Source organism: Symphalangus syndactylus, chromosome 9 (assembly GCF_028878055.3).
Source record: "Symphalangus syndactylus isolate Jambi chromosome 9, NHGRI_mSymSyn1-v2.1_pri, whole genome shotgun sequence".
NCBI classification, from domain to species: domain Eukaryota; kingdom Metazoa; phylum Chordata; class Mammalia; order Primates; family Hylobatidae; genus Symphalangus; species Symphalangus syndactylus.
The window spans coordinates 138321034-138393122 of record NC_072431.2 but is presented as its reverse complement, the minus strand read 5'-3'; positions in this window follow the sequence as shown (position 1 = coordinate 138393122).

Genomic DNA, 72089 nt, shown 5'->3' with positions numbered 1-72089 from the left:
CATGACTTGTTGACTTGTGTTCCATCTTGTCCCTACTTGCTGTGGTTAAATTTTGTATTATCCTAAAATGTATATGTTGAAGTCCTAAGCCTTGATGTGATGGTACTTCGAGGTGGGGTCTTTGGGAAGTAACTAGGTTTACATGAGGTCATGAGGATGGGTGCCCTGTGTTGGGATTACTGTCCTCATGAGAAGAGGAAGAGAACAGAGATGGTTTTCTCTCCCCTGTGTGAGAATACAGTGAGAAAGCAGCCATCTTCAATCCAGGAAGAGGCCTTTACCAGAAACCAAACTTGCTAGTACCTTGATCTTGAGCTTCCTGGCCTCCAGAACTGTGAGAAATAAGTGACTGTTGTTTAAGCCACCCAGGCTATGGTATTTTGTTACAGCAGCTTGAGCACGCTAAGACACAAGTTAAACTGGTCTATGCCAGGAATGACAGCTTCTTGAATCAGGCATCTTACTTTCAGTCTCTCCTTTTGACATCCCAAAGTTCATCTTCAGTAAAGTATTTAATAAGATCTCACGAAAAATTGTCCCTGCAAATTTCGATTTTGCTTTCTTCCAGTATGACTGCAAACTAACAACTGTACCTGCAGCAGCCTTTGTTCCACACAGTTTCCTTCTCTGCATTTTGCTCTAGCTGCTCTGAAGGGAGGGGGTGATATTGTTTAATAAGGAGCAATTACTTCCCCAATGGACTCGGCAGTAAAACTGGCTTTTACAGCTGGACAGAAATATGTAAGCCATGAAGTTTCCTATGTAACATCATTAAGTACTCCTGAAACAGCATGACTTGGTGGAGTGCCACAAATTAACCACTTCACATCCAATAACCTATGGTCTGTAAGCATTATCACTTAAACAATTAGAAATTTTAGGGGAGAAAGATATTTCACCACTTCTGTCCTAAGTATTGAATTGAGCCTTTTCCTGATACGTCGAGAAAATGTGCTAAATCATAGAGCAGAGGGAAGTATGTGATAAATACCTTCATCCTTAAAGAGAATGGCAAGGATCTCCTACACATTGGCTCAAGGCTCCCTTACCACCCAGTGCCCCATCTCTCAGACTATTTCAAGTGAGGAATAAAATGGGAAGAGGGTTCATGGAGGTAGAGAGCTTTAACTTGTCTAGTAGAAACAACTAATTACTTTTTTTCTGGTTGGAGATGGTAAAGGAATGCTGTGTCCTAGGCCCAAACCAGGTCCAAGTGTGGGTGGTTCAAGAGAATCCCTCATCATTGACATTGTAGATGACAATGTAAAAAGCCTGCAGGAAGGGGAGAGAGCATCTCAATTTTCAGGCTGTTTACTGAGGAGGCAAAAGTTGTAGGCCCACTCACAGCACCAGAGCAAAGCATGGTGAGAGAGATATTAGGAGAACTTGTGTCACCTGCATGTACACAAAACATGCCTCTTTCCATGGAATTGTAAAGGCAGCAGTTTGGCTAGAACAGCCAGTGATGGGAGGGTAAGGGAGAGTCAAAGTAGAGCATTGCATCCTCTTATTGGTTGATATGGCCAAGATGTGGAGCTTCCTAGGGCCCAAGTGGGTGCTGCAGAAGGTGACCAACTCTAGCTGTCCTGTTGAAATCCAAACCAAGAGCACAACTTCTAGAGCAAGGGGACTTCAGTAAAAGAGACTGTAGAGTGACCCTCTGGGGCAGGAGCTGGGTGTGAGGAGTATCTTGAGATCAGCAGAAGAGCACCTCATCTATGTCAGGGAACAGTAGTGCAGGTACCTAATGGATCTCTGAAGCACCCAGAGCTTTGTGTCATGACAAGGCCAATGTTTAAACATGCACTACACATTTGCTGTTTTCTATTTCCTCTCACTTCATCCTGAGGAGCCCATTACAGAATGGGAAGAATCAAGGAGAGAAGGAAGGAGTGCACCGCATCTCCTTTCAGTGTAGGCACCTGAGCATAGGTCAAGCCTGAGTTGGAGGAAGGAGGGAGGGTAAATTTTAAGTAAAATCAGAAGTTCATTTATTAATTTCTGGGAGTCAATTTTAATGAAACAGGGTATAACAAATGTAAGACTGGTGAAGAACCTGAAACCTAGTCTAGATGAAAACACTATTGAAGAATGCTTCCTGCTATTGAAAGAAAAAAATCGCAAATGCTGAAACATCTGAAAATAAATGGCTACATGTGATGAACAGCTAACAACAAATTGAGAACCAAAATCTATACCATATTTTATATAATAAATCTATGTATAAATTTAATGCATAGAATATTCACAGAAAAAAATTAAATCGTGATGTAAAGGAATAACCTGCAATAATTATAGTGAATGCAGCATAAAAGTAAAAAGAGAAAAAAAATTGAAAAGAAGTGGATAGATATGAAGAAGCCAAGTATAGTCCAATAAGTATCAATTAACATTCCTAAATAATAGAATCTAAAAAATTGAACCATTCAAAGACATAATGCTGGAAAAATCATCTGACATGAAAGAAGAATTTCACAGGCAAAGCAAAAAATTGAGTGCCAGGAACATTTGATTCAGAATGATAAATATCTAGACATATTCTGGCTAAAAGAATTAATGTAGACAATGGCAAATTTTTTAAAGAAAATGATTAGGAAATACAGGTCGTCTACAATAAGAACAAAAATCAGTCTTAAGTCTTCTTTATAGCACTATTCAATGGCAGAACACAATGAAGAAATGTCTACAAAGTTCTGAAGGAAAGAAAATAAAAGCAGACCCAGGAATCTTGCATCCATCTACTTGTTCAAATATAAACAGAACTGTCAATCTCAAGTATACACGAAATCAAGGAATATAGCACTCGTTAGCACCTCTTAAAAATCAACTCTGCAATAACATCTTGCCCCAAAAAAAGATGAACCAAAAGAAAGAGCTCAGGAACAGAAAATACTTGGTAAATCTAAATATAAAATTAATTTAAATTTGAATATAGTATAAATTTAGTAAATTGAGCAAAGATAGCTAGAGAACAAAATGAAAAAGAGTTAAACCACGGCAAAGGAAGTGTGCTATATCATCCTATATGGAGAGAGAAGAGAGGGTGACAGGAAATAGAAATATTTTAATCTGGTGGTAGTGGGAGAGACAGTACTTCCTAAAATATTTATCTAAAGTTCAAACAGAAATTATGAAATAATTAAGAGATTGGAAATTTTCTTTTTAAACTTCCTTAAGTCTCTATTTCAGACAATATGGGTGGCTACTTTCTCATAATCCATCTGAATGTATAAGACATACTTACAAAAAAACTATGAATAATAATATTGAAACATGGTTATCAAGTTATTAAAAAGAATTGTTTGACATCAAAATAATTTTGCTTCTTTATTAATGCATTAAATAACCAAATCCAATAGTGGGTTTAATAAATATTATAATTTTAAAGTAGTGACAAGTGTTAATGGTATTTTGAAATATCTGAAACACATGTAACGTGATACGAAAATGTCTGTCACAGGTACTGTCAATGCTACTATGATTTGTAGTCTTCCTGCATAGTTGAATGAAATACTAAATTTCAATTAGAGGTTAGCAAAAATGAAGATGTGTTTTTTTTTTCTCATTCAGGTTCACAGACCGTCTGTTTTCTTTCTTTCCACAGGTTTCCAGGCATCCTTAGACTTTCATATTAAGAAATTCTTTTCTAATACTAACATAATTTAGACTCTCATAATTTTTTCATACTTGAAAAATAGTCTTAAATATATGAATAGATGAAGTTATTTTTTTCCTCTGTCCCTAAACAGCGATGAAATGGATCACTTTTCCTCTCATTATATTCAACTTCCAATGATTGATTTGTAGATTACAGTATCAGTCTTAAGTGTCTTTATCTTGATACATTTAGATTATGAAAAGAAGAAGAAAAGGCTGGGAGAAAATTTTGTTTTCAGTCCGAATTGCCTTAGGTAGGTATGAATATGGGAAATAAGAGATGTGGCATTTGCTTGCACACAATGCCTTCTTTCTGGTTCCTTGGTGCTCACTAGCACTATATTGAGTGAATGAGAAATTCCCAAAGAGTTGTAGTTATGGCCTCTATAATTAAACATTTCAACACAACAGAAACATTTCAACACAACAGAATTTGAAACATTTCAACACAACAGAAACATTTCAACACAACAGAATTTGAAATTAATACATCAATTATAATTTGCCTACCTGAAACCGTTGAACTTTGTCAAGTAGAAAAAGTACCATATGTTCAAACAACTGACTACTGAAGCTGCAACTTTAGAGACAAACAGAAGGAAACGCAAGTCTGGGGGGAATAAGGTAAACCTTGGCAAAGTGACTTTTTTCTAGGATGAAAGCCTGGTAGACATTGAGATGGTTTTATAAGTAGGATTCTCTGCAGGATGTGGGATAAAAAGAATTTTACTGCCTGTCCAATGAATTGAACCAGTTTTTTATTCATACATTTTTGAGGTTCACTTAAACTTGACTTTGTCCTCACACTCCCGTGGCCACTCTGGCTTCCCGTTATTATCAGCCAATGAGTCCAAAATGTATCATTTTCTTCCTTATTCCCAGATGGTCTGTATGTGCTGTTCACTCTTATACTCCATGTTGGGCTTCCTCTGTCAATCAAAGATAGACTATTTCTTCCTAAAGCAGCCTGCTTGGGTGGTCAGTTGGCCTCCGGGTTTCTATGTAATAATGTAAGATGAGAAATTACTCAGCACATGCTGAGTTATATGAGGAACATTAATCGGACGCTTCCTGGGATAGAAAACGATGGCCCCTTTTTTCTCGTTGAGTTCTTTAAAGGTTCCACTGAAAACACTTTAATAAAGGTAGGAGTCAGGCAATAAATGCCTCATTTTTAAATAAGCAACTCCATTGTGATTTAGACAGCAGGCATCTTACAGTTCTTAGACAAAAGTATCACCGTCCAGGAATTTGTTTTCAAGTATTCATTTATAATAGCAAGAATAAAATATGCTACTAGATGCCAGGCGCTGTGTATTGCAGTGGGTTTCTGCCAAAGCAATAATCATAACCTATTTGCCAATAAGCTTCCAAAATACATAATAGATTTCTAGGTAGTTTGGTGTGCAGTGAATATTTATAATTGGCAATGTCCATGTCTATGGTGCAGAAGTCTGTGTACTGTAAATAATAAAATTAGTTACCAATGAATAAAGTAGCGCTCAACTCTAGGAGTGGCTGGTATCTTCTGCATTCGTGAGAGATCAGAGGAGATTAACAGAGACTTTCTGAAAACAAAGACAGGTGTGAGAGACTTTGAATTCACAAGTATTGCACTAGACTCTTCTATAGCAATATGTAAATTACCTGCCTGTGTCTCCTGGTGACTAAGCATATTCTAAGAAGGCGGAAATAGACTCATTTTTCATGAGAGAAATCTAGAAAAGAAACAAAGTAATGAGAAAGTAGAACTCCCTTGAGAATAAAAGAGAAGAAGGTGCAGAAACGGCGACTTCATAAAAAGATGAAACTAGCAAGCACTATGGAATGTCCCTTTATATCTGCATGCAAGAGTTTGGCCAATGTTGCAAGAGATGATATCTTCTGAGATAGCAAACATAGTTTGTTGGAAGCATTCTTATTTTAATTAAAATCTTGTGTAACTTATATCAATTTCCTACTCAGTCTTCCATGTAGTCCTGAAGGTATTCTTTAGATGAGATTAACATTTAAATCAGTAGACTTTGAATAAAGCAGATTACCCTCCAATCAGTTGAAGGTCTTAAGAAGAAAAACTAATTGAGCTCTCCCTGAAGAAGAAGAAATTCCAGTCTGGCAGCAGACTGGCTTCAGACTTTTCAGCTGCAACATCAGCTCTTCCTTGGGTTTACAGCCTACCTAACTACTCTGCAGATTTTGAAATTGCCAGCCTCCACAATCATGTGAGCCAATTCCTTGAAATAAATTGTTCTCTCTCTTTCTCTTTATTGTCTCTGTCTCTTTCTCTCCCTCTCTTCACACACACACACACACGCGCACACACACACACACACACACACACACACACACACACACACTTAGTTCTATATCTTCGGTGAACCAGTGAACCATCACTACTACAGGCCCTTACCAGAGTCTCTTTCAAAATGATAGCGGTCTCCAACTCCAGAATACCCTCATGATATATTTGGGGGACTGGGCAAAAATTGGAAGCGCTAGTGAGCTCTTTTGTATTTGAGGCCTGAAATGGGAAGTGGCCCTAGCCCAGGACAAGCAGGTTAAGGCAGGTTCTATTCATTGGCGGAGGTCTCAGCACAAATGGAGCCTATGTTCCGACATCAGCTTTTGCCCAGGAAGTAACTGTGTATATAAATGGAGCTGGGAGCAGTTAGTGTGATGCCATCTCTCCATGCCACCTCCTGTCTCTTATTATCGCTGTCATCTATTTATCAGTGGGTTATGCCACTGTAGTCCACCCTCAGCTCCCTGACAACTTTGGCTCCTCACCCTAAATCTGTTGCCATTTTTTGTGACTTCAACATCTACAACAGATGACCCATCCAACACCTGGTTCTCATTCCCTTATTTCCTTATGTCCAACAACATACTATTTATTTTCCATCCCACCATAGTCAAGTTTCATCTTGGACCTTATCATCACTGGTGAGTGCTCCAATTCCAACATCTCAATTTCAAATTTCACTCACTCCATACACTTCTTTCAGCTGACTTGCTCTAATATCCCTCTTCCACAATTCTTTGACCAAGAAGACCCACAACTCCCTTGATCTATTGCTTTCTCACTCTCTGTCCATGTCTTCTTGTTTTGCCTGCCCCCATTCTTGTTCAGTTTATCATAATCTGGTTCCCATTGTGCTAACACCATGGCAAATGCCTTCAACTAGGTGGAGGAAAAATGCATGCGTCTCACTGAGCACTTGAATCTAGGGATTCCTAAAAGACTAGGCCCTCATAATTTTGAAGGGTAGTATATTCTTAGGAAAGGTGATGAGGTAGCATGGGCACTTAAAGGCCTTCAGGGAATTGGTAACAGATTTATCAGCAAATAAATTAAAAGTAAAAAGCATTTTTGTTTATTTGTTTATTTAAGTTTATCAGGTTGGGGGCTCCTTGTAGATGGCAAGAATTAACCTTGACGTTCTGAATCCCCTCAAGTGAAGTAACTTTATGCAGCCACCAGATCTGAAAATCCTTCCCTTGTTCTAAACGCACACAAATAGAAAGATTTTTAAAAAATAACATTTAGGCATTTTGTGGGACTTTTTTTTCATATTGAGTAAAGAAACATATCATCACAGTTACATTTGCTGGTGGCTGACTGCTCACTTCCAAAATCATCTACTCATATTTATTCCAAGGGGTTGGTAGTTCAAATAATCTCTAAATTATCTGCTCATGTAGGTGAGCTAATAGCCACATAAACTATTTAAATTAAAAATAATTGAAATGAAAGAAAATTAAGAATTTAATATTTTGGTCACACGAGCCATATTTCATGTGCTCGGTAGCCATATATGTCTAGTGGCTATCATATTGGACAGTGTAGAGAAACTTTCCCCAGAAAGTTTTATTGCACAGGAGCAGAGACTATGGCCCCAGGCCAAATCTGACTCCTGGCTTATTTTTTGTATAACCTGCAAGCAAGGAATAGTTTTCACATTTTAAAAAGATTTTAAAGAAAAATATGTGACAGAGACTGTATGTGGCCTGCAAAGCCCTAAAACGTTTCCTATCTGGATTTCTACAGAAGAAAGATTGTCAGCCTTGTCTTAGATAACAAAGCACTTAAATGTGGATGTTTGTATAATGCAGTTTGGAATGTTACTGCTCATGGTGAAGAGTTTTATTTGTCACTATATTATGGTATGCAATTTAGTATAATACATGGTTTATGCTATTGAGCACTAATTCAATTAAATACTGAAAAGAATTAAAACATCAGTTGCTAGAAATGCTTAGATCAACACATTCAAGGAATTCACATTTTATTGGAGTAGGTAGATGTACAAAATTCTAACTGTAGCACTAATTAGACTATAAATACTACTAATAATGGTATTAGACACAATGGTATTCGAGAGGAGAGCAGGGAGTGAAGAATTCTGACTAGGGCTGTGTTGTTTGGATGTAAAGAATGCAGCATCTAAGTGGGACTTAAGGATGAGTATGAATTAAGTAGGGAGGCAGGGAGAAAGGAGTTCCAGGCTGTGGAAGTGGCAGAAGCAAATGTGTGGTGTGGTGAAAACACACGGGGCATCTGAAGAAATGTCAAGTAGCTGAATGTGATTAATCATAGGCTGAAGAGTAAGTGATGTAGCAGGGAAACAAATAGGAATCAGAGATGGTATTTGATGAAAGATGCTGCTTTTCTATTACTAGGCAGTGAGTGGGCAGACTCACAGGTCCTCAGAAGAAAGCCCTAATCTGTTGGGTACCTGAAGTATTACAGAAAATGATATAACCATTTTTTAATCACTCTAGGTTTGGGATCTGTATTTACCAGATGTGATCAAGGGCTTTGAAGCTGCAGGAATGGTAGATTCAGGGACATCGTAGCAATGGGAAATTGACACAGCCACCTCTAATGATTTAGCTTGACTTAGTACTTTTCAGTTTCCATGTTGCGTTGGGCACAGCAAGTCATGTTTGGTGGGAAGAAGGATTGTAATGGTGGTCACAACCAAACAATTCTTAAGGTACAACCATAAAAATGTATATTTTGCCTGAGACTGCAGAAAAAAACTGAAAAAATGTCCCCCTCTGCACAGCTATTGTACTGTTGAATTCCCAGGAAACCAAGCTGAGTGACAGAGTCAGTGTAAGAATCATAATGCTGTCTAAGAATAGTATTAGGAACAGAATGGCACTGGATCTGATGAACTTGTACCCCTCCTACCTCCATTTTCTGGAGTTTTATGATCATGAACATTTGACAAAGGGCTTAACTGAGCCCTCCGAAATGCTATTTTGTTTCTGGGAACAAAACAAGTAGCCTGTGAGCTTCTTAAATAACATGCATGGTTGATCCAAAAATCATGAGAAAGAGTTTGGATCTTTCCCTTTGCCACATGATGACATCCAATGTCTTATTATCAGCTGCATTTGTTTAACTTTTTCATTTTATTTAAAACACAAGAGACTATCTTCTTTAGCCAATGGCCACCAGGACCAACTATAGGATGGGTTATGCCAAGTTTAGAACCTATTCAAAATTCATGGATATGAAGTTTCAAGCTAAAATCAAATCTTTTGGTGTCTGTGTTAATTTATATCTGGCAAACAATAATTTCCAGATTTTAAAAAGGAAAAACAAAGCAAGAGAAACCTTCCTTGGAAGAATATATTAAGGCCTCTTGGAAGAATATATTAAGGCCTCTGAGGAAAAAAACCCCACTGATGTTTTAAGAGAAAGCCAATAAGAAACATATGGATTAAATTGCCCTCAAAGGACAGAAAACTTCAAAAGTTAGGAGGGAATAGGGCTTTCCAAAAACCTGCTGATGTTTTAAAGACCCCGAAGTTTGGAAGAAAAAGGAATAAGCCCAACATATACCCATAAAATGAATATCTTTATTTCTAGCCAAAATCAATAATCACCAATTTGTCTCCCATTATCTCTGCTTCATGGATGATGAAATTGAGAGAGTAGGTTGCTAAATCATGCCACAGGGAGATATAGGATTTAGATATCAGATGATGATGTCATTGCCCTTGTTTTTGAGTTTGAGAAAAGGAAACTGGTGGAATGGTTTGCCTGGAAGTCCTAGACATAGCGACCTGGCATCCTGGTGAACTTCTCCAATCCTTTGGTCAACTGTCCCACAGAAAAGGGCAAAAGAAACACTGGTTATCCATTAAGTCTAGATTTTGGGCCACACACAAGGGATTATAAGGTATACTCTTTATATCTTGATGTAGTAGTGCTGCATCACCAATACATTTAATGTATGTAAACTCAACTCTGAATGCAGTCCAAAATGTAAACAGAGAAGGAGCGAAAGAACGGGAAAATGCAGGTAATTCCAGTGCCATTCTACTCAGTGAGCTTGAGAGACCAATCTCCTCAACCTCAGGTGATCTCAATTCCTATGTAACTTTCTTAGTGAGCTCATCTTGCTTCACTGAAAGTAATTCTAGTGATTAAATAAACAGACATAAGTATTTATAGAAAATGACCCCCAGAGTGCAAGCCACCTACTACGACCGCAGCTTAATTAAAGAAATGGTGATTTATTTTCTAAAGATAACTGTAATAGATCCACTGAGAAAGTGTACACTGACTTGCCATGTGGCCCCTTTCTAAAGACTTTTTCAATAACAATTTTGATATCCTGCGTGTTCCTTTTCCTTTGCCTTGACTTTAAAATTTAGCCCCTGCATAAGACGGTGTGACTTTTTTTGTTTTTTTTTACTATAGTTGCTGCATCGGCATTCATTTCTAGGCCTAACATGAGTTTTTTGAAACCCAGTAGTACCTTTGGACTAGTTAAAATTTCCCTTCCCTGTGCGTTTGTTTGTGAGATAGCCCACTTGTTCCTCATCCCACTGACAAAACACCAAGACATCTCATAGCTGCTGACCACAAAAATCCCAAATGATCAACACCAGAGTCATGTAAATAAATTCTCCCCTTCCCACGTGTTTCTGTAAACTAGCCAATCCACAACCCCTGAGGGAAAGCCCAAGGGTTATCACATGTGGACCTTAATAAGGGCATAGTCCCAAATGCCTTTATTGAGAGGTCCACGGGTCCTCTTTTTCTCTTCCTTTACTTACCTGCAGGCTGGGCTCCCTTCCACCTCTTCTCACTGGCTTCCTGTTTGTACTCCTGACCTCTCCGGAATCTGTAAGTAATATATTTATTCTGTGTCGTGCATTTTGGTCTTACCTCGTTGTGTCTCACCTGACGGACACACCCCAATCCAACTTTTCCCCATCAGGGGTCTCCTAGAAAGTGGTTATCTTGGCTTATGGCCCCTTGAGGTCTAGGAAAGACTAGAAGACCAAATTAAAAATAAACCATAACAATAAAAATCACAACAGAAGGAATTTTTCTACTACTACCCACCTGCAGAAGCCCAGTAACTGGATAAAGACGAAGGAAATTCAGAGAGATGGGAAACTATACCCGTGGTATAGCACTGTCAGTTAATGTTCGATAGAAAACATTAAAGGAAAGAAGATAGGGCTGCTTACAATAAAAACACGGACAAGAGGCAGGCTTTGCCATAGGAGTTTCCTGTACATATTATTTGTCTCCCAGATATTAAGCCTAGTACCCATTAGTTACTTTTCCTGGTCCTCTCCCTCTTCCCGTTCTCCACCCTCCAATAGGCCCCAGTGTGTGTTGTTCCCCTCTATGGGTCCATGTGTTCTAATCGTTTAGCTCCTACTTAGGAGTGAGAACATTCAGTATTTGGTTTTCTGTTCCTGTGTTAGTTTGCCGAGGATAATGACCTCCTGCTCCACCCATGTCCCTGCAAAGGGCAAGATCTCATTTTTATGACTACATAGTATTCCATGGTGTGTACATACCACATTATCTTTATCCAGCCTATCATTGGCAGGCATTTAGGTTGATTCCATGTCTTTGCTACTCTGAATAGTGCTGCAATGAACATACACGTGCATGTGTCTTTATGATAGAATGATTTATATTGCTTTAGGTATATACTCAGTAATGGGATTGCTGGGTTGAATGGTATTTCTGTTTTTAGGTCTTTGAGGGATCCCCACACTGTCTTCTACAATGAGAACCCTGATTTTCTATATCTGGACAAAAGACTAGGACGTAAAGAGAATTTTAGTGGAAGGAACTAACTGAGGGAGAGAGATTGTACAGCAGACAAGGACAAATAAAGGGAGGGTGGAAACAAGGGTAAGTGGAATTGCCAAAGAAATAGGCTCAATAGGAAAGAATTGTTATATGGGTATGCTTATGACTTTAAAGCATTTGACTTGCAATAAGAGAGCGGTTACTGTTTCTAATGGAAAATGGCAGACACTAAAAATACTGAAGATCAGCCGGGCACCATGGCTCAGGCCCGTAATCCCAGCACTTTGGGAGGCCGAGGTGGGCGGATCACAAGGTCAGGAGATTGAGACCATCCTAGCTAACACGGTGAAACCCCTTCTGTATTAAAAATACAAAAAAATAGCTGGATGTAGTGTCGGGAGCCTGTAGTCCCAGCTACTCGGGAGGCTGAGGCAGGAGACTGATGTGAACCCGGGAGGCAGAGCTTGCAGTGAGTCGAGATCGTGCCACTGTACTCCAGCCTGGGTAACTGAGCGAGACTCTGTCTCAAAAAAAAAAAAAAAAAAAAAGATCAGTTATGAAGGTGAGCAGTCATTGATATTAAAACAACACAGGGTTTGGTGTCAGATAAAGAAGTGAGGTTTATAATGATTTTTATCTGCAAAATGGCTATAATAATAGTGCCCAGGTCACTGGATTGTTAAAAGGCTTAAATGAGATATGACAAGGTGCCCAGCATAATGCTCGGCAAACAGGATGCAGAAAAACCTAATCTTTACTTGGGGGTATTCAGAAATTCTCTACATTTAGATACCTTCCCAAATCTCATATGACCTTGAAATAAAACTCCCATCTTCCTGGATATAGAAAGTAAGACTGGATGTAAGGCTTTGGGGTTAAAATAGGCTTGAGCTTGAATCACTTTTACCTCTCTAGCTTCTTGATACCCCTCAGGCAATACCTCGATCTAACTTTCACAGTTCTTGTGAGGATCAAATGAGGTAATACCTACATTAAAAGACTTAACACATGGTTTTCACTTAGAGAATCTTTGTTCCTTTTTCCTTCACTTTTTGTATTTTTGAAGTATCTTAAATAGCTTTAATAGGATTTTTTGAAAAGTTAGAATTACTTTTGCTCGTGATAAAGATCTGACATTTTTAACTGAAAGTGACTTCAAATATTTTTAATTAGCATTTTCTAAAACTACAGATTTTGAATTTATAACAACATTTATCACTATGTTTTCAAATATATTCCATCTTTTCACCTCAGATTTGTTTGACTTCCTGATATTTGTGTGCGTGTGTGTATACAAATACATAAATTCAAGGGCAAAGAAAGTACTTTTGTTAGCTTTATTGAGGTATAATTTACATATAAAATCCATCAATTTTAAGTACCTATACAATTCAATAAATTTTGACAATTGTATAAAGTCATGCAACCATGGGCACTAGGAGGTTATAAAATATTTTCAGCACTCTAATATGCCTTCTGGCAACCCCTTTGGTGTCAATGTCTTTCTGCCACTGCTGGCTCTCTGGTAAGCACTGATTTCTTTTCCTTAAAATATTTTCCCTTTTCTAAATGTTTATATTACTGAAATCATAGAGCATATAATCGTTTTTTCACTTAGCATGAAAATGACAGGATTTCATTCTTTTTATAGCTGATAGTATTCCACTGACTATATATACCACATTTTGTTTAGTTATGCATTGATGGACACTTAAGTTGATTCATGTCTTTGCTATCATGAATAATGTTTCAGTAAACATGTGACTGCAGGTGTCCCTTTGATATATTGATTTATTTTCCTGTGGGTAGATATCCAGCAGTGGGATTGATGGATTGAATGATAATTCTATCTTTGGTTTTTTGAGAAATCTTCATACTGTTTTCCACAGTAGCTAAACTAGTTTACATTCCCACCAACAGTGTGTAAGTTCTCTTTTCTCCACATCCTTGCCAACATTTGCTACTTTTTGTCTTTTTAGTCATAGCCATTCTCACTTGAGTAAGGTAATATCTCATTGTGATTTTGATTTGTATTTATCTGATTAGTGATGTTGAGCATTTCTTCATATACCTAATATCTGTTTATATGTCTTCTTTTGAGAAATATCTATTTATGTTTTCCCACTTCTAAATCGAATTACTTGTTTTTTGTACTCTTGAGTTTCTTGTATATTCTGGATATTAATCCCCTGTTGGATGTAAGTTTGTCAATATTTCCTCCCATTCAACAGGTTGCCTCATCACTCTGTTGATTATTTCTTTTGCTTGAAGAAGCTTTTTAGTTTAATTATGTTCCATTTGTCTGTTTTTGTTTCATATGCTTTTGAGGTCTTAGTAATAAATTCTTTGCCTAGACCAATGTTCTGAAGAGTTTTCCCTATGTTTTCTTCTAGTAATTTTATAGTTCCAGGTCTTACATTTAAGTCTTGAATCCATTTTAAGTTGATTTTTGTATGTGGTGAGAGACAAGGATCAAGTTTGATTCTTCTGCACGTGGCTATCCAATTTTCACAGTAACACTTATTGAAGAGGGTGTCCTTTCTCCAACTTACTTTTTTGTGTGCTTTGTCAAAGATCAGTTGATTGTTAAGTATTTTGCTTTATTTCTGGATTTTCTATTTTGTTCTGTTGGTCTATTTGCCTACTTTTATACCAGTACCATGCTGTTTTGGTAATTAGCCTTGTAGACTTGACGTCTGGTAATGCGATACCTCCAGCTTTGTTCTTTTTGCTTAGGATTGCTTTGGCTATTTGGGCCCTTATTTGCTTCCATAGGTATTTTAGGATTGTTTTTTCAAATTCTGTGAAAAATGGTATTGGTACTTTTATAGGGATTGCATTGACTGTAGATTGCGTTGGGCAGTATTATTTTTTTTTTTTTTTTTATTTTTTATTTATTTATTTTTTTTTTTTTTTGAGACAGAGTCTCGCTGTTTCACCCAGGCTGGAGTGCAGTGGCGCGATCTCGGCTCACTGCAGGCTCCGCCCCCCGGGGTTCACGCCATTCTTCTGCCTCAGCCTCCCAAGTAGCCTGGGCAGTATTATTTTAACTATATTCTTCTGATCCATAGCAAGGAAAGTTTTTCCTTTTGTTTGTATTATCTTCCATTTTTTTTCAACAGTGTTTGGTAGTTTTTCTTCCAGAGATCTTTCACCTCCTTGGCTAAATTTATTCCTAGGTATTTTATTTTTTGTGGCTATTGTAAATGAGATTGCCCTCTTGATTTCCTTCTCACCTAGATGCTGATTGGTGTATAGAAATGCTATTGATTTTTGTATGTTGATTTTGTATCCTGAAATTTTACTAATTCATTTATCAAATCTAAATTTTTTAGGGAAGTATTTAGATTTTTCTAGATATGATGTTATATTATTAATATAGAGGAACAGTTTGACTTCCTCTTTTCCAATTTGGATACCTTTTGTCTCTTGCCTGATTGCTTTGGCTAGGACTTTCAGTACTATGTTAAAATGGGAGTGGCAAAAGTGGGCATGCTTTTCTTGTTCTACTTCTTAATGGACAGCTTTCAACTTTTCCCCATTCTGTATGATGTTAGAAATGAGTTTTTCATATATGGCCTTTATTGTTTTTGAAGTACATTGCTTCTATACTTCGTTTGAGAGTTTTATTAATCATGAAAGGGCATTAAATTTTTTCAAATCCTTTTTCTGCTTCTATTGGGATGATCCTATGGGTTTTGTCCTCATTCTGTTAATGTGATGTATCGTTTTTATTGACTAGCGTGTGTTGAAGCATCCTTGCATCCCTGGTATAAATTTCACTTGATCATGTTACATTTTCTTTTTGATGTGCTGTTGGATTGTATATGCTGGTATTTTTCTGAGGAGATTTTCATTTGTTCATTCAGGATATTAGTTTATAGTTTTCTTTTTTGTTGTATCCTTTGGTTTTGATATTGGGGATGCTGGCTTTGTAGAATGAGTTGGGAGAATTTTCTTTTTTTCTTCTTTTTTTTTGGAATAGTTTCAGGAAAATTGTTATTAGTTCTTCTTTTTATGTTTAATAGAATTTGACTGTGAATCCATCCATTCCCAGGCTTATCTTTGTTGGGAGATTTTTTATTACTGATTCAACCTTACTATTCATTATTGGTCTGTTTGGGTTTTCTTTTTTCCTGGTTAAATGTTGGTAGGCTCTATGTGTCCAGGAATTTAATTTTCTCTAGGTTTTCCAGTTAGTCAGAATATAGTTGTTCATAATAGACTCTGATAATCTTATTTATTGCTGTGATATCAGTTCTAATGTCTCCTTTTTAATTTTTCCTTTTTTTGAGACAGTCAAACACTGTTGCCCAGGCTGGAGTACAGTGGCATGATCTTGGCTCACTGCAACCTCTGTCTCCCAGGTCCTAGCGATTCTCCTGCCTCAGCCTACCAAGTAGCTGGGATTATAGGTGTGTGCACCCAGGTAATTTTCATATTAGTAGAGATGGGATTTCACATGTTGGCCAGGCTGGTCTCAAACTCCTGACCTCAGGTGATCCACCCACCTTGGCCTCCCAAATTGCTGGGATTACAGGCTTGAGCCACCATGCCCGACCTCCTTTTTAATTTCTGATTTTATTTATATGGGTCTTCTCTCTTCTTGGTTATCCTAGCTAGAAGCTATCAATTTTGTCTATCTTTTGTAAAACACTTTTTGTTTCATTGTTCCTTTGTAATTTTTAGACTCTATTTCATTTAGTTCTGCTCTGATCTTTGTTATTTCTTTTATTCTGTTTTGGATTTGCTTTATTTTTGCTTTTTTGCTTGAAGTGCATTGTTAGGTTGTTAAATTGTAATCTTTCTACTTTTTAAATGTAGGTATTTGTTGTTATAAGCTTTCCACTTAGCACTGATTTGCTGTATCCTATAGGTGTTGTTTCCATTTTCATTTGTTTTAAGAACTTTTTTGTTGATTTTCATAATTACTTCATTCACCCAATGGTCATTCATAAGCTTGCTGTTTAATTTCCATATATTTGAATAGCCATCTTAAAATTGATTAGATAATTCCATTGTATTGTCTGCTCACAATTTGTTTAGACATTAACAGGTTGATAGGCATTTGCATTTATTTCATTTTGAGGATATTGGGAATAAAATTGCCATGCAAATAAATGTATAAGTCATTATGTAAACACACATTTACATTTCTCTTGAGTAAATATCCAGATGTGGATTACTAAATCTCACAGTAAAAGTTTGCTAAAATTGGTAAGAAACTCTTATACTGCCCAAAAATGATTGTTGCATTATGCTTTCTCACCAACAACATAGAATAAACTTTAATTTCTCTATTTCTCTTACAATACTTGCTATTGTCAATTTTTTAAATGTTAGTTTTTCTAATGAATGTGTATTACAACATAGTGCAGGTTTTATTTGTGTTTTCCTAGTGACAATTATGTTGAACACATTTTTATGTGCTTATTTACCATTCACATATATTCTTTAGTAGGGTGACCATTCAAATCTCTTACCCAAATTTTTATTAGTTGTCTATCTTACTATTGAGTTCTAAGAGTTTTTATAGATTATAAATACAAGTATTTTGTAGAATATATAATTTGCAAACATATCCATGTGTATATACATACAAACAAAAGTTTGCAATTTTATTTTCTTGATACTATCAAAGAGCAAAATGTATTAATTTTGGCAAGATATAATTTACTTTTTCCTTTATGTGTCATACTGTTTATGTCCTATTCTAAGAAATATTTGGCTAACCCTAAGTTTTACTGTTTATCTCCTACCTACTTTTTCTTCTAGAAATTTTATTGTTTTAGCTCTTTTATTTAGGTCTCTGATCCATTTTGACATATTGTATGAGGTGAAGGTCAATGTTATTAGTTTTTAAAATATGGAGGTACAATAATTCTCATACAATTTGTTGAAAAGAATTCGCTTTACAATAGCACTATTTTGGCACATTTGTCAACCATCAATAGCCAGTATATGTGTAGCTCTGTTTTCTGGACTTTGTTTCATCGATTTATGTATCATTCCAATACCAGCCTGTCTTTTTTACTGTAGCTTTAGAGTAAACATTGAAATCAGATAGTGTGAATCTTTCCACCTTGTTCTTGATTTTCTTAGTTGTATATTCTGGATCACTTGGGTTTCCAATGGATTGTGGCATCAGCTTGCCAATTTTTACAAATAAATTGGACTCTGGTTTCTCCTCAGATCATATAAATCTTTCACCTTTATGAATAAATCAGTTGGGATTTTGCTTAGCAATGCAGTGAATTTATAGGTCAGTTTGGAGAAAATAGACATTTAACAATATCAAAACTTATGATCAGGTGAATGATATAACTCTCCACTTTTAGGTCTTCTTAATTTGTCTCTGCAATCTTCTATGGTTTTCAGTAAATAGGACTTTTTTGTTAAATGTATTCCTGTATTTTGTGTTTGATGCCAGGGTAAATGGTATTTAAAACATTTCACATTCTGTTCTAATTAATTATTGGCCTTTTCAGATTTTTTAATTTCATGATTTATTCACATGATAGGTTATATATTTTTCTAAGAATTTATCCATTTTTTTCTAGGTTATCCAATTTGTTGATATATAATTGTTCATAACAGTCTTTTACGATCCTTTGTACTTCTGTGGTATCAGCTGTAATGTCTCCTTTCATTTCTGATTTCATATCTTTGTGTCTTCTCTTTTTTCATCGTCTAGCTAAGCACTTGCCAATTTTGCTTAGCTTTTCAAAAAACCACCTTTAGTTTTGCTGATATTTTTAAATGATTTTTTTGTCTCTATTGATATCTGTTCAAATCTTTATTTCCTTCCTTCTGTTAATTTTAAGCTTATTCTTTTTTTAGTTCCTTGAGGTGTAACATTAGGCAAGTTTCTTGATCTTTTTTGATGTAGGCCTATAATGCTATAAACTTTCCTCTTGAGCTCCTTTTGCTGTATCCCATAACTTTTTTGTGATGTTTCAATTTCCATTTGTCTGAAGGCATTTTTTAAATTTCCTTTTAATTTCTTCTTTGACCCAATAGTTGTTCAGAAGCATATTGTTTAATTTCCATGTATTTGTGAATTTTCCATGATCTTCCTATTATTGTTTTCTAGTTTCATACCATTCTGATCAAAAAAGATACCTGATATGAATTCCAATCCTAAATTTGTTAAGGCTGGTTTTGTGGCGTAACATAAGATCTATGCTGGAGAATGTTCCATGTGTGTTTGAGAAGAACGTATTATGTTGTTGCTGGATGGAATATTCTGTAGATGACTAGATTCATTTGGTCTAAAGTGTAGCGTAAGTCCTATGTTTCTTCACTGATTTTCTGTCTGAATGATCTATTGTTGATAGTACAGTATTGAAATCCCATACTATTATTGTGCTGCAATCCATATCTCCCTTCAGATCTCTTAATGCTGGCTTTATACGTTTAGGTACTCTAACATTAGGTGTAATATGTATTTATAATTGTTAATGAGATTATATATATATATTTAAAATTGTCATATCTTCATAATGAATTGACACCTTTATCACTATACGACATTTGTCTCTCTCCATAGTTTTTGGCTTAAAGTCTCTCTTGTCTGATACAAATATAGTTACTCCTGTTCTCTTTTGCTTTCCTTTCCCGTGGAATAACTTTTTTGGCCCCTTTATTTTCAGTGTATAAGTGTCCTTTAAAGTGAGGTGAGTCTTTTCAGATAACATAGAGTTGGTTTTTATTTTTATTAACTCAGCTAATCTATACCTTTGGTTTGAAAAATTTAATCCATTTACATTCAACATAATTATCGATCAGTGAAAACTCACTAGTAAAATTTTGTTTTCTTTTACGGTTCTTTTGTAAATCCTTTGTTCCTTCTTCCTCTATTGCTTTTTTCCTTTATGGTTTTTTATAGTGGTATACTTTGATATCTTAAGTCTTTTGTGAGTCTACTTTAGGTTTTTGCTTTGGGGTTATCCTGACGCTTACATAAAACATCTTAAACGGACTATGTTCAGCTGATAACAACTTAATTTTGATTACATATACAATTTCTACACTTTTACTTCCTCTTTTGCCATGTCTCATGTTTTTATGTCACATTTTACATCTTTTTATTTGTATCTGTGAAAAATCGTAGCCATAGTTGTTTTTAATACTTTTGTCTTGTAACCTATAAAGATAAAATTGATTTACATATTGCCATTACTGTATAAGATATTTGAGGCTAATCTATGGAAATATAGTTGAGTTTTATGTATTGGGCTAGTATCGTACAATCTTAATAACCTCACATATCATTTCTAGGAGGCTTTTTGTAGACTCCTTAAGATTTTCTCCATAGATGATGATATCCTCTGTAAATGAAGACAGTTGTAATTCTTCTTTTCTAGTGTGTGTCCGTTTATTCTTCCTTTATTGTGCTGGCCATGATTTACAGTATAATGTTGAATGGAAATCATTAGAGCAGACATTCTTGAATTGCTCTTTATAAGAGGGACAGCATTCAGTCTCTTCCCATTAAGTGTAATGTTAACTGTAGGTTATTTTTAGATGTCGTTTTTCATATTGACAAAGCTCCCTTTTATTCCTAGTTTATTAAATTGTGAAGATCAGGAATAAATATTAAATTTTGTCAAATTCATTTTATGGCTATTGAGGTGTTCATATGTGTTTCTTTTAAAGACACTTAAAATGAAGAATTATATTTATAGATTTGCAACAGTTAACCTTGCCTTGAATTACTGGGATTAACGTTAATTATTCATAATGTAGTATCTATTTTGTATATTGCTAGGTTTAATTTGCTAAATTTTTATTAAACATTTTTTGCGTCTATGTCCATAATAGATATTGTTTGGTACTTTACTTGTAATTTCTTCTTTTGATTTTAGTGTCAAGACAATGCTGGTCTCATAATGAGTTGGGATGGGTTCCCCACTGTTGTACTTTCTGGAAGAGTTTATATAGAGTTGTCATTATTTATTTTTATGTCTTAAGAAATTTTCCAGTGAAGCCATCTGTGCTTGGAGTTTTCTTATGGAAAGTTTAAAAATTATGGATTCAGTAGTTTGTGTCTTTCAAAGAATTTGTCAATTTCATCCAATTATTGGACTTATTTTCATAAAATTGTTCATAGCATTCCCTTTTTAATGTATGTAGGGTTTGTAGTGATGTCCTTGTTCTTCCTACTGATATTGGTAATTTGTATCTTCTTTTTTAGGGTGAGGGTGGTCTTTAATTTTTATTTTCTTCACAAAATAATATGTAAGCATTAAAACTTTTTATTTTTACTTTATATAGTCCTATGGAACTGAGTATAATTATTTTGTAACCATAAACATTTTTAAAATCTATCTTTTGAAATAAAATGAATAGAGATTTTGCTATATATGTAAGTTTCTTTAAGGTGATTAACAGTCATTGATTTCCAATCCCTAATTAATTGCTATTTCCATTTTACAAGTGAAGAATTGGTGGTCAGTGTATGAGCCTTGAACTGTTTTGTCCCAAGTTCATGATTTCTCCAAGAAGCAGCAAAACTTCAATAAGACTTTTTTTGACACTTACAGAATATGTAAAAATAACTTTGATTACACTCATTTTAGACTAAGGAACATAAGAAATGTGTCCTAGAACATGAGAGAAATCAATGACCAGATCAGAAATAGAGCCTATGCTTCATGACCATATTTCTTTTTCATTTAAGACAATAAAAAAAAAAAAACTCTAAGCACTGAAAATGTCTTCACAGCTAATTTTTCTTTTTTGTGTTAGCATACTGGTTTTGTCTCAAAATATTTACAGGTCAAATGATTGACATCATATTTTATGTAACAGTCCCTCTTTAAATTTAAGTCTCAAGTTGTATTTTTTAAAACCACTTTATTGAGGTATAATTGACATACAAAAAGCTGTACATAATTAATGTATACAGTATTTGTTGAATTTGAAGATAAGTATACACTTATTATCTCTTATCTTCATTAGTCTTGCTAGAGGTTTATCTGGTTTATTGATTTTTAGAACAGCTTTTTGATTGATTTTGTGTTGTCTGTTTTGTTTCGAAGTAGTTTCAGCTGCGTCTGACAAATTTTGATACGTTGTGTGTGCCTTTTCATGCAGTTCAACTGTTACTCGCTTTGGTTTCTTCTTTGAGCAAGGGTTATTTAGATACATGTCATTTAATTTTAAATTTCTTAGGATTTTCATGTTTTCTATAAATGACTTCACATTTAAGTATATTTTGATCAGATAACATATTGTATAAAGTTCTTTTAGTTTACTGATACTTGTGTTATGGCCAGAATATGCTCTATTTTTGTAAATGTTCTATGTGTTCTTGAAATAATGTCTTGACAATTATGTATATTGCAAACAGTGTTCAATAAATGATGATTATGTTCAAGTCTGCTATATTTATACTGATTTTATGCCTACTTGTTCTATCAATTATTGAGTCAAAGTGTTTAATTCTCCAGCTATACACTTTTAGATTTCTTTCCTCTTTCAGTTATGCCTTACTATATTTTAAAATTGTTTTTAAGTGAATGTACTTTTCAGATTGTTATGTCTTCTTGATACATGACATCTTCATTATTATAAAGTGATTTCTAACACTGGCATTTCTATTTTATTTAAAATTCAGTTTATCTGATAATAACATAGCCACTTCATCTTTCCTTTGTGTTTATATCATATTCTTCTTTCCATTTTTTTTACTGTTAACATTTGCCTCTCTTTATATTTAAATGGGCTTAATGTGATGGAATATAACGAGGTCTTTAAAAAAAAAAAAAAAAAAAATCTGGAGCCTGGACCAGTGTCTCGTGCCTGTAATCCCAGCACTTTGGGAGACTGAGAAGGATCACTTGAGGCTGTGAGTTTGAGGCCAATTTGAGCAACATAGTGAGACCAGGTCTCTATTTAAAAAACAAAACAAAACAAAACAGGCTGGGTGCAGTGGCTCACACCTGAAATCTCAGCACTTTGGGAGGCTGAGGCAGGCGGATCACCTGAGGTTGGGAGTTCAGCGTGACCAACATGGAGAAACCCGGCCTCTACTAAAAATACAAAAATCAGCTGGGTGTGGTGGTGCATATCTGTAATCCGGGCTACTCGGGAGGCTGGGGCAGGAGAATTGCTTGAACCCGGGAGGTGGAGGTTGCGGTGAGCCAAGATCACACCATTGCCCTCCAGCCTGGGCAACAAGAGCGAAACTGTCTGAAAGTCACCTTTGTTCCAGTTCCCAAAAAGTTCCTTATTTCCATCTGAGACCCCCTCAACCTGGACTTTATTGTCTGTATCACTATCAGCATTTTGGGTAAAGCCATTCAACAAGTCTCTAGGAAGCTCCAAGCATTCCCACATTTTCCTTTCTTCTTCTGAGCCCTCCAAACTGTTCCAACCCCTGCCTGTTACCCAGTTCCAAAGTCGCTTACACATTTTGGGGTATCTTTTGAGCAGCACCCCACTCTACTGGTACCAATTTACTATATTAATCAGTTTTGATGCCATTGATAAATACATACCTGAGACTGGGCAATTTACAAAGAGAGAGGTTTAATGGACTTACAGTTCTATGTGGCTGGGGAGGCCTCACAATCATGGCGGAAGGTGAAAGGCACATCTCACATGGTGGCAGACAAGAGAGCTTGTGCAGGGAAACTCCTTTTTAAAAAACCTTCACCTCTCATGAGACTTGTTCACTATCGTGAGAACAGCCAGGAAAACCAGCCCTCATGATTCAATTACCTCCCACCAGGTCTCTCCCACAACACGTGGGAATTCAAGATGAGATTTGGGTGGGGACACAGCCAAACGGTATCATATAATTTTAGGTTAACTGTTGTTTAAAAAAAGTAATGGTGTTCTCTTATGACCTGAGTTGCTTTTAATGTGAAATCTCCTTTCAGTCTTGTCTTTGTTTCCCTGGCTGCATTTTTTATCATTTGTTTTAAAAAAAATCTGGTTGTGATATGACTTTCTTTGTTTTCTTCTGATTGGGGTTTGTTGACTATTTTGGATCTGTATATGGTTTTCTTCAAGTTTGGAAAAAAATTGTCATTTTTTCAAATAGTTTTGCTTTCCCATCCCAACCTCCTTCAGGGGCTCTAATTGCACATATATTGGAATGTGTGATATTGTCCATAGGGCTATCACTCAGCCTATCTAATCTCTGTTTCACTGTGGATAGTTTCTATTGCTGTGTCTTCAGGTCCCCCAACCTTTTCTTCTACAATGTCTTCTGATTTTTATTTTTCACTTCATATATTGCATTATCTATAAAAATTAGTTTGGTGACTTTTTACTATGTTTCATTTCTGTTTTAACACTCTTGTCTGCTACATTCTCTCATGTCATTTCTGAGTCTATTTCTTTCTTTTTTTTTTTTTTTTTTTTTTTTTTACTGGTTGGAGGTCACATTAGTAAATTTTTGTGTGTGTGTGTGACAGTCTTGCTGTGTCACCCAGGCTGGAGTGCAGTTGCGTGATCTCAGATCACCACAGCCTCCATCTCCCGGGTTCAAGTGATCTGCCTCAGCCTCCCAAGTAGCTGAGATTACAGGTGTGTACCATCACACCCAGCTAATTTTTTCTAGTTTTAGTAGAGATGGGGTTTCACCGTGGTTCCCAGGATGGACTTGAACTCCTGACCTTAGGTGATCCACCTGCCTTGGCCTCCCAAAGTGTTGGGATTATAGGCATGAGCCACTGTACCTGGCCAACAACTTTTGATTTGGACGAAAAAAAATCTGAATTTCACATTCTTGGATGCTAGGGTTTTTTTTTATTTCTTTAAATGTTGTTTGGGTTTGTTTTATAATCCACTTAAAATGTAATCAGTTTGGTATTTTTGAAACTTGCTTTTAGTTTTATCAATGCAGGTCCAGGAAATACGTTTGTTTAGTATACATTTGGCTCCACTATCAAGGATTCACCTGATATGTTTTTACTACTTAGGTCTCACTCCTCTGTTCCTTAGCTGCTCTGTGTTAGAAGGTGTTTCCATTCAGAGTGTTAGGAATCAGAACTAGCTCATTGGTTCTTTGAGTGCCAGAGATTTCTGCCTCCTCTTTTCCAGCAGAATTTCTGTGGTATTCTGGCTGGGAAAAAGGCATAATGTAATCTTGGATAAACAGCAGACAAACTGAAATTGAGGAGGACTCTATAAAAATAATTGGCCTATATTCTTTGAAATGTCAAGGTTATGAAATCCAGAGGAAAAACTGAGGAATTTTTTAGATTAAAAAACTGAAGATACAGGACAACTAAATGCAATGAATAATCCTGGATTGGAGTTTGGACTGGGGTTTAAAAAAAGCATTTAAAGGACATTGTTGGAACAATTGTAGACTTTTGAATATAAACTGTGGATTAGGCAATAGTAATGTAACGATGACAAATTTCCTGATTTTAATGGTTGAACTGTGGTTGTTCTTGTCCTTAGGAAATACATGCTGGAGTATTTAGGTGAAGGGGCGTGATGCATGAAACTTAACTTCAAAGGGTTTAGGAAATCACACACATACTCCACAAGCAAGCAACGATAAAGCAAAATGTAAATAAGTGTTGAATCTGGGAAAAGGTGTATATAATTTATAATTCTTGTAACTTTTCTGAAAGGCTTAAAATTATGTGAAGAAAATATTACCACAAATGAGTTGGCTCAAACACACAGGATTGAGTTTCTTTTTATTGCTAGGTACACCTTGCTCAGCTTCCTGGAAGGGTTGATGGTTTCAATCTAAACACAGAGAAAGTGGAATGATTTATAATTATCTCCTGATATCTCTTTCTTTCCAAATCAAATTGACCCACAGTTCAGCAGCCCTCTGTTGCCAGGACTGACGTGATGGTAGCTTCTCTTTGTCAGTCAAAAGAAAGTTTGCTGCATGCCTTCATGCCACTCCCCATTATCTAGGGGATGGAACTGACACTGAAAGACAAGAAGCATAAGACATAGCAACCCTTTCTTCCTGGAGTCATTCGTCATGAGCTTTAGTAGCAAAATGTTCCCAAACTCTTAGTACAGCCTCATGAAACTAGAGCTGACTTCTTGCTAAATTCCATTATTAGTCACAGTTCTGTGGTCACAGTGCTTTTTGGTTGGTTTTTCTGTTTGTTTTTGTTTGTTTAATAAGACATTTTTCATGACTGTAACAAGTTATTATAGGTGGAGGCAGTAAAGTTTGGGGCCAGGGGAGAAGAGGGAAGCAATTGTTTATCATCTCCATCACAGGTGATCACAGACAGCACAAGAGGGGCAGAAAATCTCTCAGAAAGTGGTGAGAGTTGTCAAATTTGGTCAAGCAGGAGCCATGTGGGCATTGTTACATGCGAATGAAGACTTTTCAGCGAGAGTGGAAAGGGGTGAAATGTGTAACAACCCACACAGAGCTGCTTTCAGCTTCACTCACCTAGTCAGGTTGTGGACGGCCCCATAACCCCTTTTGTATTTGCTTGCTAACAGGGAAGAGTGCGTCTGATCTCAGTGTCTTGTCCAGGTGATTAATGGGGATGCTGTTGCAGAGATGCATGCTGCTTTCTTCCATGTAGCCTTGGTATCAAGTAGCACCAGCTCAGTTACCAGGTTGTATTATCTTAAAATCAGTAAATGAAATCGGGGAGAATCTGAGTGAGTGTCTTGGACTAATGGTGATGTTTAACAGGGCGGGAAGCTGAGCTGTAAGAGTGACACTGGAGGGTCATATGTTTGGATTCTTCAGTCAGTTTAAATATGGCTTGGGTCAGAATCATGGACTGTTACTATGCAGAGATTGTTTCATTATCCTCCCTACCATATCAACTTTTATCCCAGGAATACACTTAACAGTTCCAGGTAAGTTGAAGGATAGAGTAAATATTCACAGGGCTGGCCCTAAATGAAATGACTATTTCATGTTCTGCCCTCATGCTCCAATTTTCTTTTTGGGGACTCTCTTCTCTCATTTCTTCCCACTAGAGTCAATTTTATATGAGCCTTGAGATTTAGGATTGCACTCTGGAAGGGTGAGGGTTTAAAAGGAAGTGGTCAAGTGCTGACCTACATGACTTAAATAGTCTCTTGTCAATCTACAAACCTTCTAAATGTGTTATTACTTCTATTTTAGAGATGAGGAATCTGAGGCAGTTTCCAAAAAGATAAGCAATTTTCCCCAAAGCAAACAGGTAATATATGAAGGAAATAGGGTTCAGGTCCAATTCTGCAAGACTCAAAAGTTGCCTTTCAGCACCAGGCTGTGGAGATGCAAATCTCTCATTCCACCTCTATTCTACTCACAAAAACTGCCACCTAAATCCTACCTCTCCTTCACTCAAAAATATTTATCTTGAATACTTTATATACTAGGCACTGGTCCAGGTTTTGGGAATACAGTGCCAGTGAGACTAATATGATTGCTGCTTTCATGAAACTCACTAGGCAGTGGGAGACATGAAAATATATAAGCACAAAACTATAATTACAGAGTTAGATAAGTTTTATAAAAGGAAAAATATATGATATGATAGAAGACACATGTGTAGGGAGGTGATCTTTTTTATTTGGTTAGGGACAGGCTTTCTGAGCTAGTCACATTGAGGCCTGAGTCCTTAAGGGTGAGAAGCAGAAAGCCATGCAAAGCACTGAGCATTCTGGACAAAAGGATCAGCAAAGGTAAAAATCCTGAAGCAAGGAGGAAATGGTCTGTCCATGGAGCTGTAAGTAGACCATCTTGGGAAAGCATGGAGGGGAAGGTATGAGATGCAACTGGAGATTGAAGCCAGAGCAAGATCATTAGATCGTGTAGGTCTTCACAGGATTTGATTGCATGCTAAGTGCATGAAACAGGTGCCAGTGATCATGTTACTCTCCTGCTTAAAAAGCTCCAGTGGGTTCCAAGGTTCAACTCTTTGTTGTTTGTGTACCTTCTACGTTGCCGTGTGTTGGTTTTGACTTCTCATTCCAGGCCCTCTTGCTGATTTTAGGATAAGTGACAGTACTGTTAGTTAAGCAGGGAGATCCTAGATAACTGTCCCTGCTATTTCACAAACAATATCTTTTACCAGTAACAATTGCCTCCTCCAACTTCCACAGGAACTTTTGATTTGGTTTTAGTTCTCATAGAGTCTGTCATGGAGACACAAGGGGGAGGAGGATGAGCTAGGGAGCATTTCAGCAGTTTTCTGCCTCCATTCTCACCCTTTTCTTTGTGCTTCAGCAAATCTAATCAATTAAGTTAAAGTTTTTTCTAAGGACCATGCAGTTTCAGACCTCTATTCATTTTTCACATCTTTTGCAAATCCTTTGTATGTGTTCTTGGTTCATCCTGGAGTACCATTTTCTATACTTTGCCTGTTTGGCACCCTTTAAACCAACTTTTCTTTGAAGACTCTCTCTGAGAATTACTCTAACTAGTTATGTTTCTTTTATGCACTTCTGTTAGTTCCCTTAACACATTTTACTTGCTTATATACATGGTTAACATCCTTTATTAATGTATGAGCTCACTGGGGTTATTGACCTTGTTCATTCCTCTTTGCATCCCTGGCACTCAGCTTAGTGCCTAGCTCAAAGTAGATTTTCAAGAAATGCTAAATGAATGCCTAGTGGAAGTTCATGCTCTGTAATTAACTCAGAATTGTTATGCATGGTCTTAGGCAAGTCATTTATCCTCTCAGAGACCGTAGTAAGTTATATAATTTATACTACTATGTTTACATGGTTTACTTTATAATACTAAGTTACTGAATACTTAACTTCATTGATTGATTACTTACTCTGTACAGGCCCTATGCTAAGGGGTTTTAGATGGATTATCTCAATTTACCCTTAATGTCAACCCCATGAAGTAGCTTTAGATATTATCCTCAGTTGACAGGCAAGGAAACTGAGACCCAGGGATGAAAAATGACTTGTGCAAAGTCACACAAGCTGCTAGAGTATGAGAGATTCAAATTAACTATGTTGCACTCCAAGGCCCAGGCTGTCAAGTGTTCTTCTGCTGAATTGTTTTCAACTCTCTAAATTAGTGGGAAGTTAATCTTTTCTTTTCTTTTCCTTTCTTTTTTTTTTTTTTTTTTTTTTTTTTTTTTGACAGTCTTGCTCTGTCATCCAGACTGGAGTGCAGAGGTGCGATCTCAGCTCACTGCAAGCTCCGCCTTCCGGGTTCACGCCATTCTCCTGCCTCAGCCTCCTGAGTAGCTGGTACTACAGGTGCCAGCCACCATGCCTGGCTAATTTTTTGTATTTTTGGTAGACACGGGGTTTCACCCTGTTAGTCAGGATGGTCTCGATCTACTGACCTCATGATCCGCCTGCCTCGGCCTCCCAAAGTGCTGGGATTACAGGCGTGAGCCACCATGCCCGGCCTAAAGTTAATCTTTATGAGGTTAGCCTTTTCTTCTTTTCTTTCTGATTTAGGTAATTCTCAAGCCAATATAGATAGCGATTTTTAAAAGATTAATGTATTTTTAAATTGACATATAAAATTGTATGTGTGTAGTTTGTACAACAGGATGTGTTGAAGTATATATACATAGTGAAATGGTTAAATCTAGTTAATAAATTCATGTTATATGGTAATTTTTGTGGTGAGAATACCTAAGACATCTTTCAAGAATATATCATCAACTGTAGTCATCATGCTATACAAGAGATCATTTGAACATAATCCCTCTAACCGCAGACATTTATCTTTGAACCAACAGTACCCCAAGCCCCTCTACTGCCTAACCACCCCAGGCTCTGATAACTACCACTCAACTCTCTGCTTCTATGAAGTCAACTTTTTAAGATTCCACTTATGGGTGACATCATGCAGTATTTGTCTTTCTATAACTGGCTCATTTCACTTAATGTTCTCCAGATTCATCCATGTTGTCACAAGTGGCAGGAGCATTCTTTTCATGGATTAATAGTATTCCATCATGTATGCATACCACATTTTTTGCCTATTAATCTATTGATAGACACTTAGGTTGCTTCTATATCTTGGCTACTGTGAATAGTACTGCAGTCACTATAGGATTGCAGGTCTCTTCCACATACTGACTCCATTTCCTTTGGATATATATCTGGTAGTGGGTTGGGTGAGTTCTGTGGTAGTTATAATTTTAACTTTTGAGGAGATCCATGCTGTTTTCCATAATAGCTCTACATTATGATTTACCTTCCCATCAACAGTGTACAAGGGTTCCCTTTCCTTCACATCCACACCAAGATTTATCTTTTGTCTGCTTGATAATCGCTCTTCTATGAGGTGATATCTTGTGGTTTTGATTTGCATTTTTCTGATTCATAATGAGCATTTTAAAAATTATACCTGTTAGCCATTTGTGTATCTTTTAAGAAATGTCTATTCAGTTCATTTGGCTATTTTTAGTTGGGTTATTTGTTTCCTTGCTATTGAGTTGGGTTCGTTATGTATTTTTATATTAACCCCTCATCAGATATATGATGTACAAATGTTTTCTCTTCACTCTGTTTTTTCCTTTGTTGCACAGAAGTGTTTTAATTTGATATAGTCGCATTTGTCTATTTTTGCTTTTGTTGCCTATGCTTTTGGCGACATATCCAGAAAATCATTGCCCAGACCCATGTCACGAAACTTTTGCCACATGTTTTCTTCTAATAGATTCATAATTTGGAGTTTTATATTTAAGGCTTCAATCAATTCTGAGTTGATTTTTGTATATGATAAAATATAATAATTTAATTTCATTCTTTTGCATGTTGTAATACGGTATTTTGTTTGTGCCTGTTTGCTAAATGTGATGGTTGGGGAAGTGGGGTCTCTCCTAGGCTGAGGTAAAACTCAACTTTGAGTCTTTAACAGGATGTTCTGAAAATTAGGTCTAAAGTGAACTTTTTGGAAGGGTACATTCTACCACCAAGAGTGCTCCGTCTGGTAAGATAATCAGGAAAGACTGGCAGCACAGGAAAGGGAAGCTGGTGGTGGGGAGAACAGTGGGGAGCTAGTGTAGGAGGTAGCTGGATTGAAGAGAAGGGGTAGAGGCCTCACAGTAAAATGTAACCAATTTTAAATCCAAAGCCTTTGAAGCAAAAATAATTCAACGTTGAAACATGACTATATTTAATTAGTGGAGGTTTAACATCATGACTCTACAACTTAACCCTGGAGAACAAACAAAGCTCAAATTACAAATCTCACAGAAATGACAATGGCAGCCTGAAAGACAAGTCACTCAGGTAAGTGGGATCTTATAACCAGAATACTGCCAAGCACCTGGCCTGCATTACAGCTGTGGGTCTGTCTTGGTCTTTGCCTACATCAGCTACCTTAGGGGGAGGATGGACAACATGGAATAGGGACGAAGAAATCAGGTGTCACACAGATGCATTTTAGTAACACACAAGTGGCTCAGACTTCTGTAGTTCAGAGTAGGGCTGAATGACAGCTGAGCTGCATACAGCGTAAAGGCAGACCATGGAGAACTGAAAAAACATGCGTGAACAAATGTTCAAGTTAGTGTCTTCTAACTCCTGGCTTATCACAAAATGACCAGCACTGCCCTAAAGGTCAGGCCCCAAACCAGAGGTCTAGTTAGGAAGGCTGTCTGAATCCTGGACCATCTTCCTGTTTACACCCTCCATTTTTCTCCCCAGACAACCCAAGGCCATTCAAGTGCTTTTCCCTATTTGATTCTTGAAGGGCTGCTTCTGCTGATAATCAGAAGAGTCATCAGTTCTGTTTACCAAATACTCTTCTTGGTATAATTTGGATGTTTGTCCCGTCAAACCTCATGTTGAAATTTGATCCCCAATTTTGGAGGCGGGGGGACTAATGGGAAGTGTTTGGGTCATGGGAGTGAACTGTTCACGAATGGATTGGTGTCATCCTGTGGTAATGTGTATGTTCTCACTCTTAATCCCAAGAAAGCTGGTTGTTAAAAAGAGCCTGGCACCTTCCTCTACTCTCTCTCTTGCTTCCTTTCTCACCATCTGATCTCTGCACACGTCAGCTCCATTTCATCTTCTGCCATGTGTGGACGTGGTCTGAGGCCCTCACCATAAGCAGATGCCGGTCCCATGCTTTCTTGTATGGCCTGCAGAACCGAGAACCAAATAAACTTTATAAATTACCCAGCCTCGGGTTTCTTTTATAGCAACACAAATGGGCTAAGACACTCTCACGTAACACTATCCTGGAAATCCTGAGGAATAAGAATTGTTAGTATCCTCATTTTATACCTTAAGAAATGGAAGCTGAGTAAAACAAAATTATTTGCCAAAGGCCACAAGCTAAAAATTGTCATAAAACCATTTTTAGGAAAGAATCAAATCACTTAAGTGCAATATTTGTCTTTGCTGTCGTCCCTCCCTCCTTTCTTCCTTTCCTTCAACTGTCTCTTGGTTTTTCTCTGCCTCCTTCCCTCCCATACGTTTTCCCTTCCCCCTCTCTCCCCTTCCTCTCCCTCTCTGCATGTCTTTCTCTTACAATGTCTGTCTTGCACTCTCTCTCTCAGATGCTCTCTGTGTCTCTCCTTTCTCTCGCCCTCACTCTCTCCCCTTCTTTCTTTGCCAATATTGACATTTAGAGTCACTATCCAAGAAAAGTCTGTCGTATTCCTATGAATTGAGCCAGCTCCACTCTATTAGAGAATATTAGCTATACATCTGAGCTTCAACAAATTTTGCATGAAATGTGATACGTGGGAGCTCCAGGTTTGTAACTGCTGTCAATTTCTTCTAAGAGAACACTTTTGTTAGGGTGACCATGAAATTTATTGTCCAAATTGGAATATACTCAGATGAAAATGAACAATAAAAATAATGAAAATTATATAATTAAATAATTTTGAAATATTTACTTATTAAGTAGGTATACAGTTATATTAAAACAATTTTAATATACACAATTCCTTCTAAAAATAAACAAGAATAAAAAATTTTAAAAATATGGATTATAGAAACACTAATAGTAACATATGCAAAATAATTATTCAGGTTCTTAAGGCCAAGTGTGTTTCTTATATCAAGTCACTGATATTTTTCCCAAAGAATATATGTTTTAATATCACCATATTATTATTTTCTTTCTAAAAAAGACTTTTAGGTTCATGTAATTCACATGTATCCCTGAACCTAAAAGTATTTTCAAAAAGTTGTAAACCTGTGTCACGGGAGTTTATTATACAGATTATTTTGCCACCCAGGTATTAAGTCCAGCACCCAATAGTTATTTTTTCTGACTCTCCACCTCCTCTTTACCCTCCTCCCTCAAGTAGGCCCCGGTGTCTGTTGTTCCTCTGTGTCTGTGTGTTCTCATCATTAAGCTCCCACTTATAAGTGAGAACATACTAAATAACTTACAGTTGTCTTCAAAATAACATTTTATAGTCAATTGAAATTTTTGGTACATTCGTTGATTCTCTTTTGTAGACCACAACATTGTTGATAGAAAAAGATTTTTCTCTACAGGAAAGCTCAGAGCAATTTTACTAAATAAAAATATTTTCAGCTTTAATTTTTTATGCTGAAATGCATACATATTTCAGTCCAAATATTTTCATAGGTACTGTGATACTGCTTTCATTTGGTGCATATTTCTTTAACAAGTAGCTTTGTTGAAAATCAAATAAATTATCTACAGTTGTTTAAATTTCACCAAAAATACGTGTTGTAAAATTCAGGCTTTCTTCATTTCATTCCATTCTGATGTAGAATACAGCTTATGCAGTTAAAATGAGAGCTCCATCAAAGATTTGCCACAAGTCAAGATATCTTAAAATTCAATTATAAAATTTCAAAATTAAATCGCATATACCACTAGCATTCTTATTGTTTAGTTTGTTCAATTACCCCTAGTTTACACAGAGATAAATTGCAATGTCTTCCAGTTTTTTAGCTTTGTTTTTAATAAATGCAATGTAATAAAAGCAAACATAAAGAGCAAAAATAAGTTTTTGTGCTCTATTCATTGAAATCTTTGACTAAAGCTTTCCTAATGATTTTGAACAAATTGCAGACAAATTGCATACAAAAAGTTTGTCATTGTAGTACACTTAGGTTGAATTACGTGTAGTTTTTGAAAATCTCAAACTCTTCCAAGATTTTTGTTTTCGAAGGGAAAGGAGAAATTTAGTGAGACATAAGGTTGATATGTAAAAGTAGGCAGCCCCCCCAAAAAAAATACCTCCATGCTATCACGTTTTATTCAATATTAGCTTCGTTGCAAAAAACTTTGTTCATTCTCTCTGCACATAAAATATTTGTAGATTTTGATATTATGGCTTTTATATTTTAGACTCTTAATTTACGGACTTGCAGGAAGTTGCAAAAATAGTAGAGTCAGGTGTACCATTCATCTAACTTCCCCAAATGGCAACATCTTGGACAGCTGTACTATGTCGATATTAGGAAATTGACATTGATATACTGTTATTAACTGAATACAGACCTTGAGTTTTTCCCAATTTAAAAATTTCATATATGTATGTGTGTATAGTTATATACACTTTTATCCCATATTTAGATTCATGTGCAGCAGTCCCCCTTTATCCATCAGTGATATGTTCCAAGACCCCCAGTGGATGTCTAAAACCGTAGATAGTATGGAGTTCTATGTATGCTATGTTTTGTCCTATAATGTAATGGGTGGATAGTGTTTACAGCATGGATATCCTGGACAAAGGGATGATTCACATCCCAGATAAAGCGTGACAACATGAGATTTTGTCATACTACTCAGAACAGCTTGAAGTGTAAAGCTTATGAATTATTTCTGCCATTTTTCATGTAATATTTTCAGACAACAGTTGACCACAGGTAGCTGAAATCACGGAAAGTGAAACCACAGGTATAAAGGGACGACTATAACTACCACCATAATCAACAACCGAACTTGTTCATCACTGTAAAAGAAAATGCTTGTGCTACTTTTTTGCATATGCGCCTCCCCCATCTTCCCACCCCTGAAATCCAGTCTCTATCCCCTGGCATCCATTAATTTGTTCATCTGTATAGTTTTATAATTTCAAGAATATTATATAAACAAAATCAACAGCGTGTATCCTTTGGAGATGAACTTTTTTTTTTTTTCACCAAGCACAATGCCCTTGAGGCACATCTAGGTTGTTGTTTGCATCAGTAGTTCATTTCTTTTTATTGCTGAGTACTGTTACACAGCATGGATATGCCAGAGTTTGTACTATTATTTCCACATTAAATTATATGTGAGTTGTTCCAGTATGTTGCTATTATAAATACAGTTGATATAAACATTTTTGTACAGAACCTAAGTTTTTGTTGATTGCTGGGTCATATGGCAAGTACACGTTTACCTCTGTAAGAAACTGCCAAACTCATCATTTACATTAAGTAAAATACCACCTTGGTTTCCAAGAAATACAAATCTAACAAAAACCTGATGGACACAGGCAATCAAATTTTTAGTTGTTTATTATTTACATACCATATTCTTATTAATGTTAGTTACACATTTTTCATTGAATAAAGGAAGACTGTTTGGATCTCCCTAACTCTCCCAGACCCACCCACCAAAAAAAAAACAGAAACTGCCGAACTATTTCTAAGAGTGGCTGTTCTCTTTTATGTTCCCATCAATGGTATATGAGGCACTCACTTTCTCTACATCCTTACCTTTGATATTGTCACTTAAGAAAAAATTTAAAACTGTTTGAATGGATATGTAGTATTATGTCATTATGGCTTCAATTTGCATTTCCCTAATGGCTAATGACATTGAACATCTTTTCATATGATTATTTACCATCTATATCTCCCCTTTGATGAAGTGCCTGTTCATATATTATGCAGATTTTTAACTAAATTTTCTGTATTTTTATTTATTTTTTATTATTATACTTTTAAGTTTTAGGGTACATGTGCACAATGTGCAGGTTTGTTACCCATGTAACCATATGCCATGTTGGTGTGCTGTACCCATTAACTGGTCATTTAGCACTAGGTATGTCTCCTAATGCTATCCCTCCCCCCTACCCCCACCCCACAGCAGTCCCCGGTGTGTGATGTTCCCTTTCCTGTGTCCATGTGTTCTCATTGTTCAATTCCCACCTATGAGTGAGAACATGTGGTGTTTGTCTTTTTGTCCTTGTGATAGTTTGCTGAGCATGGAATACTATGCAGCCATAAAAAATGATGAGTTCATGTCCTTTGTAGGGACATGGATGAAGCTGGAAATTTTCTGTATTTTTTAAAAGTTCTTGAGTTTAGAGAGTTCTCTATCCTAGGTATATGGCTTTTTTTGGAAATGTGATTTCAAAATATTTTGTATCCGTATGTAACTTGCGGTTTTATTCTCTTAACATGGCTTTCATACTGCGAAAGACTTTAGTTTGAAGTCCCATTAACATTTTTTTCTTTTATGGATTGTGTTTTTGGTGTCATGTGTAAGAACTCTTCTCCTAACCCCAGGTCCTGGATGTTTGCCTATGTATCTTCTGAAAGTTTTACAAATTTACAAATTATTTTAAATTAATTTGGGGATACAGTAAGAAGGTTGATGTTCTTTTTTTCTTTTCCAATGGGTGTCTAATTTTTCCATCATCGTGTGTTGAATAGAGTATGCTTTCTCCATTGAATTGCATTTGCACCTTTGTCAAAAATCTATTGGGCATATTTGTGTTGGTCTATTTATGGATTCTTTCTTGTGTTCCATTCATCTACATGTCTATTCTTCTGCCAGTACCTTACTATATTGACTATTATAGTTATAAATTCAGTCTTAACACCAGGTAGAGTGATTCCTATCACCTTAAACTTCTTTTTGAGAATTGTTTTTAGCTATTATAGCTCCTTTTGCCTTTATATATAAATATTAAGCTAAGCGTGTTCTGTGTTTATAAAAAGCTTACTTGTAACTACAACTTCTATTCATTGCTAAAGAAGTTTATTGAGATATAATGCAGATAGCATACAGTTCACTCATTAAAAGTATACAATTCAATGGTTGTACAATTCAATGGCTTTTAGTATTTTCACAGAACTGTACATTTATCACCATAAGCAATTTTAGAACATTTTTACTAACCCATAAAGAACCTCTGTTCTTGTTCATCTTCACCCCCTCTTCCCCACCACCGCCCCAATCTCCTCATCCCCTAGCTTTAGGCAATCCATTATCTATCTGCTGTCTCCATAGATTTGACTTTTCTGGAAATTTCACATGAAAGAAATAATATGATTTTTGGTCCTTTGTGACTTTTTCATTTAGCATAGGCTTTCAAAGTGCATACATGTTATAGCATGTATTAATGCTTCATTTCTTTTTATTGTCAAATAATTCATTGTGTGGAAATGCTATCTGTTTTTTATCTATTCATCAGTTTATGGACATTTGGGTTGTCAACATCTTTTGGCTACTATGAAAACTGCTGCTTTGAACATTCATGATGAGTTGTGTGGACATACATTTTTATTTGTCTCAGGTAGATTTCTAGGAATAAAATTGCTGGATTGTATAGCTCAATCTTATTTGAGGAAGTGTCAGCCTATTTCCCACAACAGCTGTACCATTTTACGTTCCTGCTGGGAGTGTATAAGTGTTCCAATTTCTCCTCATCCTTGCTAACACTTATTATCTGGCCTTTCAGTATAGCCATCTTAGTGGATTTGAAGCAGTAAATCCTTGTGGCTTTTCTTGAAGGCTAATTATGTTGAGCATCTTTTCCTGGTGCTTACTGGCCATTTGTGTATCTTCTTTGGAAGAATATCCGTTAAGATCCTTTGGCTCATCTTCCCATCTTAAAAATTGGATTGTGTGTCTTTTTAATTACTGAGTTGTAATTTTTTATATATATACTGTAAAAAGCAACCAGATATATGACTTACAAAACTTTTCTCCCATTCTGTGCACTGTATTTTCACTTTCTTGATAGTGTCTCTTGAAACCCAAAAGTTTTTAGTTTGATGTTCAGTATATGTTTTTATTGTTGTTGTTGCATTTGCTTTTGGTGTCATATCTAAGAAAATATTTTATAATTCAAGGTCATTAAGAACAAAGTTGAAGGACGTACATTTGCTGATTTCAAAACTTACTATAAAGCATCCCTAATCACAATTTTGTAGTAGTGGAATAGATTTATAGACCAATGGAATAGAATTGACAGTCCAGAAATAAATCCATACAGCAACAACCAATTGATTTTTGAGAAGGATGTCAAGAACATTCATTGGGGTAAAAAATGGTCTTTTAACAAATGGTTCTGGGAAAACTGGAAATCTATAGTTAAAGAATTTGGACTCTTACCTAACACCATATATAAAATCAATTCAGAATAGACCAAAACCCCTGACTGTAAGAATGAAAACTCTAAAACTTAGAAGAAAAATAAGAGTAAATCTTTCTGACATTGGATTTGGCAATGGATTCTTACATATGACACCAAAAGCATAAAGAAAAAGTAAATAATTTGGACTTCATAAAAATTAAACTTTTGCTCATCAAAGGACACTACCAAGAAAGTGAAATAAGTTACAAAATTGGAGAAACTATTTGCAAATTATATACTTGATAAAAGACTACTACTCAAAATATATAAAGGAATCTTATAATTCAACAATGAAAAGACAAGCCAATTAAAATAGACAAAGGACTTGAATGAATGCTTCTCCAAAGAAGGTATACAAATGGCTAATAAACACATGAAAACATGCTAAACATTATTAGTCATTAAGAAGATGCAAATCAAAAGCACAAGGAGATATTACTTTACAATACACTAGGAGGTCTAGAATTTTTAAACAAGGACAATAAGTGTTGGAATATGGAGAAATTTTCAGTCCTCATATATCACTGGTGTTGATGTAAAATGGTTAAGTCACTGTTGAAAACAGTTTGTTCCTCCAAAAGTTAAACAGAATTAACCAAAGGGCTACCAATTCCTCTGCTAGGTATATATTACCAAAGCTTAACACAAGTATTCAAACAATAACCTGTATACAAATGTTCATGCCAACACTATCCACAATAGCTAAAATATGGAAACAACTCGAATGTTTATTAAGCGAAGAATAGAAAAGCAAAATACAGTGTATTGGCACAGTGGAATATCATTCAGCCCTAAAAAAGAATTCTGTTTTGATACACAGTACAACTTGAATGAACATGGAAAACATTATGCTAGGCAAAGAAGCCAGACACAAAACGTCTAATTTTGTGTGATTCTGATACAGAAAGCAGACAGGCAAACAATGGGTAGAAGAGGGTGCTTTCCGAGCAAAGATGGTTCCCTACCCTCAAGCCTGGAAATTCGTGGCCCTAAATGGGAACAGGCATTCCTGTTTTCATGCCCAAAAGTTGCCTTTTGGCCGCCCCCCCATCCTGTACCTGTATAAACCTCAGACTCTAGGCTCCAGAAGCAGACAAGGTAAGAGATGAACAAAGGAGCAGAAGAACAGCAGAACGGCTTGGCAGAGGGAAGAGGAGTATCTGAACAAGGAGAGGAGTTTGGCTGGGGATGGCCAGAGAGGAGATTGGCTGCTGAATGGCCACACTCCAGGGGAATATCATCTTCCCACTGCATTCCATTTCCAGCTCCCCATCTACCCCACTGAGAGCCACCTCCATCACTTAAAAACTCCACACTCATCCTTCAAGTCCGTGTGTGGCCTGATTTTTCTTGGATGCTGGACAAGAATTTGGGATACTAAAAGCTGTCATACTGGCCCTCTGCCCTTGCAAAAAGGCAGAGGGTCCACTGAGCTGTCTAACACTTAAGCCACCTGCAGACAGCAAGGGTAAAAGAGCACACTGTAACATGTGCTCACTTGGGCTTTGGGAATCACAGGCACCCACCCCTGGACACTGTCATGGGGCCAGAGCCCAGGGGCACTTGCTCAGGCTCCCACATCTGCCCGTCTGTGTGCTCCCCCTCCCTTAGGGGATTTTAGCAAATAAGCCATAACCCTGTCACACGTCCTGTGATATGGGTCAGGGAACTCTTCCCATTTCAATTCCATTTATATGAAATATTAAGATTAGGTAAATCCATAAAGACAGAAAGCAGGTTAGTGGTTGCCAGTGCCTAATGAAGGGAAAACATGGAGAAATACGAAAATGTTTTGGAACCAAATGGAGTAACAGTTGTACAACACTGAATGTGTTAAACGGCATTGAAGTGTATATTTTTTTAACAGTTAATGTTATACTATATGAATTCTACCTGTGGAAAAAGAAAAATTAAAGATCCTGAAGAAATACTAAGTCAAATGGGACACTAAAACCATAGGCATAAACCAATTACACCAGTTCAGAGGGTAACCCTAACTTCTGCATGTTAGGGCTTAAGAATATTGAAGTTTTAAAAAAAAGTGTAGATACATTTGCTATATACTCTATTAATTTTTCATTACCCTCTCAGTTCTTGTCTAAATCCAGCCTACGCTGGCAATGTTCTTCTCTTGGTCTTTCTTCCACTCAGGAATTTGCTATGGATTACCAGTGATTTCCTTTTATAGAAGTTCCCAAGAACAAATCTGAATGTACCAGTCTTTCAATCGAGAAGCCAACTGTCACACAAATTTCTAAGAGACAACTGCCTCTTTTACCAAAGTTAATATATGGTTCACACTTAGGTTCTTCATCTTTTTCCCAACATCTCACTCAAAATCGGGATTACAGACTCAAATGCTGTCACTGATGAGGAAGGAAAAATTAACACAAAGAGTGTACAGATGAAGTATGGTAGGAAGATTAGGGTTTCTAGCAAAACGAGGTGCTCTACCTAAGGAAAGTCAACCTTGAAGACCCTGTACCAGCTAAACAAGACTTATCTACAAGCCAGAATTCAGCCCATCGTCTGAATTTACAGCTTCTGTAAGTAAATGCACTGTCATAGAAAACTTTTCTGTGCTCTTGCTCAAAAAGGTTTGATGGAGATAATACAGAGAAGATTGTTTTCTGTTAAAAGCAAAAAAAAAAAAACAAAACTTTTTTTGTAAGTGAAAATAGCTTAAATTCATTTGTTCCCTTTATTTTATGGTATCATAGAACCTTAGATCTGGATGGAAACTTTGAGTCTCATTTTCCACTTAAGTGCAGGACTCTTCTCTGTAATACCTCTGACAGTGGGCCCCAGGTGTCATTTAACACTTCTTGAATGAGGACTTCACAATACATAAAGGCAGTCATTTCGTTACTGGCCTGCTGAAGTTGTTAGAAGGTGATTTTTGAGATGAGCTGTGTTCTACTTCCTTGCCTGTTTCTCCTGTCCATCTTGATTCTCCCTGTTGTCTGGAGACAAAATGAATCCATTCCTGCTTCTACAGGTTTTTCCTTCAAATATTTGCCGATTGCTCTCAAACCTCTCTTTGGTTTAATCTTTTCCAGGCTACACTGTCCCAGTATTCAGTGATACCTCATTTTGACATGATTTGCAATTCCTTATCTTATAGAATGCAATCCTAAAAGGGCCCTCTCCTTCATCATTACCCTTTTGATTTTTGGTATTTTTAGAAAAAGACATGCAGTCCAAAGAAAATATGAGACCAAAGCATGGTAAGACTAGTGATTCTAGTGTTCTGAACTTCAGCTCTTATTCTATGTTCTTCACCCCCTTTAGATTGTATGCTGCATGAAGGCAAGGACTGTGTTTTTCTGATTCATCATACTGTTTCCATCACCTTATACAGTACCTGTAACATAAAAATTCCCAATACATAATTGTTGAATCATTTAACAGTTAACTTATGTCACTGTCTCTTCGTTGGCTAGATGCAGAGACTGGAAATAAAATTTTGTAATACCTGGTCCTGTTGGGATATTCAGTTTTCTTTTCTCTTTTCCTCCCTCCCTCTCCTTTTAAAAATTTCTCCAAATCTTCAGAAATATTTAGAGATGTAAATATTGTAAACTAGTGAACTCATGACAGCATGTGAGCTAAATGCCATCTGTTTCAGGGAAATACTGTCCTGTGCCCGTCAGTGTTTTTCACCCAAAGTGAATTCCAACATGTGCAAAAACTGGAACTTGAAGTACTTTACCCCTTAATGCCTAGATTGCTGCAGAGCTCTTTTCCTTGGTGAATGTGTGTGCACGTGTGTGTGTGGTGTGGTGTGTATGCATTGCATGTAAGAGTTTACGGGACAGAGGGTAAGCTTTTTGTGGCCTGGGAGCAGGGCTGATCAACTCTGTAGAGCAATGGTTACCAGTTTGCTCATGTGTGAAATAACTGGAATTAACTCAGCTATTGCCATACAGCGAGTGATAGGTGGAATTGGGAATCAAACTCAGATCTTGTGAGGATAAATGCTGTGCTCTATCCATTACATGGGTGCTTCTTAGTTTTAAAATGTAAAGACGAATACCCTCCAAATTAATTTGCCCTCTACTTTCATGAATGATTTTACTTTTTGGATCAATGGCCCTTGGTGGAATGAAATTTCACCAGCTCCGTACTACAGGGCCCAATTGTTATCCTTTATTTCTACTTCCTAGAGATATGGACAGCTGCTTAATTTGTAGCAACCTGGTGCATTTGCAGATCCTGGGACCCTATTTCATGCACCAGAATCCAAAACTTTATGGAGTTTAGAAATTTGCATTTTTAACTATAAACTCAATTATTCCCTATAGGCTATAAAGAGAACATGGTTTTTGTGTGATTGTTATTTTGTCTGGGATATCAATGAAGGAAAATAAGCCCTAGGGAAAAGGTTTTTGATGCGGGAAGAGGTGCTGGAAATGAGCAGTAGGTTTGTAAAAATATCAGGTGGCAGGATTTCTACAAACAAAGGGAACAAAGGAACAAATCAAGAATAATTCAGAGGTCTAAGGCCATCTAATTTGGGGAAAATGGCTATGCTTATCTAAATGACTGGCATCACAGGGGCTTGCTTAGTAAAATGATTCACATGAATATGGATGATGAATAGACACTTAACGTCTGAGCAGTTACATACATTCAGGTACCTTTATTTTAAAAATAGAATCATTAAGAGGAGTGATGAATTTATTAGCATGGAAAACTGTCCACAACACATTAAATAGGAAAGGCCCTGCTTAGATTGTGAAAGTATAAAGAGAAGGGCAGAAGCGGTTACTATGACAGTTTTCTGAGTGACTACCTTTTTGGGGAGAAGAAAGGGGCACAGGATTGTGAGGGTAGCAGGAATGACTTTCTGGGATGTTGGTGCTGTACCATTTCTTGGCCCCTGTGCTGGATACACAGACAGTTGCTTCACGATAACCCATGAAGATATATGTTAATAAAATCTGTGCACTATCCTAACTTGTGTGCTGTCTTTCTCAGAAAAATAGCTAAATTTTGAAGTTTTAACACCAGCACGTTACTATTTCAATTTTTTCAAATTCATTTAGGAAAAATGCCCAAATCTAGCTTCTTATTCCTGAAATGGAAACCTTAAATGTTTACATTGATCTATGATTCGTATGACTTGATTTTAAATAGGTGGCATGAGAACTCTCTTAAATAATTTGCTGGTTTACTAAAACATGCTATACTCTAGAACTGAATCAGGATTTCTCAGCTTAAAACCAGTTCTTGAGTCCTTGGTCTTTATCTTTCTCTTAATTGTTTTCTCATTAAAAATTGTTTCCCCCTATATTATTTTATGGTTTTTTTTTTCTTAATTCTAAAAAGCTGATACTTCACAGGTCCACTGTGTGGTTTACAAGCAGCTTTCCCTGAATTGTTTGATTTGATTCAGAATATTTCTCTAACACAATAGAGAGGTTCCTACTAACCTCACTCTGTCCTAGGCTCCTCACATATGAAATTAGTGAAGTTAACTTAGCTGTTGCCCTACCACAAGTGATGGGTGCAATTGGGAATCAAACTCAGATCTTGTGAGTGTAAATGCAGTGCTCGATCCATTACATGGGTGTTTCTTTTTAAAATATAAATGCAAGTGGCATCCAAATTAACTTGCCTTCTACTTATCAGGCTCATGAATGATGTTATTTTTTAGATTACTGGCCCTTGGTGGAAAGAAAATTTTAAGAGCTCTGGACTACATGGCCCAATTGCCATATTTTATTTCTACCTTGTAGAGAAATGAAGAGTTGCTTAAATGAAAATCTTTACATTTTACGTTCAATGAAATATACATACAGAAAAGTGTAGATTGGTGTGTGTAACTCAGTTGATTTTTTTTCCCAAGCAAATATAACCTTGCAACCAGCACCTACATCAACAAAGGCAAACTTTTAACATCTCAGATGTTTCCCTCTTATTAATGTTCAGTCAGTATCCACATCCAAGGCCAGGCACTGTCTTGACTGTGGCCCCATAGATCAGTTTTGCCTGTTTTTATGCCTTCTGTAAATGGAATCATATAAGATGCATTCTTTTATGTCTAGCTTCCTTGGCTCCATGTTACATTTGTGAGATTTACCCACATCGTTATCTGTACTTACAGAATATTAGTTCTCTTTACTGCATAGTATTTCACTGTATGACTATATCACAATTTTTGTATCAACTATTGATGGGCATTAGGTTAGTTTTTGTTTGGGGTTATGAAAATCAAAATACTCTCATCATTCTAGTCTAGGTCTTTTGGTGAACAGGTATACATATTCCTGTTAGGTATATGGCTAGGAGTGGGATTGCTGGGTCCTAGCATATGAAGTGCTCAGATTTAATAGATATTGCACAAAATCTTTCAAACAGGTTTATACTCCCACTGCTCCATGACAGCCAGCTTGGAAGAGAGCTAGGGAAATAAATGCCCTACTCTGTCTTCTGATTTCTTGCATGCGCTTTCCACTGTCTGAGCCCAACCTGAAGCTGGAATGATACGTTACTTGAGGTCAGCCTCCACGATGCTGAGCAAGGTGAAGGGGGCTGATTCTGGAGACTCAGGGGGAAGGCATACAGCTCTTCCTCTCATTCCACGCTCCTGGGAAAATTGCTGATTTTCTTCTCTGCAGGAAGAAAATTTTTTAGAGGTCTTCTCTTATTTTTACTATTCTGTAAAAGCACTTTAAAAAAGTAAATGGAGTTATTCGGGCGGGCATGGTGGCTCAAGTGCTATAATCCCAGCATTTTTGAGTGGCTGAGGTGGGTGGATCACTTGAGGTCAGGAGTTCAGACTAGCCTAGCCAATATGGTGAAACCCGGTCTCTAGTGAAAATACAAAAATTAGCCAGGTGTAGTGGTGTGTTCCTGTAATCCCAGCTACTCAGGAGGCTGAGGTATGAGAATTACTTGAACCTGGGTGGTGGAGGTAGCAGTGAGCAGAGATTGCACCACTACACTCCAGCCTGGGCAAAAGAGCAAGACTGTTTCAAAAATAGTAGATGGAGTTATTAAATATGGATATGTGAACTTTTTTATGTTCCTGAAGTGTTGTCATATCTAGAAATGGCACATCTGGACATATCACGCTTAGATCTGTGATGTGAACATGCTTCTCCACATGTCCATATTTTAAGTGCTATCATACTCAATGCATGCATTGTTTTGGACAGAAAAGTTTTTGGGAATGTGAAATAGTACATGGTAAAGTAGAACCAAAATAGCACACGTCTAACCATTCTAATTTAGAAAAAGGAAAACAACACAGGGAAGGGAATATGAAGGCGTAAACATGTGTTGTATGTTTACTATGCGACAGGCACTGTGCGTGCATAGGTTTTCCACAAAAGAAGAATGGTGCTCAGAATTCTGATTCTTCACATACATGATCCATTGTAGGTGCTGCCACAACTACTTCATTCTATCAGCTGTAGTGTATGAAGAAACGGGTAGTATTAGATATAGAAGTGAGTTCTGGGATGCATGAGCAAGTTGCAAGCATAGGTTGCCCAAGTTCTTAGTGTGCCCACACCTGTCCACGGCACTGCCCCCCCACCCCCCGCCTCTGTGGCCTGACCTCCCTCAGTCAGCCCCTTTGGTTTTTGGGGCTTCCCATGACCAGGAGTCAAAAGATGAAAACACTTCGGCCTAGATAACAGACGAACCTCTCCAATATGCCAGCACAGGTGGATTGCTGCAATATTACAGCCTCTCACGGGAGGGGCCCTGCAGGGTGGTGGGCAAGTAAACACTCCCAGTAGGCAGAATTGAGGCAGTATATCTTGTTGGATGAAGACATGGCTAAGGTCAAGATTTATTGTGATTTCTGAACAGTAGGTAATGGCCTGGCCCAGATAGTCAGGATAATGTTATGAGCAAGATGGGGGAATTGATGTGAACTATGTCATGCCAGGCAGAGAAATGCTTGATTTATGGGAAACAGAACGTGTGGCCCAGAGCACCAATCACAGATTATTCTGCGGTACCTTACTGCCCACTTGGAACAAATGCCCGTGTTCACAGCCCTTGCTGGGAGGGCATGTTTAACTGGGCATTCTTATATCTGGTTACTCACCTAGCCCAGCAGATAGGACTGGCATATGTTATGAGGTTAGAGGGAGAATGACAGTTGTCTGGGCTGAAAAAACTACATTCTCTTGGATAATTTGAACTTAGACACTGTGAAAAGTCACAGGTGGGTTTCAGAGATTCTAGAAGCAGACAGCAGGCCAGGTTGACAACAGGCCAGGTTACTGGTAGAACATCAGCTTCCAAACTCTAGATGTCAGGCTGCCCAAACTTCACAACATCCCTCCAGCCTCCAGTTCCCTTTCCTAACAACTATAGTGATGCCTCGTTTCTCATTCTGGCATCCAGGAAGTCTATATCCTTACAACACCTAGAAGTTTGCTTTAACTTGATTGACCACAGGTTCATGCTTTCAACGGATAATTCCTTGGTATTAAAACAATTAAAACCACATATTAGGTCTTAGGCTTGCAGGGATTGACAATATGTGGTTCCTGCTCACATTTTAACACTGAAAAAATTTAAAAAGCAATTTATGCTGTTTAATTTTATAAATACTATAATTAAAATAAATTTAAAGCAATACAAGCAGAAAAAGGAAATGGCTAAATCTATCAGTGAGTTTTCTGTGAAGTTAATGATGCTTAAGGGTCAGGGTCTCTCACTTGCTCAGAACCCTTCCTAAGCACTGAAGGGAACCAGGTGGTCATGTTTATACACATTTTGAAAAGTAAGGTGTTTTTACGCAATTAATATCCATAGTCTTTTTAAATTTTTATTTATTTTTTGAGACGGGGTCTCTCTGTGTTCAGGCTGGAGTGCAGTGGCGTGATCTCAGCTCACTGCCACCTTCGCCTCCTGGGTTCAAGCGATTCTCCTGCCTCCACCTTTGAATAGCTGGGACTACCGGCGCCTGCCACCACGCCCGGGTAATTTTTTGTATTTTTAGTAGAGATGGGGTTATTTGTCCTTTGGGTTCTACAAAACCAGGATCTGCCCCTTCTGGGGAGTTTAGTAACGACTTCAGAGAGGAGGTGACTTTGAGTCAAGTCTTGAAGGATGAGGATTTTTCTCAGGTGGACAGGGCAGACGAGCTAGGACAGGCAGTAAGAACTGTGTGTCAAGGCATGGCAATGTGAATCAATCTTGATTGTTTGGGGAACAGAAAATAGTTTGAAGCTAGAGCTAAGTGGGTGGTGGCAGGGAGTGGGTAGCACTGGAGTTGATGAAGAAGGAATTCGGGGAAATGGGTGGAGGCCAGTCATGCAGACTCATGTATGCCATGCTTAAGATCTTGGATTTATCATGTGGGTGATGGGAGATGGGAGAAAGGGATGATGGCATGAAGGAATCCTAAGTAGCTTTCATAGATGGAGACTCCCTGCACACCCCGAATGTTTCTAGTTCTAGAGATGTTCAACAAGATCAGGAAGCTTGCAAGCTTTTACAGATGCAGTAACATTGAGAAGGTGAGAACATGGTAATAGAGAGAGAAGAAAGCAGTAACATACATTTGGAGAGAAAGGTAATACAGTGGGTGAGAATAAAAAGTGAATTGAATTATTGTAAAAAATGCACGGTCGAAAAGGTTGAAAGCCATTTCCAAAATGTCAGGGAGGAAGCCTAGAAGAGAGTTGGAGAATGAGAAAAATATTTTCATCAGCTTCTACTTAAAGCATTCATTCCCATAGTGTCTCCACTGAGAAAAAGATGAGACACAGTCCAGAAACAGCAGTTGGTTGGAATTTTCCCAGCACCCTCCACACGTGCTTGTGTAAAAGTGCATGCCTTAAGTGCTGCTTAGTGTAGATCAGGGGCATGAGGTCCAAAGTGGCAGGGAGGGTCCCTTTCTAAATGCCCACCTCCTCATGACCTATGACTCCCCAGCCACTAATCCCACACTTTTTCAAGAAATGCAGCATAACTCATAGCCAGTCAGCTCTGGGATTTCAGCCTGTGGCTTTGCACATCCATAACCCTAGTATCTTGATGACAGTTGCCCTATCACTTCTGCTCCATAATTCTTATCTGGGCATGAGAAGTTTTTACATTGCATTTGAGGCTAAGACTTCAGCAGCAGTAAGTTAAATCCAAGAAATAAGCATGCAAGATTGTACGTGTGTTTCTATAAAGCTGTTGTGTCAGACAGACATCCATTAGGTGGTTGCCCCAGATGTGGCCACTGGTAGATTTCACACATCAGGGAGCTGCTTTTTTACCTATGTTTGCCAAATCCATGGCTCTGGTGAGACATACAGGGAGCCATGACAGAGGCTCATGACTTCAAACCCCTACATCAAGAAGAGTTTTCCCTATGGGTGCTCTGTCGTCTGCATGCAGAAGCATGCATTCAACTCCATTGTTAACAAAGCTCCTTCCAAATGGGCATCGGTCACTTTCTGCTTCCTGTATCTGATATCATCTGAAAACAGCAAGTCTGGGCAGAGAGTAGCCACCAAATAGGTAAGAATTAGAGCATATTGGCTTTGACTGCACCTCCGCCTCCACCTCCATAATCTCACAGTATTAACCCCATGTATTTTAGCAACAAGAAGAGACACTGAGTCAGGAATGAGGTGTGATTCAACTGACATTTGTGTTAGCTTAATGAATCTAACATTTCTTGAGCTCTTATGAAGCTATTATAAAGCCATTAAAGCCCAAATTTCCTATCCCACTTTTCAGAGCAAGGAGGCCAACTTAATGCCTTGTGGGCCAGAGAATATAGGCTAAGGTTTTCTCTTCTACATCTTTGGTCCTTCAATGGAGTGGCAGTAACGGCTCCCCAAGCTCATGTCCGGACAAACTTCCATCAGGACCCGAAAACCAGGGATGAAGCCAGTCTATTTAACCCATTCATGCCAGAGGTTGCAGTTTCCTGAATTGCAGATGTGTGAAAAATCAGACCTTGGCGGTGACCTTGAGCAGTAGGATATAAATAACTCCCACATGCTTAGTGTTCCAATAATAGAACATTAGGCATAAATGGGTGCGATTAAGATCTTTATGGATGAATGCATTACCACTCTCATGAGCTTCCTGTCCAGTAGGGCCTTTAGTGTCTCAAGTCTACTTGGTATGAACTCTGAAGTCCTTCCGACCCCTACAAGCCACCCCTCAGGGTGAGGTGGGATCAGCCAGTGGGGAACAGTGGTCAAAAGAAATTGTCCTGGGGGTTGGTTAACAAGCAGGAGAGCAAAAGGTGAGAAGAAAACCATGTACAGGGTTTTAACACCTCCAGCTGAAGATGAGGCATATAGGTGTCTCATCATTAGGGGATGTATCTGAGTCACAGCACCGAGGTATGTTAGCAGTGGCGAATCCGTACAGGTCTGCAGAAAACTCGATTCTTGCCTCTTCAGAAGAAACACTTTGGCCCAGGGACATAAGGCAGAGTGAGAGACTGAGGCAAGTTTTAGAGCAAGAGTGAAAGTTTATTAAAAAGTTTTAGAGCAGGAGTGAGAGGAAGTATACTTGGAAGACAGCCAAGCAGGCGACTTGGGAGGTCCAAGTGCTGTATCTGACCCTTGACTTGGAGTTTTAGACATTGGCATGGTTCTGGGGTTTGCATCTCTTCTCCCTTAATTTTTCCTTGGGCTGGGCTGTCTGCAGGCACAGTCGCCTGTCAGCACTTGGGAGGAGCCACATGTGCAGTGTGGTCACTGAAGTTGTGCACATGCTCATTTGAGGCGTTTTTCTTTGCAGTCAGGTGTTCCCAGAGGAAGGTCATATACCGGTTAAACACCACCATCTTGCGTCTTAGTGTGCATGCTTGAGCCTGCTCCCTTGCCCTTGAGATCTTATGGGGAAGCCGAGATCACCAGTTTCAGGTGTTTTCTATCTATTGGGAAACTATTTTTCCCTGGCGCTGGCTGTGAGCAATTATTATTTTAAAGAGACAGTTTAACACCTGCCTGACCATCATCTGATGGTCAACTGACATTCCTTGGCAGGGTGGTGGGTGTAGAATGGAGGTGGTGGCGGGGAGTGGAGGGGGTGGTAAGGGGTGGCAGGGGGGCCTCTCCTGCCCTGCTCATTTCTGCCTACCTACTCTAACACTGACATTATGACAGGACTCCAATACACCAGTACAATATACAAAGCCGATGCCAATTATGACTGAACTTTACAGACAACCAGTTAAATCTCACTTTGTGTGTCTCTTTTAAATTATTCCCTTTTTAGTAGAGCATTGCCACTTTTACTCATCACTCTCCCCATTACCCCAATGTTAAGTAGAGCCTGATGTTGAGCACATGGACCCTGGAACCAGACTAGCTGCATTCTAGTTGTGACTCCTCTACTTATTTCCTGTGTGACCCTAGGCAGGCGAGTTACTTGACCTCTTTGTTCCTTCACCTATAAAGGGAGTATGATGAATAGTAGAGAAAACTATAGCCTGCTAACTTCCTCATTCCCATCATACAGAAGAAAAACAGGTTAGGGAGAATTGTTGTTAAAATTGAGTTAATTTATGCAAAGAAACCACTCCATACCTGGCACATAAGTATTCAAAATGTTGTTACTGAAACTGTTAGCAGGAAATGAAGAATTCCCCAATACCTAACTTCGGAGAAAGATTTCGGCCAAGAGATGGTTCAAAGACAGCAGAGACCTTTATAATAGGAAATAGGGAGCAAAGAGCTTATTATAGGGGGAAAAATAAGTACACTTCAATGGAAGAGTGGGCTGATCCTGTGGGAAAATATCTCTGAGGGTCTTGCACTGTGAGTTTTATTTATCATGTCAGATTCCTTCTTCAGGTTCCCACTTCTGTCTCATCTGCCTTTTTTCTTTGTTTAGTTTTCGTTTCTGCCTTAGATCCCCACCTTTGTCCTCACCTAGTTTCCTCCCAGGCTTGTGGGACCCTTCCTTACTGTTGAGTAATGCACATACGTGCGCCAGGAATCAATACAAATCTTGCCTAATGGTGGCATTGCTCATTACTGCCACTCCAGGAAGGCTGTATAGCAGTCAAATCTATATTTATTGCAACTGTGAATCTCTTAGGAATTTCTTCTTTGTACTAATGTATACTTACGGTGCTGGTGTATCTCTTAGGAATTTCCTTTTTTACCCTTGTTCCTTATCAGTATGTACCTTGTGACATCCTGACATTTTAACTGCAGAGTATTGGAGAACTTAAGAGGCATTCTAGGGCCTTCCTTTCTGCCTAGGCACCTCTTCTTCCTACTCACAGTTGACTAACTGCTCACCCACTCCTGCATTAGCAATGCTATTAATATGCAAATTTTGGGTGGTCCCTCAGGCTTGAGACTTCCCAGACTTTTCCCTTCTGCTCATATCTGGCTTTCTGCCTACTCTGACATATCTACTGGCTTTTTCAAAATCTGAATTTACCTTCCCATTTCTTTGGAGGCAGTTGTGGAAGGAGTGGGGGCAATGGAGTCACAGATTTATTTTGCCACTTGCTAGATCGTGACTTTGGTTAAGTTACCCCCACCAGTGGATTACTTTTCTTTCCATAAGATGTTCATATTAACAACGCTATGTGCCACACAGTAAATATTCAATACATATTTTTTTCTTTCTTCCTGTTTGATTCACAGACCTCCTAAAACAAAGAGATAATCCATATGAACTTCTTATTGAAAAAGGAATCTCTTTTCCTTGTTTTCTAAGAAAAAAATGGGTAATGGTGAAAGCTTTTAGCTAACAAAAGGTATTGAATGAGGATAAATGCCCCAAAGCTCTGCTTTGCTCCTGATAGCAAGATAAATATGGAGGAGGGGTTGATGAGCAGTTAACTAAGGGTAATATAGTGAGCTCTGGAATTTTTCCTTTTGAGCGTAGAATTTAGAAGTATGCCACTTTGTTCGGCTGTCTTCTTTGTAAAACACTGTAGGGTAGTAGGAGGAGATGGGACTAAACAAGAGATCAGAGACATAGTCCCTTTTTACAGAGTCAACAAACATCTAGTGTAGTACACTGCCATAGAAACTCCCAATAAGATGAAGATATATAGTGGCCAAGTGATACGGTTTTGCTGTGTCCCCACCCAAATCTCATCTTAAACTGCAGTCCCCATAATCCCCACGTGTTATGGGAAGGGCCTGGAGGGAAGTAATTGAATCACTGGGGGTAGTTACCTTCTGCCATGATTATAAGTTTCCTGACGCCTCTCCAGCCATGCTGAATGGTGAGTCAATTAAACCTTTTTCCTTTATAAATTACCCAGTCTCAGGAATGTCTTTATTAGCACTGTGAGAACAGACTAATATACCAAGATAAGAAGGAAAAGGGAGAAATATATGACCATATACAGAGAACTCATGAAGTCTAATCAAAGGCCACACGAGCCTATTCATTTTATCAGGGTATATAATGTATAAAAAGGACTATGCCTATTTAACTCCGGGAAAGAATCAACAAAGGCTTAATTAGAAGACATATTCCCCAAAGCAAGGAATAGTTAGACAATTATAATACTTGTTTACTTATGTGATAACAGTTATGTATGAAGCCAAGTACCATAGCATTCAGCATAATTTCATAAAATTCAAACTGTATTGCTAATTAAAAAGATGAACAACCATAAGCATAAATGACCAATTAATTTAAAGGGTCTCTTTTTTGCTGGAGGATAACTCAAAATCTGGAAACCTAATTATTGGTAGCAAACACTGCAACAGAGACATAAGCAAAGTTCTGGGACATTGATAAAGGATGTTTAGGGTAGACCTGTAGCCTGAATCTCCTTCCTCCCTCATTAAGTTGAGAGCTTGCTCCTCTGAATGTCACTTTGCAGTATCTGTGCTAGAGGGTGTGTGTATGAATAAATAACTAATTAATAACTTCTAAGAAGACAGGGAGATATTAATTTTGCTCATAACAATATGAGACTTCTCTGGGTCAATGTTTATTGTTCTTGATATCCATTTGGTTTGGCTTTACTAAGCTGCATGTTAAAAGTGTAGAAACCAAATCTTTCCTAAATTCTATTCCCTTATCATAAAATGCCTAGAAATGCACAGCCCCCTTTGGGCATTTTGTAAATGATTATCGGAGCCAGAGGGATTAAATTACACATAAGCATTCTGCTTATCTTATAGGAAATTATACTGATCTCATAACAGCTCTTAGCCCAAGGTGTAACCTAAATTTTCTAGCGTGGTGTGGACTCCAGAAACTGGCAATCCAAAGGATTAGGTGTAAATGAGACCAGCGTAACATCTGGGAATGGTGGCCATCTGGTTCAAAGAAAGTGAGACCAGTTAACTGGGCTGTGGAAAGTTGATTGGTTCCAGATTCTCTGTTCTTACTGTGCATCTCTGAGCTATTGGAATCCTAAGGCAACTTCCACAAAGCAAGCATGCAAACAGCTGCATGGAGTGCTGTAAGATGCTTGACAGCTTTTGACCATTAAGCCAAAAGGGCAGTGTATATAACCCAATGTCCCAGTTGTCTCATGGCCCATCAGCCATTGGTTGCTAAATCTCAAGTTCTATAATGGAAGAATAGGGAAGTTCTTCAGTGATCCTGCAGACAAGGATAAATTCATCAAGTTAAGGCTATAAGATGAGGATGGTTGACAACTCTGTGGTCATGAGAAAACCATATCTACCCCTGCCAAGATATCTTGATCACCCTCCTTCTAAAACCCACTTTGTTCTTTTACTCTGAGACGTTCTATACTCCATCAGACTAAACACTTCTCCTTTCTTGTTTATCATGGATATTATACTTCCCCCTGTTCTATTCTGAAATGGAAATATGTTAGGTAGTATAACTGCACCTACATTCATAGAAATCAGTGCAATACCCTAAATGTAAAATAAAAGAATAATATAAAGAAATTAATAAATTATTATTTATTTGAACATGTACATTTTTGGGTGTAAGTAAACTCTATGACATAATTGTAAGTATACAAAGAACACTGATCTACAAGTGCAGATTGATTCCCTCAAGTATCACAAGTGGAATTGCTATTGGTGATGCAACTTTTCTGAAATAATCAGTCATTCTTGGTAAATAACAACATAAAGATAATCTAGCCTTGATTTGAAGGTAGCTGCATTCCTAGAAAATTCAGCAAATATTAAAAGTAAGAAAAAATACATGATGTTTATATTTTAAATGGAGTTAGGTTCTAGGCTTGTTTAATTTTAAACAGATGTTTCATCTATATGGATGCCTGGCAAGACATTCAGAAATTATGGAAGATGTGAAACAATTCTTCATTGGGAGGGATTATTCCATATATTATAACGAATTTGCATCTTTGACCACATCCACTAAATACCAGCAGGAGTTTCCACCCTACAATTCCACAATCGTTGTGACAGCTAAAAATGCTCTCCCAAATTTGCAAAACCACCTAGAATGTAGTTTGCGTTAGTTCAAGTGCTCAGAAAGGAAATGCTATGATGGGATTAGACATGTAAGAGATTTAAATCATGAGGGAAAATTGAGAGGGAGCAGGAGGATGCTGGGAATACTGTCTGACCTTGATGTCGGTCTGCCTCTTAAGAGGAAAGAGAAGGAAGGAAGGAAGGAAAGAAGCTCTTAGACTGTAGTGAAGGTCTATAAAAGTTTTCACAGGGTCAACAGGAGACAAAGTTGCCTATCAGAAGAGTCCGAGTCCCAGCTCTTTTAAGAGTGTGTCTGCCTTAGTTTTCCTGCCAAACTCAGTCATTGGCTGGAAACAGCCCATAGAGAGCATTATCTTGGCACAAATACAATGGTGGATTTCAGAGGACAGACGCCTCTGGCAGGAGATCTGAGAGGTGCATTTTTATGGCCACCACTAGTGTTCCTCTTTTCTACATATATAACTTTACCTGAATTTCAGCTCAAATTGCAGATCTCATCTAAAATTGCCCTAAATACTTCGCATTCGTAGGTTTAACGTGTAGTTTCAACCAATTTTGAAAACCGAGGAGGTTCATGGTAGGTAATCATAGGAAATTTGACTGAGGTTTGTTTTGAACTCCAAGAACTATGAGGCTGGCTTACATAAGTGAGGCATATGGCTACTGACTGACTTTAGCTGACTATTCATCCTCCATATCTCATGTTTCTTTGTGAACACAGCAAGTATAGTATAAAAGTTTTTTTGAGTGTAATTTTTCCCATAAAGAAACATGTTGCCAGTGCTGGTAATGGAAGTAAAAAGCAACTGAAGACTTACAAAGAGGTGATTTTTCCTAGCCGGAAACAGGGTATATTGCATATGATTTTCATCCTATACAGAGAAAATCACTGGAGTCTAGCAGTGCCATTTAAATTTTTGACTACATTTTATGAAAGTTTTATGTGATATATTTGGGAATTCAAGAAAGTCTTGGGACATAATTCTTAGGATATGAAGAGTCTTTTATACTGCTCAAGCTATATTGTATGCATCTTCTCTTTGCACTGTAGATAGTGTTACTTCCCAAGAGTAGGAACTATTTTATTACTCCATAGCTCCTAGCATGGATCCTTTTCCAAATATACATTGCTCAATAACACCCCAAATTTTCAGATGCAAATGTAGCCCACACAATTAATGGGAAATAAATGGCAAAATGGCAAAATGAACTGTAGCAGCCAAGGTTGATACTGATTTCTGCTCCAGTTTCAACCTAAATGCCAATATGGAAGTCACTCATTCCACCAAAAGTAAGTAGATTACAATCTTTCCCTCATCACTACAGTAACCTACTTACATCACTATAGCCACACTTAGAGGCAGTTGACAAGGCAATTGACAAGAGAGTGCTCAAAGAGGGAAAGAAAGTTTTCAGCTATGTGGTTGAAATGAGAAACCACTTCCTGGATACAAATTCATTGTTACAAGGCATTTAGTAGATAGTGTTGGAGGAAAGTGACCACTTTTGAATAGAGTAGCTAGGATATGGGAGGGGGAAGGGAAGTACTGGGTAGAGAAAGGCAGGTCCCTGGCTCTAGGGCTCTACCCTCGGGCCTGTGCCCACAGACCTAGGTGTGGACAGGCACTCCTGCCTTTGTGCCCAAATGTGGCATTTTCCAAGACCACACTGGCCCACCACATCCCATCCTGTGCCTGTAAAAACCCTAAGACACTAGCAGGCAGCGACCACAAGCAGCCGCATGTTGAGAGGAGCACATCAGTGGAAGAACAAACAAATGGCTGGACATTGAGAGGAGCATATTGGCTGGAGCATGCTAACAGGCACTGGCAGACTGGCAGGCCATCAACTGGTGGAACAATGCAGAGTTTGGCTGAGGCAGTCAGAGGAGAGTCCGGGCCATCAGGAGACCCGACTTCAGGGGAAAACCATCTCCCTTCTGGCTCCCCCATCTGCTGAGAGCTACTTCCACTCAAAAGCTTGTACTCATTCTCCGAGGTCATGTGTGATCCAATTCTTCTGGTACACCAAGGCATACGGAAAGCCCTCTATCCTTGTGATAAGGCATGGGTTTAATTGAGCTAATACAAGCCACCTATGGATGACTAACCTAAAAGAGCATCCTGTAACACATGCCCACTGGGGCCTCAGGAACTATGAACATTCACCCCTGGATGCCGCTGTGGGGTCAGAGCCCCACAGCCTGCCCATCTGCAAGTTTCCCCTTAGAGGTCTGAGCAGTGGGGCACTGAAGAAGTGAGCCACACCCCCATCATAGCCCTGTGCGAGGGATAAGTGAACCCTTCATGTTTCAGCTTGATCTTCCTTTTTAAAGAGAACTTGGAATTTTTGAAAATGCTGACTGGGAATCTGGGACCTTTATATGGGTAAGTGACCATCACCATGCAGGCTACTGTGGGGCACAGCAGCATAATAATACACAAAAAAAGGAGAAATAGGATCAGGATACAGGAGAAGTCCAATAGGGCCATTCTCTGAACTGCGCCCTTTGGGGAGTTCACCTGGAGTTATACGGATGAGAAACTGGAAATACACAATCAGAATTCCATTGTGCAATGCAGGTTGTAGGGCACAGTTGTGTTGAGGTCAATGTATGCTATTTTCATTTCATATAAAAAGGTGAAAACTACTTCAGTTAAAGCATCCCTCCAGGTACTGCTGTAGAAAGGAGCAAAGCTGGTACTCCCATCTGACCATTGTGGTCAAGATGTTGCTTCTCAGATTTCGCTGATCCAAGCAAGGTGGGTCCCTTTAGCTAATGCTAAAACTTTAAAACATTAATAAATTTCATTTCTTTCTGGGTGGGCTATTTGTTACACCAATTTCAAAAGAAGCAGAAAAATCATCTTTTTTCCAAAATGATTCAGTAGGTCAGTACTAAGTGGTAAGGTTTTCTCTGAACTGTAATGTTTGCAATAAAAGGGGCTGTTTAAGTAAATTTTATAGTTCTCACAGTACTTAATAATCTGCCCAATGCACCATTCAATTAAATATTTGATTATAATTAACGATAAGAAAAATAAATGAATGATGCTTTCGGACACCATCGTTGTAAAATTTTCAGGCACTCTGGATTTCAAATTGTTTGACTCGGGTCCTTTTTCTTTTTTTTTGAGATGGAGTCTCGCTCTGTCACCCAGGCTGGAGTGCAGTGGCGCAATCTCGGCTCACTGCAAGCTCCGCCTCCCGGGTTCACGCCATTCTCCTGCCTCAGCCTCTCCGAGTAGCTGGGACTACAGGCGCCCGCCACCACGCCCGGCTAATTTTTTTGTATTTTTAGTAGAGACGGGGTTTCACCGTGGTCTCGATCTCCTGACCTCGTGATCCGCCCGCCTCGGCCTCCCAAAGTGCTGGGATTACAAGCGTGAGCCACCGCGCCCGGCCCGACTCGGGTCCTCTTAAGCATGTTTTTGGCTCTGAGTTTTCAGTCATCAGCTGACATAATGAGGACATCATTTCAAAACTGAAAGAAGGGAAGCCAAAGAGTCTCTTCATTTTATAACCACATAATCATATTAAGTCAAGAGGAAAAACAAGTTGTTGAAAAAAAAAAATTCCTAAACAATCTTTTTAGATGCTCTTAATTCCATGATTTTCTAAATTGTTTTAGTTGTACTGTATTATTGTTATAGCCTCGTTGTTTTCCTTTGGTAAAGGGGACAGAGTGATGTTAGATTCTCACATGGTTCTATGTTCGTCCGTATGTTTTTTCATTGTAAAGGGTGGTAAAAACATTTTAAAGTCAGTAGTGGTCAAATGCAAAATACTGTGTACTTACTATTTCAGAGTTCAATAGGTACTGTTTGATGATCTAGTTTCCCCTTCCAAAGACGGTAGCAACCACAAATTTGAGGCAGCATCCTCCTTTTAGCTTCTCTGGACAAAGATACCTGTTTACAAGCTATGAAAGATCCCATTTGTGGTTATTTCTTCTTGTGTTTTGTTAGCTGTTTGCAGATCTCCCTTACTGTGATCAGTGTGAGCATCCCCAGGGCAGGAACTATGTCCTAGTCATCCATCTTTAGATTCCCTATGGCACATGGCAGAGTGCCTGGCACAATAAATGTGTTGAATTCAATGAAATTGAAGGAGGACAACAAAGTCCTTGCCCTTTCAAAATAACTGACTGAAGGAAACGTCCAGTCTTCACTATCTTTAGGAAGTTTAACCAGAATGGATGATATTTCTGGAACCCGGGCTTTCCTTTGGAGTTTGGAACACAGTCACTGGCTGGACTTCATGTTAGAGCAGCTTTTCACACACTGGATTTGGAGGATGTTGTGGGAAATGTATGGAAGGATAGGTAAATTACTATGCTCTGATATTAGGGACTCAACTGTGTTTAGGCCAAAGTTGTGCTCAGCTTGCAGCTCTCTAGAGGAAACAGTAAACTTGGCGTAGTAGCAAATGCCAGGGCTTTGGCATCTGCCAGAAATACACACAAATGTTAGCACTTAGCTGTGTGACTGAAAAATAAAGATACAATAATACATCCGCTTGGAATTTTGATTTTGGGCATAGCAAAAGTCCACCTCAGACTGATGTAAAGCCAAAGGCATTTTATTGGCTCAAGTGTCTTCTAAGTCCAGGGGTAGTCCAGAGGTTCAAACCTTGGACTCAGATATAGTTTCCTTGAATCTTTTATTCTGCCTTCCTCTATGTAATGGTTTCATCTTGAGTTGGCTTTCCTCATGGCATAAAAATGGCTGCAGGAACTGCAAGCTTCATATCTGAATACTACCAAGTCCAGTGGAAGAGAGGAAACTCCTCTTTCCCAGAAGTCCGAATATACATTTCCTTGTGTCTCATGGACTCTGACTGGAATACTTGCCATCCTGGAACCAGTCACTGTGCCAAAGGGAGTGTTGTGGACTGGATTCTGTCCCCTCCTGAGTTCACTTGTTAAAGTACTAACCCCCAGTGACTGTATTTGGAGCTAAGACTTTTGAGGATGTGATTAAGTAAAATGAGATCATAAGTGGGCCCTAATTCAATATGACTGGTGTCCTTATAAGAAGGACATATCCTTATAAGAAGGAGAGATTAGGACAAGCACAGAGGAAAGACTTTGGAGACAAAGAAGAGAAGATGGTCATCTGCAAGCCAAGGAGCAGAGCCTCACCAGAAACCAGACCAGCCAATGCTTTGATCTTGGGTTTGTAGCCTCCAGAAATTTATTTTATGAGAAAATTTTTCTCATAAAATAAATTTCTGTGGTTTGAGGCATCCAGTCTCTGGTATTTATTGTGGCAGCCATAGCAAAGTAATACAGGGAGACAGGACACGTTGATTAGTATGCACCAATCAGGATCTAATCGTAGTAATGGGAGTGTGGCCAGCTTCTTTCTTTCAACTTCGTGGTTGAGAATAAAGACAGACAAATTTCCCAAAGGATATTCTAGTTTCTGTTTCTAGACAGAGGAGAAATAATTCCTGAGTAGCCAAATTGACATGCCCATTATGCATACTTACTCTATGGTTTCCTGAGGAGAATTAAATAAGACAATATATTTACTACAAGGCCTTGTTGATTGTAGATACTAATAAACATCTATGTCACCCTTTCCTGCTTTCTTTGTCTTCTGTTAAGACCAATTCTATTTTATCTCTGTAATTGTACTTAATTGGTTTCCTAAGAGGCCAGAACTTTCCAATTTCTCGCACAAAGTCCATGATTTTCTTTTATTTCTATACATTCTTTTGGCCCCTCAAAAGAAGTCTTCCTAAATTTTAGCACGATTTGCTTCATATTTTCCTGGTGTGTTAGGAGTTTCTAGAAAATGAAGATGCATTAGTTAAGGAGGTACATGAAGTCTCTTTCCATCGTAGGGGTGGAGTATCATCTTATTGGAAGTCAGGTCAGTAGGAACCCACAGGGATGATTGTCAACTGGAGGCAAGTGAAATAACAGGCACGTGAGTCAGTTTATCAGGAGCCCGCATAGTCTGCATGATGTTCTGTAATTGTCAGTGTGGTGAGAAAATTACCCTTCTATTATTCCATGAAACAGTGGGGTTGAAAAACGTGCAGCGATGGGGTCTGTAAACCAAAAGTAAAATTCGAAGGCCCCTCACCTCAACTTTCTGAATGGACTTCCTCCTTTAGGCCAGGGCCCTCTAAATTTAACCTGAAAGACTGGTTCAGGGCGTGACAGGAAGGGGCTGGTGTTCAAACGTGTCTCATTATGCCCTCCTCCCTTTTGGAATTCAGGAAAAGACAACAAGCATGTAACATCAACACAGACCTTAAGTCCGATAAGAAACATTTACAACAAGTATGTCCCTTCTTTTGGCTTCCCTGGGCCACATCGGAAGAAGAATTGTCTTGGGTCACACATAAAATACACTAGCATTAATGATAGCTGATTAACTTTAAAAAATCACAAAAAAAAAAAAAATTATAAAAGTTTTCTAATTTGTGTTGGGCTACATTCAAAACCATCCTGGGCCGCATGTGGCCTATGGGCTGGACAAGCTTCATTTACAATCTGTTCTCCCTGAAGCCTGCTACCTGGAGGCTTCAACTGCGTGATAAAACTTTGGTGTACATAACCTCTTATAACTCAGACATTCCTTTCTATTGATAATAACTGTTTCAACCAATTGCCAATAAGAACATTAAAAAATCCTACCTATAATCTAGAAGCCCCCTGCACTCCCCACTTTGATGGACCAAACCAGTGTATATTTTAAATGCATTTGATTGATGTCTTATGTCTACCTAACACGTGTAAAACCAAGCTGTGCCCTGACCGCCTTGGGGATATGATCTCAGGGTCTCCTGAGGGCTATGTCATGGGCCATGTGGTTACTCATATTTGGTTCAGAACAAATCTCTTCAAAAAAAAAATAAATAACAATAAGAACCTTTTAAGAATATTACAAAATAAAAAAAAATGTTTTAGAGTTGGGCTTTTCTCATGGACAGGTGGGAAGATTCAAGTCCAGATTCTGCCTATGAATCTGAGAGGTCTTGCTTGAGGATCTGCTTTGATCCTTGGTTTCTTCACCTGCTACTGACTTTGCTGTGTGTTCTAGATGGTTGCTGATTGCCCCTCTAATCTTTCCCTCATTCTCTGTACTCTGAAGTCCTGTGTGCACTTCTGGCTTCTGTCACTCTCAGCCAATGAGGAGCACTAGCAGAACGAAGGAAGGGAGGAAGGGTGAGGCCAGCTATTGAATTCTCTGCCCCTTCTCTTCCTCATCAATCTAAGGTCACAGGCCCTGTCAGATCCTGCAGAGCTCTCTCTGACTCTGGGTTCCTGTGACCATTTTCTCCCCTCCTTCCTTCAGCCCTGGGGGTTGGAACAACACCCCAGTATAATTGGCCCTGCCTGGGGCACTGTACTGTCTTACTGTTTCCCTATACCCAGCCTACAGCGTTGCACATACTTTATTAATCTGTCCTTAAACTACTCATTTTGATTGTCATCACCTTACTGCAGGGATCCTGACACATGGTCATGTACTACTATTTGAGTAATGTGTCACAGCTTACAAAACTCTTCAAGATAATCTTACCTCAAGTTATTTTACTTTTTAATGTATGTAGTGATTAAGTGCACAGGCTCTGGAGTTCCTAGAAATATGACCTTAGGCAAATTGTATAAGTTCTCTGTGCCTTAAGTTCCTTTATGTGCAAAGTGTTGGTGATAATAATAGTATCTATTCCACGAGTTCATTATTTTCCTTAGGCTGAAACAAGACATGTACTGAATATAAAGTGCTCAGCAAAAATCCCTGGGTCCTATTAGTGCTCAGTGAATCTTACCCATTGCTGGTAGGAGTATTTGATTATTCTTACTGCTTGTCTGCTGCTTCAGGTTTTGGATTCTCCGGAAGCAGACACTGAGATGGAGTTTGGGGTGCAAAAGGTTTATTAGTGATCAACACCTGTGAAAGGCAATGAGGAGAAAATAGGGCTGAACAGAGGAAGAAACTGACCTGTGAGGCAGGCCTGATGAAGCTTCAGTCCTCCCAGCAGTGAACTCTGGAATGAATATTGCCCATCAGTGTTCCATATTGAATCAAAATGAACCAGTCTTTTTATCCCTGCCTCCTTCAGTTGCCAGGAGTTGGCTGTACAGAGAAGGGCATGACCTTAGCTACCTCTGTGCAGCTGAAGCTAGAGAAGGAGCTGGCAATTGGAAGCTGTCTGCTTATGGTCCCCAGACGGGCAGCAAGTTCGTCCTTGAAGGGGAATCTGGGCTGTACAATTCTGTCGACGATAGTGCCTTTCAGATTCACTCTTCAATATACATTCAGGGAGCAACTTCTCCAGGATCTCATGGACTTCACTTCCTGAGGGGAAATAAGAATAGGGAGGTTAGAGGGATAAGCTATGGTCCATGCTGTTGTAGTTGGTTTCAGAGCTACTAGTTGGTGCTCATTTCCCTCCTTCACTATTCAACCTAGGTTACCGTCCCCTCTGCCTCAATGGCTTACCTGTTAATGAATGAAACCCAACCATCATGTTGAAGGGGGGCACCTAGGCACCTGGTCATTATGCCCTTCAGAGGCTAGGGTTGCTGTACTTGTCTGTTTACAGTCAAATTGGGCAAGGAAGTACCAAGTGAATCACCTGGGTTCCACGTGTATTCCTCCCTGCCTCTGTGCACACCAGCCCTACCTTCTCCTGATGATCAGGGTCAATTGCCCCTGCCAGTGTTGTGACTCCGCTTCTTGCCTATCGGTCTCTGTCCACAAGTCACAAATTCAGAGTGCCCAGGTGGCAACAGTAGCTGACAATTTAATGGGACTCTTGCATTGTCTCCTAGCAGTGAAAGTGTATCTCATTTGGCACCAGAACTTCTAACTGTCCAGAGCCTGGAGTTGTGGGAATGGAAAGCACAAAGTCCCCCTGTGGGTGATAGAGAGTGATAGTAAGTGGGGCCACTACTGCCTCTTCCGTTTGGTTTCCACACACACATATTCTTCCTGTTGGAGACATAATGCCATGTAGCATTTGATTCAATTCATATGCTACACCCTGAAGGATGGCAACCCATCATTATAAATTATCACGTATGGGGCTGGCACTTAATGCCTTTGGCAGGCCATCCCAGCACTCTGTCAGGCTGGTAGCTCCTGGGTACCGTGGTATATTATAAGTCCAGGGGTTCCCAGCAGTGGGTCCTGGGACCACTCCTGTATCTCTTTTGCTGTAATGTGAATCTACCGGTCTGATTTGAAATTTGTGGAATCCCATGCCATTGGAGCAAGCACTCGTTACTCAGATAGTCATGTGGATTAGACCTTATGGTCAAGAAAGTAAAACCTATATATGAGTAAACTGTCCATTCCAATGGGAAAAAAACATTGGCCCTCTCAGGATGAAAGGATCCAATGTATGCAGCTTGCCACCAAGTGGGCAGTTTGTGTCCTTGAGGAATGGCACCGTATTGGGAGCTCAGTAATGGTCTCTGTTGCTGGTCCATTGGATATTTGATTGCAACAATTGCTAAATCAAGCTTGATAAGTGGAGTGCATGCTGTTGGGCCCCCATTTCTGCCACTGTGGTCACTAAGTTCATGTCCCATTGTGCCAGCACTGAGGTGGCCAATGACAGAGACTAGCTGGTATTAACTGGGTAAATAATTTTGTCTGGTCGGTATCAACAAACACATTTTAAAAAATCTTCACGTTTCATGTTCAATCCCATATGTTCATCCATGTGACTGAATCTCAAATTCCTTTCTTTTGATCTTCCAATTTTTTCTCTTCCAGACCTCCGGCCAGCTGTCCAGTCTATTCAGTGCTACACAGCAGTCCATATATATTCTAAATTTGGGTCTCTTCTCTTTCCAACTAAGAAAGTGAATGACTCATGCACTGCCCAAAACTCTTCCCATTGGAAGGATTTTTTGTCTTTACTGTCATTTAAGGCTATCCCTGAAGGTAGTACAGCTGCTTCTACATACAGAGCCAATTCATCTGTAAGCCAATTTTTTTCCTCCTCTTTTAGCTGGTCATAAAGGATCTCTCACACAGATATAGATATGAGCTGAGAGAGTCATGCTTTTGTAACAGTGTTGGACACCATGGGAGTCTGAGCTACCTCCATGTTCATATTGATGCAAAATATAATGCTTCCATCTTATGATCAATTGTTTTTTTTTTTTTTTTTTTTGAGACAGAGTCTCGCTGTCGCCCAGGCTGGAGTGCAGTGGCACGATCTCGGCTCACTGCAGGCTCCGTCCCCCGGGGTTCACGCCATTCTCCTGCGTCAGCCTCCCGAGTAGCTGGGACTGCAGGCGCCCACCACCTCGCTCGGCTAATTTTTTGTATTTTTAGTAGAGACGGAGTTTCACTGTGTTAGCCAGGATGGTCTCGATCTCCTGACCTTGTGATCCGCCCGCCTCTGCCTCCCAAAGTGCTGGGATTACAGGCGTGAGCCACCGCGCCCGGCGATCAATTGTTGCTGAGCCCACTTGACTTTATGATTTGGTGTATCTGGTAAGACTTAACTAATCATGGGCAGTTCTGGTATGGCCATTTGGTGTCCCATGCTCAGGAAATCTGTCCCTCCCATAGCCTAGTAGCATGTCAGGGGTTATTTTCAGAAGGCATATGCTCCTCTGTTGTGAATGACATAACCTTGCTCCAGAATTCCAGGTGCCTGTGTTGAGATGGGGCTTGTTGCAAAATCCACATGACACCTCTTCCCACAACTGAAATCTGCAATATATAGTATCCACCAATATGTATGATCTATTCTATGTGTCAAGATTCTAGTTTTGTTTTATTATTTTTTTTCCAAAGAAGGCCTTGACATTGGTTTAAACTATGTCCCCTGGCTGAGCATTTAACCACATTTAAATTCAGCTTATCTGATTGGGCTTGGTCCTTGAGTTTCTTGGTCATTCCTCTGTATCCAAAGTGGCCCTTTGTCTTTCATATTTGGCTTTCAATTCCTTGAAATTAAAATATCTCAATTTCGTGCTCACTCTTAAATGTTCATTTTCTTTCTGTAGCACATCAGTGGTCCTTTGCAAAAGGTATTAATACCTTAGCCTGATAGCTCTGATTTCCTTCACATGTATCAAATGCCTGACACGTTGTACCCATTAGCCTCCATTCCACTGGTTCTCGATTCCAATTCCTTCCAGTAAAAGTTTAACAGTTGAACTGCCAAAACCCCATCTTGTCACTTTTCCTCAGCCCACTTCTAGAACAACTCTCACATGTTGGGTTCTTTGGAGTCTAGGACATGATGTTTATGGTTGACCACCTGCAATAGTAAAGGCAGGTTGGGAAGCAGGATTGGACTAGGAAGAATTTGCACTGCCAATGCGTGCCTGACAAAGTCTCAGCCTTGTAGGAAGTGAAAACTGCACATCTGAGTGTCCCACATTAAGCCAAATTGGCTTGGCCTTTAGACCCTGCCATTCTCAGCCACCTGGTAGAGCCTGCTGCAGGAAGTGTGTGGCCTTGGGCAAAGTGGTTCTCTGCAGCTGAGGCAAAGCCTAAAGAGACTGATCATTGGAGGCTGTTTGCTCATTGCAGCTGGGTAGAGAGTCCTTCCTTGAGGGGATATCTGGGCAATACATCTCTGTCTACCACGTGTGCTATTGTTCAGCAGTTGGCATAGGAAGTGGTATCAAATGTAATTGCAAGGCCACGTCTTCATAAGTAGAATGTCATAAAATTCTCTTTAGATGGGGAGAATGATCAGCTTGATACAGAACAGCTTGGATCACCATTTTCCCAAAAGTGTCTTCCCATTATCATTAGTTCCATGAGAAACGCTAAGCCAAAAACAACACCAACAACAAAAAACCTCAAGTCAAATCCACTTGAAAAGCTTGATGCGTTACATCCCTCTCTTGGAGTTTCATAGTGACAATGACATATTTCAAGCTTTGTGAAGTCCTGCATGAAAAATACATGTTAAATTAGTTTAATTCAGTGTTTCTAGCATTTATTTGATTATGGGAACCACCCCCACCTCTTCATAGGTAACATCTGTCAGGAACTTGTGGAAATAGGATTCATAGAAACATACTTAGGACGATGCTAGGCTAGAGCTCTTTCAGTGGTGGGCCCCAAGGGATCAAATCACCTCTGCGTTAAACAACCCACATGTCTAGTGACAGATAAGTGGATAAAGAAAATGTGGTACATACATACAATGGAATATTATTCAGCCTTAAAGAAGAAAATCCTGCCATTTGGGACAACATGGCTGAAACTAGAGGATGTTATGCTAATAATCCAGTCACAGAAGAAAAAGTACTGCGTGATTCCACTTACATGGTGAATCTAAACTAGTCAAACTCATAGAAGAAGGGAGTAGAACCGTGGTTACCAGGGGCTGGGGAGTTGTTTTTCAATTGGTATAAAGTTTCAGTTATAGAAGATGAATTAGTTCCAGAGATCTGCTGGACAGCATGGTGCCTGTAGTCCACAATACTGTATTATGCATTCAAAAATTTGTTGGGAGGGTAGATCTCACGCATTGTGTTCTTAACTAACACACACACACACACACACACACACACACACACACACACGCAGAGAGAGACATAGGAAATGTTGAAGGTGATAGATATGTCTGTTGCCTTAATCTTATGTTAATAGTTTCACAGGAGTATGCTTATATCCCAATTTGTCAAATTGTATACATTAAATTTGTGCAGTTTATTATACATCAACTGCACTTCAATAAAACCTTTTTAAAAATCACCCCTGTGTTACAGTGGTACTAGCTTTATCCATCAAGCCTAACCCTGGAACTCATGGAAGGTCCCTAGAAATGCAAGAGGTTTGAAACAGGAGAAAGAGCTTACTGAGGAACTGACACTGCCCCTTAAAGGGAAGAAATGAAGTGCTCATGTAGATAGGACAGTCCCCAAGCACAGGAGGAAGGTGGTAAATGATTGCAGTCAGAGCCTGTGGAATAAGAGTGCTGCTTTCAGGAAGTGGCTGCAGAGGCTAGGATCTATTCTGCAAAGAGTAGACAGGAGCTGACCTTCAAGAGGCAGATGACAGGAGGGTTCCATAGTCAACAGCAGGACACATGGGCCAACTTCCAGGCCAAATGGATGCCTTGGACTCTGGCTGTTCCAGCTGTTGCTTTTGGTCTTTTCATATAACCAAATCTAATACCAGTTTAAAGAAATATTTATACCAGTAAGCACCATGAATAAAACATGTACTTGGAATTGTTTGCATATTACATCACTGTGGAAAAATCATGACACCTGTTCACACAGTATTTACTGATTAACCAATTTAAACAAATCATGTGTAGAGAATTCGAGGAACAATTTAAGATTGTATTATTTTCCCCATAAATGGTCTCTTTTATACCCATGGAACTTGGAGCCCATAAACATTAGATTATAAATATCTAAATACAGTTAGGTGCCTTTCAAAAGCAGCAGGAAAGAAAACAAAATGGAATATTTGGGGAGAGTAAATGGTCAAAGGGTCATGGAGAAAAATCAGTGGCATCCCTAAACTGGGAAAAGTAAAACACATCTATTTTTTTCTCCTTTCTGCAACAACACTTTCCCCCCCACAGGATTCATGCATGTGGCTGTGAAGACTTTATAAAAAATTCATTTACATGATATTCTGAATAGATAGGAATTTTTATTATGTAAAATTGTGTAAGTGGAAATACATGAATTCTCCTTGTTTCTTATCTCTATAGTTACATTTATAAAGAGTAGCTTCTTCTCTAAGAAGATGTGTTTATTTGGTAACTCTCAATGGCAGACAACTAGTATGCCACTGAGGATTGACACACCCATATCTCTCCCTCCATCCTGTGCCTTCTGTAGGTTCTGTATTTCTCAGTTCCTCTGGGATTTGCATCTCTCTAGAATCATGCAGCTGAGTTTTGACAACAGAACATGGTCAGAAGCCATGTGTTCTCTTGTTGACCTCCAAGCTTACTGCATTAAAACCTCCCCCACAATCCTTCATCTTGTCTTCCGCTGTCCACTGACAAGATGCAAAGGACCTGGCAGAAGGTTCTGAGGCTGCAGGGCAGGGTGATGCTACATGGAAGGCCATCCATTGACCTGGAGCATGCACGTTGCATTTTGCTTGAGTAAGAAATGAATTTATATTTGGTTAAGCTTCTGAGGTTTCAGAGTTTGTTTGTTACAGCAACCAGCGTTTCTTACGTAACATAAGTTACTTATCATTGTGTTGAATGTTGTTAAAGAGACAGTTTCACAAACAAGGGAGGGGGAAAGTAGAGACAGACTAAAAGTTTGTATATATATATATATAATTTTTTTCTTCCTCCTCTTTAAATAGAAGTAAGGATCTCAGAGCTTTATTTACACATTCACTTCTCCACCGTAATATCACATCAATCCCTAATTTTTACAAATGACAACACTGAGGCTCAGAGAAGGGCATTGATTTTCAGTGTCATATTAGAGAATGGTGGAGCTGGGACATGAACTCGGTTCTATTTCTACTATGCTGTGAGTCAGTACATATTTTATCTATTTCATTTCACCAAGAGCTTTGAAAAACCAAAATGTAATGAATGTTAGGGAGGCGATGATCAAGACAGAGAGCTGGGCCCCTCATCCCAGTGCAAAATAACTTTGTAAACTTAGACAAATCATTTAACTTTTCTATGCCTTATTTTCTCATCTGGAAAAATTTAGATGTTGGCCCTACAACAATTTGCAAGATATGTACCACAAGCTTCCAGGATTTCAAAGAATTCCTGGAGAGGAGTAGTGGGGCGGGACGAGTGTCCTGGACTGTAGCCTACACATCGACTTCAACCAGGACAGCTCTGCATGACCTTTTTGTCTATATAAGTGTTCCTTTAGATAGAGGTTTATATATAAGGTTTTGTTTTATCAATGTTTAACTGCTAATACAATTTCAAAAATTAGAAATTGGACTTCCAGGTCCATACCTGCAGTATTCTAAAGAAGGGGCGCATAGCATAGAGATGTTGCTGAAAGGATTGCCCGGATTTAGTCTTTGGTTATTAGGTTTTGTCCAAAGCATTCTCAACTCTGATAACTCCAGTTCATTTGATGGACTTCTGTTTTAGCTGTGCTCTTTTGAAATGTCACTCTCCACAATGCCCCACAGAAGAGAAAATTCAATTATGCAAAAAACCTCCACTCCAAATGACATCACCAGTTTGCTTTACCTTTCCTGCCCTCTTAGATTCCACCCCCACCCTTTTGCAAACATAATTCAAAATGAATATTGCCTCTTTCATCAAGACTGGAATTTGAGGCTTTGCTTGAAATCACCTTGGCATATCCCTTAGGCCGGGGTGAAGAATGACAAAGTGAGACCTGAACATGCTGAAATGTTGGGCCCCTTTATTGCACCTCAGGTCCTTCCAGCTCCCCTTTCCCAGGTTTCTAGATTGCCAAACACTCAAACTCCTGTTGTACTTCCTTCTATGGGACTTAAACTTATCTTGTCAGATGTTACAAGGCCAAATGCTGTCATGAACAAAGTGGCCATGGGTGGCAAGGATGAAGGTCATGCATGGGCTCAGCCAAATGTACTTCTACTTACCAAGGTGGACCTGCTTACAGCCACCACTGAATATACCCAAACTGTTAGCAATAGAGGCCAACACTCAGCTCCAATATGGTACCATTCCCTGGGGTGATCAACTAGCTACCTGGTGGCAGGAGATTGAGTATGGTTTAGGGAGATGTGTTTGGGTGCCAAGTTGACAAGGGGTGGACTTAATTTTATGTGTCAACTTGACTGGGTTAAGAGATGCCTAGGTAGCTAGTAAAACATTATTTCTGGATGTGTCTGTGAAGGTGTTTCCAGAAGACATTAGGATTTGAATCAGTAGATTGAGCAAGGAAGATTTGCCCTGAGTAAAGAAAACTTGAGGGCATCATCCCATCCTTTGAGGACCCTGATAGAGCAAAGAGGGGAAGGAAGAGCAAATCCTGTATTTCTCTTCTTGAACTGGGACATCTGTCTTCTCATGCCCTCAGACATTGGAGCTCCCAGTTCTCAGACCTTTGACCTTGGGCTGCCAGTTATATCATTTGCTCACTGTGTTCTCAGGCTTTTGAACTTTGATTGAACTGAACCACTGGCTTTCCTGGTTCTTCAGCTTACACATGGCATATCAGAGGACTTCTTAGTCTCCATAATCATATGAGCTAATTCCTCATAATAAACCTAATCTCATCTATCTGTCTACCTACCTACCTACGTACCTACCTACCTACCTACCTACCTACCTACCTACTATTATCTATCTACTACCTATCTGCTTACTATTAGTTCTTTTTCTCTGCAGAACCCTGACTAACACATAGGGGATGGATGGTGTTATCTGAACAAATAAAATATAAACAATCTACTTCAGTGAGGACATCAAAATTCTGCTTGCAAGAGGGAAAATTCTATCCAGGGTATAGTTCTTCATTGATTGTATCTTCTGAGTTATGTTTGGTACTCTTATAATAATATCTGAGGAGAGCAAAACAAATTATATCCCAAAACCAAAAGGCAAACAGAATGAAAGGAGAAAGTAAAAAACATTAATTTGACTGGAAGTTAAAATTCATAATAGATCCTTGACTCTTAAGATAAATTCCAAGGATTTCCTGACTGATGTCTACATATATATTTTTTATTGTGGTTAAATTTACAAACATAAAATTAACCATTTTAAAGTGAACAATTCAGTGGCATTTAGTACATTTCCAATGTTGTGCAACCATCACCTGTATCTAGTTTCGAAAACATTTTTGTCATCCTGAAGTAAAGTTCCATACTTGTTAAGCAGTTACTTTCTATTCTTCTCTGTCTCTCTTCAGCCTCTGGCAACCACCAATCTACTTTCTGTTTCTGTGTATTTACCTATTCTGAATCTTTTATATAAATAGAGTCTAACAAAATGTGACTTTTTGTTTTTGACTTCTTTCACTTAGAATACCATTTTCACAGTTAAATCATGTTGTAGCCTGTATCAGTATCTCATTTCTTTTTATTGCTAAATATTCCAATATATAGATGTACCACAAGTTAAAAATCTATCCATCTGTTGATGGAGATTTGGGTTTAGACTACTGTAAACAGTGCTTCTATGAACATTTGTGTACAAATACTTGTTTGAGCACCTGTTTTCAATCCTTTCAGGTATATACCTAGGAATGAAATTACAAAGTCATGGAATAATTCCATGCTTAACTTTTTAAGCAATTGATAAAACTATTTTTCACAGTGGCTGCACCGTTTTACATTCCCACTAGCAATGCACAAGGGTTCCGATTTCTCCATATTTAACCAACACTTGTTATGTTCCATTTTTTAAATGCTAACCATCCAAGTGAGTGTGAAGTGTTACTGTGGTTTGATTTGCATTTCCCAAATGACTAATGATGCTGAGCATCTTTTTAAATGCTTCTTGGCCATTTGTATATCTTTCAAGAAATGTCTATTTAAATTCTTTTCTCAATTTTTGATTGGGTTGTCTTTTTATTAAGTTCTAAGAGTTCTTTATGTATTCTAGATACTAGCCCCTTACCAGAGATGTGATTTGCAGAGATATCCTCCCCTTCTGTAGGTTTCCTTTTAACTTTCTTGATAGTGTTATTTCATGCACAAAACTTGAAAAAAATTAATGATATCCAATTTATACATTTTTCTTTTGTTGTTTATGTTTTGAGTGTCATATCTAGGAAGCCATTGCCAAATCCAAGGTCATGAAGATTTACCCTCTTTCTTCTAAGAGTTTTATAGCTTTAGCTTTTATATTTAGGTCGTTGATCCATTTTGA